We start from the raw sequence: 71,690 nt of genomic DNA, 5'->3' as shown, positions 1-71,690 counted from the left end.
CTGGGTTTTGTTTTTCTTAAGAAGACCCCATTCTGTCTGTGATTCAGGGTCAAGGTGCGAGGGAAATCCCACTTGGAAACAGTCTGTGATAGCAGCATAAAGGTGAAAGAACCCAGAAAATTCTGGACCAGAATACAGTTACTCACTCATTCAATAATCTTGACTATCAACTATATGCCAGGTAAACTACTAGGCTCTAGGGATGTTTGACACCAGCCCTACCCTCAGGAAGCTCACAGTTGAGCGATGGAGACATGCAAATATATGGGCAACCAAATACAATGGTAAAAGTAGCAGGATGGGGTGTTTTCAGTTGGGACCATGCTGAAAGTGATGGTGGCCTATAAACACAGAGAAAGATTCAGTCCTTTATCCTTCATTGTATACAAACTTCATCTCAGACTAACCCAAGAGTAAACAAGGGAAAACTTATCTTTATAGACATCTATCTGTTCCCTCAGAGCCTAAGTGTGCTCCCACTGAGGTTGGAAGAGAGAACCACACTGGCCGACAGTGCCTTGTGATGAGGCCAGACCAGGTTGAGGTGCCCCCCCAAGCTCACCAGCCCTCCCCCACTGCTGCCATTCTCAGGTGGCCCCATTCTCAGGCACTGTCACTAGCATAGCTATGAGTCATTGTCATGGGATGTTTGTCTCCGCTCCCACCCTGGTCTTGCCAGATCAAACATACTGGCCATGGAGGCAATTAGCCATGGAGCCCTGAGCCTTGTTGACCTTGAAAACTTGGCACAATCAGTGAGGCATATCCATTATTGATTTACAGGCTGTGTACCACATAACTGGCTGGGCTTCATGCTGGGGCCCCAGTCCCTATTCCTCTGCCCCACTGTCCCTCTTTGTTCCCAGCAGTGCTTATCCAGGTGACAGCTTTCTCGGCCCAGGTGATGTACTTTTGCACAATCCTCCTAACTTATTTTAAACATTTATTTGATGGCTGCTCTTAGCCATATTTAGCCATGCTTAATCAAATGCTCCTCACAGCAGAATGCAGAGCTGGGCATGCAGAGGTGGCTCAGTCAGTTAAGCATCCGAATCAGGTTATAGTCTCGGGGTGGTGAGATGAAGCCCTGCGTTGGGCTCTGGGCTGGGCGTGGAGCCTGCTTGGGATTTTTTTCTCTCTCTCCTCTCCCTCTGCCCCTCCTACCTGCTCTCTCTCTGGAAAATAAGTAAATAAATAAATAAATGGCATATTCAATTTAATACAATAAACATTAAAAAGAACGCAGAGGTGTGTAATTCACATGCTCCTTGGCCTCAGAGGGGTGGGGGCTGGGGTATTGCTGAAGACTGATGATGTGTAGTTGAGTGTCTTCATCTGCACTGGCTGACCGGTTCATTGCCTCTGTTTCATTTCCGAATTGCTGTCCGTATGCCTATGCCCAGTCCAAAGGTGAAATGGGGTTTCCAGGAAAGCAGGCAGCACGACCATTTGGGGGACCTGCTGAAGTTCACTCTCTCTCTTAGAGCTCTTGCCTTTGCTACCAAAATTCTCACCACTGCCCTGCAGCTGGGGATGTACCATAGGCTCCACTCCTCTCTAGAACCTGACCACCCCCAGTGACTTGGGACTTCGGCGATGTGCATCCGCTATGCTGGGTAAGGCTGTCTGGTCCTGCCTGCCCACCTCCATTCATTTCAAGGACTATAGCAGTTGCATCCTGAGATTCTGCAAGAAACTTCCAATGGTTTTCTGCTCAGCTCCTGCATCAGGCTGGATGGAAGGAGCCACGCTGGTGGGAGCAAGTATGCATTCCAGGATTAAGAACACTAAAAGTGTTCATTGCTTTCCTGTTTTTCTCATTTTTCTACCACATCTCCTCACTCTCTCATCTCTCTTCTGCCTGCTTTCAGGTGAAGTAGAGTGGAGAGTAATGTTCTATGTGCTAAGCATCTATCTCTGGGGGAGTCATCCTGGGTCCACACCACAGACTCTTTGTGAGGTCTCAGGCTGGGTGACTCAGCTGTTTCTTAGCTACACCGTGGGGTGTGGGAAGCCAGGGTAGAGTCTGGGTCAGGAGCTCTTCTTGGTTGTGGTCCTCTTTCCTTGTACCATACCTCTGTGCCTCAGATGGTGGCAAGGGGGTTCTTCCCAGTCTGGCACTGTGAGTTTGATTCAAACAGTGGGTGCCTCCTGAATGGTTTCTCCATTTCCCCTCCAGCTCCCCTCACCATCCAGCCCTCCCGCAGTAGTTAGGATGGTCTTTTTACAACACAAACTGGATCATGTCTTTCTTCCTGTTAAGACTCTCCAATGATTTCCCTTTACCAAGAACAAAATCCAAACTCCTTCCCAAGGTCCACAAGACCATGCCTGAACTGGCCCCTGCCTACCCTGACAATCTCGCCTCTTACTCCCCTTCTGTTTTCACTCTGCTCCAGCCACACTGAGAAGGGTTTGGCTGCACCAACACTTTAAATTTCTCCCTGTCTGAGGGCCTTGGCACTCAGGGCCTTGGCCTAGTGTCTGTAATGCTTTTCCCCAGGACTTTAAAGATTTTATTTATTTATTTGACAGAGAAAGCACGTGCGCACAAGCAGGGGAGGCAGCAGGCAGAGGGAGAAGCAGGCTCTCCACTGAGCAGGGAGCCCAATGTGGGGCTTGATCCCAGGAGGCAGAAGCTTAACTGACTGATCCACCCAGGCGTCCCTCCCTAGGACTTTAGGTAGCAGTCTCCTTCTCTTCATTCAGGGCTCAGCGCAAATGCCGCTTCCTCAGAGTGGCCTTCTTCTGACCTTACTGCATTTACCTAGGCTTTGCTGTCTCAGATTTGCTTGTGGACACTGTCCCAAGGATTCAAAGTGTAACTTTAGGTCTACCGAACAACTAGACGTGGTGCTCTGGTGGGCAGACCACCCTGTATGACTTTATAAAGGAGGATTTAATAGGAAAACACCTTGCAGTAAGCATACACACACAACCTAAAAGCAAATGTGCTGTATAGCCTGGACACTTAATATGGCTCTGGTCTGCAGCCCTTTGCTCATATCTGTCATATGAGCCTGGATAAATATTTGATAAACGGTTGGACCAAGTTTAACTGAGTACATTATTGGATCACATTCAAAACCCCAGGGCCAAAAAATCTGGGAAAACTGGGCTGTTCCAGGAATTCTTCACAGCAGGAAACAGAGAAAGACTTCATGATCTAAATATAGCTGGTTACCATTGCCTCCAGTGACCAAATTGATCCTTCAATAGAGAGGATGGTCTGCCACCTCGTGGTAGCTCTGAGCATTGCTCCCTGGTAAACCACCATGAATTGTGTAGGCTCAATGTACTGGGCATAACATAGAAGGTGAGAGCTGGGAGAGTCCCTATGTTATGACTGTATTTCTTTTTTTTTTTTTTTTAAGATTTTATTTATTTATTTGACAGAGAGAGAGATAGCGAGAGCAGGAACACAAGCAGGGGGAGTGGGAGAGGGAGAAGCAGGCTTCCGGCCAAGCAGGGAGCCCGATGCGGGGCTCGATCCCAGGACCCCGGGACCATGACCTGAGCCCAAGGCAGACGCTTAACAACTGAGCCACCCAGGCGCCCCAGTTATGACTGTATTTCTAACCAGGAAAATAGAGAAACCTGACAAAGAATTAAAAATTTTTTTGTTTCTTTTTTTTTTATATTTATGTTTTTATTTAGGAAAATTTTTTTGTTTCAGTATAGTTGACACACAATGTTACGTTAGTTTCAGGCGCACAACATACTGATTCAACTTCTGTGTTATTCTACGCTCACCACAAGTGTAGTTAACGGGACAACGCTATTACCGTATCATTGACTTTATTCCCTACGCTGTGCCTTTTATTCTCGCGACTCAGTCATTCCACAATTAGAAGCCTGTATCACCTACACTCCCCTTCACCCATTTTGCCCATCTCCTTACCGTCCCCCCCCAAATATTTTTAAATGATTTGTGAATTCTTTTATATGAGGCCTCTCATAACAGGGTAAGGAAAAAGAAAAACATCTATGGAATACTTATGTGAACTGGACATTCTATATAGTTTACTTCTCTTCACAACAATCTTGTAATATGGTTAGTCTTTTATCTTTTACAGATCGTGAAATGGATGCTCAGACATTAAGACAATTCACCGAGATTAAACAAGAAAATAAAGGGGACAGCACAATTCTTTCTGACTCCAGAGCATGACTTCAGGCTGCTACACTGCATTTTGCCAAACATTTAACAGATCACCTTTTAAAAAATTAACATTGCGGTATGGTTTACATACATTATAATTGTATGTTTTTAACATTTTATGTTGAAGTATTTACGTATTTACAGCAAGTTGCAAACATTTTACATCTTCTCCAACTATGGTAAAATTTCAAAATGGGAACATTGATATTTATCACGTGTGTAAATTCATGTAACCGTTACTGCACTCAAGAGACAAAAACTGTTTCAGCACCACAAAGACCCCCTGATAGTCACACTGTTTGGTGCCGGTCTCAGCCTATCGACAGCAATGCCATCAGCTAGAAATGCCCGAATTGCCTGTACTCTGAGCCCCACAGACATTTCCCCTTTTGGAGCCAGGGGTGAGGCTGGACTGGCCCTTGTGGTTCTTATTATGATGGCAAGACACACCTCATCAACAACCATCAGGGAACTTTGAAAAAACAAGGTTTACTACTCACAAGTCCTGGAGGGTACCCTGCGTGTCCCGGGCCACACAGTGAGGCTGTGGGTAGAGAGAAACAAAGACAGCGTGAACCTGGGGCTCTGCTTTTATTGGGGTTGAGGGTGGGGTGCCTGGGATTTCTCAAGTTCACCCTTTGGGGAGTGAAAATGTGGGAGGGAAAAGCAGGGTCACTCAGAGGGTCAGTTATCTAGGTCAGCCAGCACTTTCTAAAAGGGGAACCTCACGGGTGGGGTATTTTGGTTCTTTATCTAGTTGTGTGGTTGGCAATGTGTTTATTCCAGATGAATGACTTTGAAGTGGAAAAGCTCAATGGCGGGCACTTACACTATAGTCAAAAAAGCTGATTGTCAGACATTGACGCTACATACACCCACACCTCTCCCCTCCACTATTCCTAAACCCTGGCCACCGTTCATCTGTCCTCCAGCTCTATAATGTCATCTCACAATATTATTTAACTGGAATCAGGGAGTATGTGACCTTCTTTTTTTTTTTTTTTAAGATTTTATTTATTTATTTCAGAGAGAGAGAATGAGAGAGAGCACATGAGAGGGGGGAGGGGCAGAGGGAGAAGCAGACTCCCTGCTGAGCAGGGAGCCCGATGCGGGACTCGATCCCGGGACTCCAGGATCATGACCTGAGCCGAAGGCAGTCGCTTAACCGACTGAGCCACCCAGGCGCCCAGGGAGTATGTGACCTTCTGAAACTGGCTTTTCTTCACTCAATATTAAGTTCTGAGGTCCATTCATGTTGTTGTGTGTATCAATAGTTTATTCTTTTATATTGATGACTCTAGTTCCGTGGAATGGCTGTATAATTTGTTTCACCACTCACTCACTGAAGGACATTTTGGTTGCTTCCAGTTTTTATTAGAAATAAGGCTTTTGTGAACATTCACGCATAGGTTTTTGTGTGGACATAAGTTTCCATTTTTCTGGCCAGGAGTGCAATTGCAGGGTCATAATTATACGTGCATGTTTAGTTTTTTTAACTAAAGTAGTTTGCCAAACTACTTTCCAGAGTGGTGTACTATTTTATATTCTCACCAGCAGTGTAAGAGATCCATTTTCTCCACATCCTTGCCAGCATTTGGTATTGCCACCCATTTTTATTTTAGCTGTTTTAATAGGTATAAAGTGGTATCTCAATGTGGTCTTAATTTGCATTTCCCCAATGGCTAGTGATGTTGAAAATCTTTTTGTGTCCATCTGTGCCTTCGTATATCCTCTTCAGTTAAATGACTTTTCATGTCTTCGGCCCATTTTCTAATTGGATTGTTTAGTTTTCTTTCTTTTTTACTGATAACTTTTGAGCATTCTTTATATATCCTAGATACGTGCCCTTTTTCAGATTGGTGATTTGCAAATATTCTCTTCTAGTCTGTAGCTTGTCTTTTCATCCTTTTCATCATTAACAGCATCCTTCACAGAGCAAAAGTTATTCATTTTGATGGAGATCAATTTATCGATTTTTTTTTGTGGATTGTATTTGTGGTGTCATATTTAAGAACTCTTCACCAAGTCCTAGGTCCTGAAAATGTTCTCCTATGTAATGGTGGGATTGTGATATAACAGGAAATATACTTTGGTCTTTATCCATTGGTGCACAACTCCTAAAACCCTTGCAATTTCCTAAGTGATAAAGAGCAATTAGAGCACCTTTTGTTACAGTATTTAGTTTTTGTTCCCAGCTCCTGAAATAGCTGGAGAATGTAAAGATGAAAGGAATATTTTGTGTTATTCTTTACAATCCCCTTTCATCCACACCTGAGGTCAGGTTAATAAGATGACTTTTAGAAAGCCCCTAAAGGGGCGCCTGGGTGGCTCAGTCGTTAAGCGTCTGCCTTCGGCTCAGGTCATGATCCCAGGGTCCTGGGATCGAGTCCCACATCGGGCTCCCTGCTTGGCAGGAAGCCTGCTTCTCCCTCTCCCACTCCCCCTGCTTGTGTTCCTGCTCTCGCTATCTCTCTCTCTGTCAAATAAATAAATAAAATATTAAAAAAAAAAAGAAAGCCCCTAAAAATTAGGGGAGGGGTGCTAAGGAGGTGGGGAAAGAAGCTGGTTGCCAGGAGAGCCAGTCATGTGATTAGAGAGTTGGAACTTTGAGCCCCACTCCCACCTCAGGGGAGGGGAGAGGGGCTGGAGAATGTGTTTAATCACCAATGGCCGGTGATTTAATGAATCACGCCTATGTAATGAAAACTCCATAAAAATTCCTAAAACAAGGGGTTTGGAGAGCTTCCAGGTTGGTAAACAGGTGCAGGTGCTGGGAGAGTGGTGCCCCTGGAGAGGGCATCGAAGCTCTGAGCACTTTCCCACATACCTTGTCCTATGCATCTCTTCTATCTGGCTGTTCCTAAATTGTATCCTTTTATAATAAACTGATAATCTAGTTAGTAAACTGTTTTCATGAGTTCTGTGAGCTGTTCTAGCATATTATTGAACCCAAAGAAGGGGTTGTGGGAACCTCCAACCGATAGCCAGTTAGTAGGAAGCCCAGGTGATAGCCTGGGACTTGTGATTGGCCTTGAAGTGGGGGCTGTCTTGTGGGACCGTGCCCTTCACTTGTGGAGTCTGTGCTTACTCCAGGTAGATGGTGTCAGAACTGAATTGTATTATAGGACACCCAGTTGGTGTCTGCATATAGTCAGAGAACTGGTAGGGGTGGGGAAACACCCACACATCTGGTGTCAAAAGTAAAGTACTGAGAGTAATAGTAGAGCAGAGAGCAGAAAGGAACTTTCCTTTTGGTGATCTTCTGAAAAATTGTAGTTGTATATTTTACATTTAAATCTACAAACCATTATGAATTAATTTTTTGTACAAAGTATGAGGGTTAGATGGAGGGGTTTTTTGTTTTTGATTCTGTCTTTGTTGTAGTTGTTGTTTGTTTGCTTGGAGTTATTTGGTGGTAGGATGGATAGTGGCCCCCTCAAGGAGGCGCAAATCCTAATAACTGGAACCTGTGATATTACCTTATATAGCAGGAGGGATTTTGTAGATGTGATTAAGTTAAGGTTCTTGAGAGGGGGTGATTATCCTGGATTATCCATGTGGGCCAGGTGTATCCACAAGGCTTCTAACAAAAGGGAAACAGGAGATCAGAGTGAGCAGTAGGAGACGTGAGCATGGACCAAGATGTTGGAGTGAGGTAGGAATCATAAGCCAAGTTACCCAGGCAGTCTTTACCAGTGAGTACAAAGACAGGACAAAATATTAGTTCTTCTAACTCAATTCTTTTTTTCTTTCCATTACATCATATAGTTATGTATGATGTTACATGTTAATCATATACATTATATATGTTAAGTCATATTTTGATAAACTGTAAGCAATTATACAGTTTCTGGGTTGTACTGAAATTTTAACATGCTGATTTTTGTCCATTCGTCATCCACCCATTCATCCATTCACCCATCCAATAACCACATACTGAATGTCTATCTAGTGCCAGCATAAAGCCCTGAGAATAGGGACATGAGAAAGGTAGGCTACAGTCTCTGAATCAGAGAGCTTGCCCTCTAGTGGGCAAAAGTAGGCATAGGCGTATACTGTGTATCAGCGTGAAGAGTAGTAATGTGCTAAGTTTATTCAGTAAGGGAGGCCTGAGCTGGGTCTTAGAAGATGAGGTAGGAGTTAGTCAAATAGTCAGATGACAGGGTCCACTCACAGAAAGCCCCTGAATATCTCGTTAGGAAGTTTGGAACTTATCCTGAACACAGTGAGGGGCCATCGTAAAATTTAGGCAGGGATAACATGATCAGATTTGGTTTTTTAAAAATTGCTCTGATGGTTGTGGAAGGAAGTTGAAACTGGGGAAAGGTAGAGAAGTTATGACATTGCTGTGGTAGTCTAGAAATGACAAATGCCTGAACTGGGGCAGGACTGTTGGACATAAAGACAGGGTCTGGGTCTGATGGTTACAAGGGAGGTAGGACATGTAGGTAGAAAGTGATTAGTTGGATATAGTGAAAGAAGGGACTGTTCCTAAAACCCTGGCTTGGAATTTGTTTATTCATTCATTGCAATGGTTCTTGTTTGTTGGTTGCCTAAATATATCATCTGCAGGGAAATAGTGACATTTCCCATGATCTGGTGTTGGTTAGGATAGTATTTCAGTAGAATAGCATTGTAAATCAACTTTCCCTTGTTGCGTGTAAAATATCTAGAATGGAAATTGCTTACAAAAATATTTTAATTCCAGCTATTTTTTTCCTTTACCACATTGCTCATTCACAGACTGTGTCTCTGACATTAGCAGAGAGTGGTTGTGTAAAGAGTAGATGACAACTCATTTTAATATCGTATTGATTGTTTAATGTATTTATAAATCCACTTGTTTCCAGAAGGAATTTGGAACAGTCTAGTTTGAACCACAAATACAATAAGGTTGAACACAATAGATACAAAGCAAAAGACTGACAGTCTTGGTACTCCCATGCACAAGTGGCCATGTCCCTCTTCAACTTCCTAGTGTCCATTTCTTTCTTCCACCCAGGAACAGTACCCTAATTTTTATTCTACCCCTCCTTCCCACAGTCCTTGGGCCAAGGTGACTCTAGCTTCTAAAGAATTTGAAGCTCAAACTAAACAAAGCCTTCCCCACCTCCCACATCTGGCCCTACTGGTTCTGAGTGGGCATATTCCCTAAATTGGTCTAATTAAAATAAAACTGTGCTTAGAGGGTAGGAATATCTGGAGACACTGTTGGTCACAACTGCGGGGTGTGAGAGTGCTATGGCAGCTAGTGAACAAAGGCCAGGGATGCTGCTGTTCCTTACAACAACGAATTGTGTGGTTCAAAATGTCCATAGTGCTGAGTCTGAGAAATCCTGTGCCAATTCCCTGGAGCATGAGAGAGATAGCATCCGTGGGAGCCTTGACGTTGGCATTGCAGGGAAAATTTTGTGCTTCGGTGGGAAACTCTGCATTGTCTAGACTGTAGAGGACACTCCTCCAGGTTATCTGATTCTATAAAAGCTATTTTGCAGGTCTGTAAACTATAGATAACGAACGGCAATTCAAAGTCATTCTTGTTGATTGTCTGCTTGTCTGTAGTCATTCTTCTCTATAGTCATGGAAAGTAAGCTCTGTCTAGCAGGCGTTCATTTGATGTCCCTGTTGCACCGTGGAATAAGTTCATTTTGCCCCCACTGGCATGTTCAGTTCAACATCCCAACTCCACATAAATTTGTGATTTTTTTTGTTTGTTTGTTTACTTTTCCTTTAAACTGGTTGTAACACCTCACCAGTTTCCTCCTTCATGACCGTAAACAATGTATTCATTTTTAACCTGTTTTAAGAGTCATACTTTACCTTTTTTTTGAAGAGTTCTCTTTTAAAGATTTTTTTTTTTAATTTATTTGAGAGAGAGACTGAGAGAGAGCGAGCATGAGAGGGGGGAGGGTCGGGAGGGTCAGAGAGAGAAGCAGACTCCCTGCCGAGCAGGGAGCCCGATGCGGGACTCGATCCAGGGACTCCAGGATCATGACCTGAGCCGAAGGCAGTCGCTTAACCAACTGAGCCACCCAGGTGCCCCTGAAGAGTTCTCTTTTAATAGCATCATCCACCTTTGAGGAGTTAAGGGAATGAAAGCACTCCCATCGGAAGATGCTCTGGTCTCAACAATGGAGGCAGGAACCTGGACTCCTATGGGAGCTTCAGAACAACAGGTGTTTGTCTGTGTGGCCCACTGCTGTATTCCTGGTGCCTCGAGCAAGCCCCAGCATGTAGTAAATGCTCCATAAATGGCTTGTCCATAACCGAATGGACACGTTCTGCTTAAAGCAGGCTGAGTATATTGAGAAGAAAAGGGGAGAGAGAAGGCATGTTCTCTGTGGGAACAAAGAAGGGGAGATTTCTTTAAGGGGAGGGGAAAATTGATAATGGGAAGACATTTGTGTTAAATTTTGTAGGGTGCTAGCAAATTTGGGACCCCTTACATTGCCGGTGGCTGTTTTTATTTGGTGCATATTGCATGATCCAATCTAGGCAGTTGAGCATAATTTCAAAGAACAGGTGGTGATTTCTCTTCTTAGCGGATAGTGTGGCTTTGGGGTAAGTGTATTTATTTCAAAGCCTTCTTGGGGTAAAAATTAAAGGCATTCATAAAATACGTAAGGTGCAGCACTGCCTATATTTTTGGTCCCAGGGGACAATACAAGGTAACCTCAAACATACTAGGGATGATAGGAAATGTACAAAAAGTAGGAAACACTTATTTAAATCTATCAGCTGTGTTCCATTACTGAAAAGTGAAAGGTTTGAGCTTCTGAGAAGTCTGATTTTGTTGTCTAATAGCAGGAAGTTCTGTTAACCAGAAGTACACAAAATTTCTTGGGACCTGAGCTCTAAGGGAAGTTGTTACAGATGGTTCTGGAACATGCAAAAATTAACCTAGACAAAGACCTTATACCCTTGGGGCGCCTGGGTGGCTCAGTTGTTAAGCGTCTGCCTTCGGCTCAGGTCCTGATGCCAGGGTCCTGGGATCGAGCCCCGGATCGGGCTCCCTGCTCAGCGGGAAGCCTGCTTCTCTCTCTCCCACTCCCACTGCTTGTGTTCGCTCTCTCACTGTGTCTCTCTCTGTCAAATAAATAAATAAAATCTTTAAAAAAAATACCTTATACCCTTCACAAAAATTAACTCAAAATGGACCATAGACCTAAATGTAAAATGCAAAACTATAAAAGGAGATAACATAGGAGAAAATCTGGAGGGCTGTGGCTTTGGCAATGATTCTTTAAATGCAATACCATGAGCAGGATACATGAAAGAAAGAATTGATAAGCTGGATTTCATTAAAATTAAAATGTTCTGCTCTGTGAAAGACAATGTCAAGAGAATTAGCAGACAAGCCACAGACTGGGAAAACATATTTGCAAAAGATATATCAGATAAAGGACTGTTGTATAAACTTACAAAGAACTCTTAAAACTCAACAATAAGAACACAAAAAATTTGATTAAAAATGGGCCAAGGGGAACCTGGGTGGCTCAGTCGTTGGGCGTCTGCCTTTGGCTCAGGTCATGATCCCAGGGTCCTGGGATCGAGCCCTACATCAGGCTCCTTGCTCCACGGGAAGCCTGCTTCTCCTTCTCCCACTCCCCCTGATTGTGTTCCCTCTCTCGCTCTGTCTCTCTCTGTCAAATAATAAAAAAAAAATCTTAAAAAAAAAATGGGCCAAATACCTTAATAGACACCTCACCAAAGAAGATCTACAGATGGAAAATAAGCATATGAAAAGATATTCCACATCATATGTCGATAGGGAAATGCAAATTGAAACAACCTTGAGATACCACTACACACTGATTAGAATGGTCTAAATCCAGAACACTGACAACACCAAATGCTAGTGAGGATGTGGAGCAACAAGAAATTATCATTCATTGTTGATGGGAATGCAAAATGGTACAGCCACTTTGGAAGACAGTTTGACAGTTTCTTACTAAATTAAACCTCCTCTTACCATATGATCCAGTAACTATACTCCTTAGTATACCCAAAGGAGCTGAAAACATGTCCACACAAGAACCTGCACATTGTTTATGGCAGCTTTATTCATAATTGTCAAAATCTGGAAGCAAATAAGATGTCTTTCAATAGATGAATGGATAAACTGTGGTACATCCAGACAATGGAATATTATTCAGTGTTAAAAAAAAGTGAGCTGTCACACCATGAAAAGAGATGGAGGAAACTTAAATGCATACTAGTAAGTGAAAGAAGTCAATCTGAAAAGGCTACATAGAATATGATTCCAACCATCTGACATTCTGAAAAAGGCAAAACTATGGAGACAGTAAAAAGATCAGTGGTTTCCAGGGATTAAGGGGGAGGGAGGGATGTACAGGCAGAGCACAGAGGCTTTTTAGGGCAGTGAAACTACTCTGTATGATACTTCAGTGGTAGATACATGTTATTATACTTTTGTGAAAATCCATAAAATGTCCAACACCAAGGGCAACTCATAATGCAAGCTGTGGACTCTGGGTGATATGTCAATGGAGGTTCATCAACTGTAACAAATGTATCACTCTGGTGAGGGATGTTTGAGAATGGGGAAAGCTATGCATATGTGGGGGCTGGGAATATACATGAAATCTCTGTACCTTATGCTCAACTTTGCTATGAATGTAAAACTGTTTTAAAAAGTAAAGTCTATTAAAATATTATAATCAAAACATCTGAGTTATAAAGCCAACAAATATTTAGATAAAAAATTGAAGCCTGGGAGAGTCTGAACTTAACCAACTTCAACCAATTTAAGAAAAACATGCTGAGAATGTTAGCAACTTGTTTTGCTTTTATCTTCTCTGTAATAATAAAAACAGAGCTGCTCATTTCCTGCAGCTTCTTTTCCCATTAGTAGAACTTTATGTCAGGCCACTTAAATGGTACTCAAGATGTAGCCTGCTTTTCTAGTGGAGGGAACAAATGTAGCTGACCTCAGGTCTGTTCCTCTTGTGCTTGCACCTTGCCCATGTGTGGTGACACCAGGCCCAACAGCCTCTACCAGAAGTCCCTCCCCTCTAAGCTCTGGCTGAGCCTTGAGTCAGGGAACTCAGCAAAGAAAACAATTAGTGTAAAAGACATCAGAAATGCTTTGCGGAGCAGCCGATGCCTGCAGTGTGCTTCATACTTAGCCTCTAACAGCTCTAGAGTTACAGGAAAAACACTTGAGATGGAATTATTTTGGTCTATTATCATTGTTTCTTAGTAAAGTTATTTCTTAAACTCTTAAAACTGCTTATAAGCTAATAATGAGGGGAATTATTCTGTACCATGCCTGAGGTGGAGTAGGGGTGAAGGTGGGGAGTTGGAGGATGAGGGGAAGGAGGAACCAAGGGCTGGTTCCCTATATTCATTCATTCTGTAAATTCAGGCATCCGTTAGTGAAGAAAGGCAAGTTTTCTGTTTCTTTCTAGAAAGGGGAAATACAGGCAATAAAGAAACAGATTACTTAACAGGATGATGTTCGAGAAAAAATAGGATGATATGATGGGCGTGAGGTGGGGACTGGGAGGCTGAGGATTGGGGCAGGGGTATTTTATTAAGTGAGCAGGGAAGATCACTGAGCAGGCAGAGAACTGAATGAGGTGAGGAAGCCAGTTTTGAGGGTCCCTGGCTAAAAGGTGTGGTCCAGTCTTAGAAAGGGCCCCTCTGCTTTCTCTGAAGAACTCATTTATATACTGAAGTGGCAGAATAGGTTATTTTCTTCCTTTATTGCCTCCTTCTTGATGTGAAACAGAAATCCATCCCTTCTTTGGGGCTTGGTACCTGGTAAATCAGACTGGTGCTTCTCAAGGGTTCACAGAGACAAATTCTTGGCGTATATTGAGACCATATATATATATATATAGAAAGAGAGAGAGAGAGAGAGAGAGACCATATATATATATATATATGCCATTCTGAGCTAAGGAATAGGATAAGTGCCTTGGGCTTCAAAGGGGAGGGCAATTCACAGGCAATAAGGGAGCAGATGATGCGTAATTAGATGTTTGCTCTGCTATACAGATGTGTCAGATAAAATTTATCATTGGTAATAACTCTTATTCTAGGAAAGACACCCAATTTAGATACTTCTAGGCAGTTGAGGGAGGAGCAAAAGTTTCTCTGGAGTCCTCAGGGTCTGGATTGCTTTCAGCTCAAAATAGTCCACCTGATAAAGTGGCACATTTTGGGGACACCTATTCTGAATCCCTTCATTAGACAGCAAGGATTGCCAGGTCTCTGCGGACATACTTTTATGTGCGGGGCCAGGTCCATCGTGGGATGGTAAGCCATCCAAAACTGGTGCAGAACAACGTCTAAGGTTGGGAGTTCTAAACTTGCAGTCCTGGGCCTTCAGCTCTAATGATAAGATTTCAGCGTGTAACAGCACTCCAACTGTCTAGGGTTAACTTGCTTCATGCTTATGCACTCCTTGCTTGCCAACCTAAGTCCCTAGGTCTATAGCAGAACCAGACTACCTTCCTTAGATTTGCAGGCCACTGGCCTTGAGGAATGAAGGTCCAGAAGATAAGGCCTGACTACATTCGAAAACAGATGCCACTGACGCCAGCAAGTCTGTTTATGGTCATGTCCACATACGACGACTACCTGCCTGGGCAGCGACTTCTCTGCACGTAGCCCCCTTCCCTTTTTCAATGCCTTCCCCTTTAAAACTCTCTGGCTTTGCCTGACGGGGAAGATGGTCTTTGAGACGTTAGTCTACCATCTTCCCAGGTTGCCGGCATCCAGAATAAAGTAACTTTTCTTTTCCCACCATCACTTGTCTCTCGAATGATTTTCCAGCGGGGAGCAGTTGAACCTGAGTTCAGAACCCGTTTTCTGTCCAATAACAAGCCCGCCAAACCGCATGTGCATTTCGCTGGGGAGTGTCTACAGAAGTCACTCTCAAAAGGGGGCGACGTCTCCAGAAAAGCGGCTGGCCTAAGGACTCGTCCACGGCCATGTTCTTAGTTCTGGAAAAAAACGACAGGTTCAGCTCTACCACCCCCTTCTCGCTTGCGAGGGCAGACAGAAGTATCCGGAGAACCCACCCGAAGGTAGCTTGAACACCCCGGCTGGGCGTCACAATCAGGTTCGGTTCTTGGCTCAGTCCTCACGGTCCAGCGCGCCCAAGCCCGTCGCGGCCTATCGCGCGCCAGTCGCTCAGCATTGTGGGACTGGTAGTCCCGGCTGGTGCGTGGGTTAGGCCTGCCGAAGCCGCAGAACTACACTTCCCAGCAAGGACCCCCGCAGTAGCCGGCGCGGGCCGTATGCGTCAGCCACCAGATTTCCGGACAAGCCAGGGGCGGGACCGTGGCGGAGGCTGGAGCTTGGCGTCGGGATGCAGCGCCCCGGGCCCTTCAGCACCCTCTACGGGCGGGTCCTGGCCCCGCTGCCCGGGCGGGCCGGGGGCGCGGCCTCTGGCGGAGGCGGGAACAGCTGGGGCGTCCTGGGTTCCCACGTGCAGCCTCCCGGGCGCGCGCAGTCCGGCACCCGCGCCGGCGTCGGTAGCACAGGTACCTACGGCGGGGACGCCAACAGCGCCTGCCCGGCCCCCTCCGCGATGTCCAAGGCCGAGGAGGCCAAGAAGCTGGCGGGACGCGCGGCGGTGGAGAACCACGTGAGGGTGAGCAGCTCCGGGCGTGGGGCTCCCGTGCTCTGCGTGATGGGCTCGTGTTGCGTGTTCCGGGTACTGCCGGAGCCGGGGCGGGGGCTGCGTGAGAGGGGGAGAGGGTGTACACTGTACCCGGGTTTAGATCCCCCCTTTTCCGTGCTCCTTAAAGGTCTTTTACATGTGGGATCGACTGGGGGCGAGATTCCTAAAAGTTGAGCTTTCTAAAGACTCCTTGTCCGGCCGGGTAACAGTTTGCAAAGTGGAGTGTGGTGGTGTCTGATGTGTTTGGAGTGGCGCTGGAAGGGACTTGCCGTGCGGCTGGCTTCCTTATTAACAAGTATAAAATGGTGAGTTCTGGAGCTGCCAAGAGATCTTCACTTCTCTTTACTGTGCTGGGAAGCCGGTGGAGAGCTGGTTTGAAAATTGCTTTGAAATTTTACTCCAAGGAGGTTCTTGGCTTGGCGCGTGTACGGTCCTGAGTGTACTCACTAGTGAAAGAGAGCGAAAGAGGGATTTAAAACCTCCTGCCTTTGACAGGGGTGGGTGGACAATAAGATTCTGGAGGAATCTATTCTTTAAGGTTGGGGCGCAGAGATAAGATTTAGCTGTTACCGGTGAGGTCGTGGCCCCAGTTAAGTGGTGGGTGTGGTGCTGTTTAGTGGAGTCTCTTAACCTGAGTGGATTTGCTGTCATCAATCAAGTTAATTATCTTAATTATGGTACTTCCGTCTAGCCAAGTGGAGTATCTCTGCCCTTTGGTGGAGTTTCCTTGACTTTGTTGGCCTTCTGTCTCTCTCTTCTGTTTCTTAGAAAGTGGTTTCTGATTCCCTTTCTCCTCTCGTGATAGTTCTTTACATTTGTTAATGCTTTCATGTACAGAGTACTTTGCTACGATGGTGTTTGATCCTCAAATAGATTGGCTAAGTGGGAGGGACCAGTGTGGTAACCTGTGGATCAGCATGTTCTGTAGATCCTCCAGAACCCAAACTGGGTGACCCCTGTTCCAGTGCCCTTCCACCAGTTCCATAGCTGCTCTGTTCTGGTGTAGTTTGTTCCAGTCTGGTTAGCAGTGGAGTTTTCTATGGGAATTCACAGAGATAACGCAGAATGTGTATTCCGGCTCTACTTTTAGGATTCAGTGCCTCAGCTACAAAATTGGGACGGTAAGCTGAAATTTTAAAATGCCTGTATAAAGTGAATAATTAATAGATGAGTAAATGAAATCTGTACAGTTAGAGAAGCCCCATATCTTAGTATTCTTATTAACCTATTAACATTTGGTGGCATAAGTCTGACTTTCATCTTATAATGTATTTGCTTCCATAAAAATCTTCAAGCCCCCACCTCTGGCTGGAGCTACAAAACACTGGACTCCAGCTACATTATTCTGTGAAATTACCAGGTGATCATGGGGAGATCTTTGGCCTTTTGGGGGCAACCTCACCCCAATCTCAGTTGCACCTGCTTTCCCTACCAAACTTATTCCTGAGTTGCTAACATTACCTGACTTTTGTATTTTCTACTCTTAAACGTTGATTTATTCATTTCATTCATTTACCAGATATTTGATGGCCTAATATGTGTCAGGCAGTTGGTGTGGTGGCCAGAAATGTGGCTACAGGGAGAGGGAAAGTCAGGTCCTGGATACTTTGCAAACAGGATAATTAATTCAAAACTGTACATTTATTGAACATAGTCATGTGTCTAATTGTCAAAGCTTAGCTAGCTGCCCTCTTCAGGGCGGTATCCTTTGCACCATCTAAGCCATGTGTCATCTAGTGCTTTGTGTCTTGAAATTGTTTACTCATCTAAGTTTATGGAGGTGGTCATGTGCAAGGTTCTGTTGGTTCCACCTTCGGAATGTTGTTAGACCTGACCCTTCCCTTTGACTTATCATCTTTCCTAGTTGAGGCTCTCCGCATGGCCAGAGGTTTGCAGTTGCCCTTATCTTGTCCCCTCTGCCAACCTTCCAAGTGATGCATTATCATCTTCTGTATCTCTCATCTATTGTCACAGTGGCCGTCAGGTGGCCTCATCCTAATGTCCACATACCATATCTGAAGTATCTGTTGCGAGCCAGGTACTGGGCCAGATGGAGAGGAAACACAGATGAGAGGCTGTGGTTCTTCTCCTGAAGCCCACAGTCTTGTGTCCTTCTGTAATCCTTTCTTCTCCATGTACCAGAACATTGGAAAATATATACTGGCATATAGTGTGCATTTTAATATCATTACACTCTACTTAGAATGCTCTTTCTTGTCCTCTGACCTTGCTGGTTAAAATCATATGTGTCCTTTAGAGTTTGATTCAAAGACCCTTTTCTCCTTTCAGTTTTTCCTTAGTCTCCTAAGTCGGGCGAGATCTCTTTGATTTTGTAGCACTTTATACCTCTTAGGTGCTTTATGGTGTCTTATGTTCTAGTCATCTATATGTTTATCTCTCCTATCCCCCTAAAGAGTAAGCTCCTAGTGGATAGTTAACCTTATTTTCACTCAGTGTTGGTCACAGTGGGGCCTGCCTGGTGTTTGTTGAGTTGTATGGAGTGTAGACGCAAATACGGAGGTTGTAAGGTTACTGGTGGCCCTTTGCTTAGACTCTCTGGACTGTAGGGTTTCCAATTGCCTAGCCCATTGGTGTTCCATTGTGGTGATCACTTCCACATCTGGATGGATAGAAAACTTGGCGAGTTTGCTGCTGAATCCTTTGGGTAGCCACTCTGAACTTAGATCTGCCTGTTTCTGGGAGTATGGCCACCCAGGTTAGGTTACCATGCAGGGCCGTGTTCTCCTGAAGGTCTGTAGCTTCCTTTGTTCTCATTGTTTTTAGACTGACTTAGCTTGAAGAAGTTGGCGAGTAGTGACTCCAGTTGGTCAGCAGAAGTATTTCCAAGTTAACCTACTCAACACAGTGAGTGAAGTTCCGATGTTGCATGTATGACATGTGATTTAGTATTGCCCATCAGAAGGGTCCTGCTTCTCCAGCATAGTTTGCTTGGCAGCTGTCTGCTATTGGGCCACCTCACAGGCAGCCTTCGGCTATCTCTGTTTTGCTTTGGCTAGGACACCGATTCCTGGGCCAATCATTTGATTCCAAGGTAGGAGGACCACGTGGTTGAAGAGCTTTGGGCCTGGCCGGTCCTTGCAATTTCCTGGCCTCCTCCAGGAGTCAAGGGAAGAGCCTTTCATAGAGCTTGTCTGACTCACCAAAGTTATCTGAGTGCCACCTGCCTGCTGGGAGCCTGTGGGTGACATGAGTGTATGGTAATGAGAATTCTGGCAGAGTACGGTAGAGCTAGAGCTATGGGCTTTAGATCAGGTGTGAGAGTCGGGTTGAGCCTACCTAGGCATTATAAATTAAGTACTTTTCTCATTACTTGAAGCTTTTTACATATTCACATATTTAGCTATTTTGAACATTTTGACATACCATTCACTTGTCTGGAAGACCTTGCTGTTAAGGTTTGCCTAGGTAGCTAAATGACTACTGGATGCATTGCATTCTTGAGGGCATCATTGAAGGTGGAATTCTGACCTAGAACAAGCTCTGCTCTGAGACTCCTTGATCTGTTTGATGACTTGGGAACTATGAGCTAGTCAAAGTGATTTCCATCACCTTGCACACAGAGGCTGATGGGTTAAGCCCTCTGTAGATAGGGGAGGCCCAGCTAGAAGTGCTTTAGTTGCTGGGGTATTAGCATTTGATTTCTTTTTTGTAGCTCCCTTTGCTTGTTGGCCATTCTTTCTAATCTTTTATAGTTTGAGATGTATTCTTGCTATGAGAAGGACCATACCAGATATGGGCCCAGGGGCTGGCATTGGGTATTCCTGTGGCCTTTGTCCTGTGTGAAGTGAGGGATGTTGGCTGTAGCTCTCAGTTTGTCCTGACTTGCCCCCAGGACTTTTCTTTCTCCTATGAAATATTAAAGAACAAAATTCAACGGAGTAAATCCTCAAAATCTGTTGGCTTTATTCAATGATTCATGAATCAGGCAGCATCCAACCTAGCACACAGAAGGGCGCTCTAAGGAGCTACACAAAATGAAAGACTTTTATAGCCAGAAGGGGCAGGAACTAAGAAGTTGTACTAGGCATGAAAGCAGGTTGATTATTAGAAGGTCATTTTCCTTTAGGGGATGGTAGGGGTCTCTCAGGCACATTACCTAGCTAGTGTTGATCAGACAGTTCCTGATTGACTAGCTTAAGATTCCATTTGCGGGGGAGCTGAAACTGTAATTAAGTCCAGTCTTGGTTTGGTGACCTGGGGCTTAGCATAAGGACTCCATTTGGGGCCTTTTTTTTTTTTGAGTAAAGTGATAGAAGTTTATTAAGTGAAGATACAGAAAAAGCTCTCAAGAGTGAGAGGGGTCCCAACAGGGCTGCCTTTTTTTTGTTTTTTTGTTTTGTTTTGTTTTGTTTTAACACTCCCTGCTTCCTATCAGGCAAAAGATTTGGCTTACTTACAATGTGCAGTTTAAGCTGGCTTTACAAAAATGGTCTGTAGGTGAGTACTGAAAGATTTCTGGCCCACCCAGGGACAGTCAGAAAGGAAAAGGCCCACGAAAAACACAGAGCCTGCTTACACCCCAAGAGTGAAAAGCAGAGTTTTCTGGCTTCAGTGGCGTTTCACGTAAGCTTAATATCTAGATGGCAGGGGACTGACTACAGGCACCTTCAGGCTGGTGGCATAACAGGGAAACCTCGGGGGGACATCAAGCCCACCATCTAGAGCCTCCCTGAAGTCAGCAGAAGGGGGAAAAGCCTGAAGTAACCTTGAAAGTTACCTTTCTTTTAGGGTGATGCAGGCTGGCCAGGTCTGAGGAACCAGAGGGGGTCCCACAGGACCAGCCAAGAGGGTCTTGGCTTCACACAAGATCGAAATCAAACTCGAGCCAGTAGGAAGTGAGAGCAGAGTTTATTGAATAGCGTGAGAGAGTATAGCAGATAGAGTGCCTGGAGACTCAGGAAGGAGTCTCGTCTTTGCTTGGGGGCTGGGGTTTTTAATTGAGGACAGTGGCCTGGTGTACGTGCCTCTCAGGCATCTAGGAACTGGTCAAAACAAGGTTGAGGGCTCACGTGTCTTCCATCTTATGCCCTGGAGCCAGGGGTCTTGGCATCAAAGTGACTGGAGTCAGGGTCTTGGAAAACCGTTCATGATGACCGCACCTAGTCACTCCTTAGATGTTATCTCTTGTGCTGGAAGACTCTAAAGGTATCTTTAACTCCTTGACCTTTACAAGTAGGACATATGTTATTGATACTGTAAGGTGTGTTTAGGGTGGGGGTGCAGGTCCTCGCAAGAATGGAAGCAGGAAAAGGAGCAAAAAAGCAGGGTTTTTTTTTTTTTTTTATTTTTTTTTATGGGGGTCTCTTCAGTTTCCCTGTGTCAAGGGGATGGCAGAGGTTTTGAAATACCAAACCACATCAGCATTATGACCAGTTGATGCCAGGAGGTCCCTGTTTTGCCCAAGCCTGCCTCAGAATATGGGAAGAGGGTGAGGCTTAGTTAGGATTATGAGAAAGAGTCTTTATCTGCAGTAGGGACAATGTGTAAGAGATAGAGAGTACTTGTGAGTACAAAGGACAAAAAACAGGCATCATACTACTGAGTCTGCCATCTTAAGAAAGGGGTCAAGTCCCTAAGCAGACTGGGGACCCAGCCAAGGTCAGTTAGACCACAAACTGCAAAACAGGGTCAGGGTACTACATTTAGGAACTAACGGGGAGCTCACTCAGTTCCTAAGCAACTTCCTGCCAGTCTAAGGCAAAAGAGCTAAAAACCAAAGCAGCAGCTACCATTTATTTAGCACCTACCAAGAAGATTTATACATGTTAATTTAAGTCAGATCTCACAACAACCCCTTGTAACCTCAAGACCAGTTATCCCCCCTCTAAAGATTTTATTTATCTGAGAGAGAGCGAGAGAGCTTGTGCCCATGTGGGCATGGCAGGAGGTGGGGGAGGGAGAAGCAGACTCCCCACTGAGCAGAACCCTGAGATCATGATCTGAGCTGAAGGCCAACTGAGCCACCCAGGTGTCCCTCCCCACTTTAGAGAAGAATTCAACCTTTTAAGGAAACATTTAAGACTTGGAAGTGAGCAAAAGAGATTGTTGGATATCCTTTCATTGGAGTGCTGGAGCTTGCAGGTGTGTACCTTAGCCTTCCAAGTAGGCCTGTCACAACTCTGTAGGGAGAGACTTTTAATTTTAGAACACTTCTAACAGTGCAGATAATTTCTGTCCATAGAAATGCAAATTAATCGTGTTTTATGAGATTCAACTGATTATTACCCTAAAGATCTTGTAAATTCATTTGAACATTTTTTAAGATTTTATTTATTTATATGAGAGAGAGCACATGAGAGGGAGGAGGGTCAGAGGGAGAAGCAGACTCACTGCCGAGCAGGGAGCCCGATGTGGGACTCGATCCAGGGACTCCAGGATCATGACCTGAGCCGAAGGCAGTCGCTTAACCAACTGAGCCACCCAGGCGCCCTGAACATTTCTTGACTGCATATGAATTTACGGTTCTTGGGTTTTTCCTGTGGACAGGTTGTAACAGTATCATGATTTTACCTTTTTTTTTTTTTAAATCATCATTTAATAATATCAGTTACCCCCCCTACACAACCTCACTTCGAATAAGCAACTTCAGGAAGTTCAGCATGCTGAAATATTTCATGTCAAATTTCTTAGAGTTCCAGCAACTGATTAACAACTCATTTGGTAAGGGGAAGCCCGTAGTGAGATTTTCTTTTGTTATAAACAAGACAGCAGGCCCCAAATTGAATCACTTGTGCTAAGCTCATGTCACCAAAAAAGAGACTTAATTACTGTTTCAGCTCTCTCAGAAATGGAATGTTAAATTAGGAATTGTCAGATCAGCATTAGTTAGGTAATCTGCCTGAGAGACCCCTGCCATCCCCTAAAGAAGAGTAACCTGGCAATAACCAGTCTGCTTTTTTGCCTGCTAGGACTTCCTTGTTCACACTTCCTCTGGCTATAAAAGTCGTTTGTTTTGTAGAGCTCCTTTCTGTCTGCTAGATTGGATGCTGCCTGACTTGCTCAAATAAACTCTTCAAAAATTTTAATGTGCCTCAGTTTATCTTTTTAACGGGAGGAATTGGTGATGTTAGGGGCAGACATGAAAGGAGGAGGGTGCTGCTGATAAATGGCCCTGACCACTAGGATAAAGTACAACTCTCCTGTGGTTCTGTTCAGTACTGATGTTCTATAAAATGGGCACAGTACTTACCTTGCACTCATGTTGTGAATTGATCTACAAAGTGGGCTAAAGAGGGAGTAAAATATGGTATTAATGAGTTTTGGGTTTTTTCTCTCCTTTTTTTTTTTTGGCAGAATAACCAAGTGCTAGGAATTGGAAGTGGCTCTACAATTGTTCATGCTGTGCAGCGAATAGGTAAGCTCTTGGGCTATCTACTGGGTTTTCTGTGGGATGGTGGGGGGAGGGAGTGGGGTACAGGTTTGGCACCTGCCCAACTCTGCTCTGAGAGGTATTTTTGGGCCTCTTCAGCCACCTTTGGGGGATGCCTGGCTTTGTTTACTCTGCTCATCTGGAGGGGAGGAGCTGATTTAAGATGAGGTCTCAGTAGAATTTTAATTCTCAGTGGTCCTGTATGTGGCCCCAGGGGCCTTGGGGGGGGGGGCCTTCTAAAGCCTTTGGGTTCCTCAGGCAATCTCAGACCGACAAACTGAGCTCAGTTGCCCTGTCCATGACCCTGGAGTGGATTTGAGGCCCCCCGAAGTTGGTGGCTGGTTCCTGCCGGTGCTGACTTCCTTCTGATTAGGGTGTCTCTGAGCTTACGAAAGGCTCAGGAATTATCAGCCCCTGTGGCTGTTCAACAGGTTTTACTGCCCTGCTTTTGTTTGTTAAAACAAAGCTCAGAGGGGAGGCTTGCCTGACTGCTGATTGCTTCTAGTGCCAAGGGGCAGTGCTCAGGAGACAAAGTCCAGGAATACTGTGTCTTTAAAAGAGTGGTTGTGGTGCTGGCGTGAGGGCTTCTGGAATCCTCCTCATTGGCTTACCCTGGGCTTTAGTGTTGCATACCTTTCTCCCTTAGCATTGAGTGTGTGGAGGGTTTTAGGGCACAGGGATTACTGTGGGGTTGAGTAGTGCCTTCTGAACCTCCCACGATGCAGACCCAATGATTAAAAAGACTTGAAATTTTAATAAGATAGTTGTTTCCTTAAGACTTTTTTTTTTTTCCCCAGAAAGGTATAAATCCAAAATGAGTAAGCCCACCCTCTGGGGCCTACAAATGATATTTTTTGCTAAATGTAAAAATAAAGTTCTCTTTTTTTCTGTGAAAGGCAATGTAAGGAAGTAGTTAAGACGAGCTAGACTGTGTGGGATCATAGCTCAGCTCTGCCACCTTTTAGTGATATATCTACGCAGTGAACTTTAACCAGTCGGTGCCTCAGTTTCCTCATCTATAAAATGGGAATAATAATTGCAACTCACCTTTGGGTTGTTAGGATGAAAAGAGTTCACGTGTACAAAGGTCTTTGAACGTTGCCAGGCACATAATAGTAACAAACACGTGACATTGCTCTTTTTGTAGTTAGTGTTTACTCCTTGAGCTTTCTAGTGTCCCTGTCTTGTGTGCACGATGTATGTTCACAAGCTTTTTCACCGAGGCTGGGGACACAGAATGAAAGGCATCTGTCAGTGGGGGATAGACCTTTTCTTTCCTGTTGGATTTGAGGAAATGTGCATGTGACAAGAAACAAAGTGAGGAGAGTGAAAAACCACCAATACGGCTTTTGTCTCCACAGCTGAAAGAGTGAAACAAGAGAATCTGAACCTTGTCTGCATTCCCACCTCCTTCCAGGTATGTCCTGCTTTCCATTCCGCATCATGGCACTTGGCTGCTGAATCTTCTGAGTCCCAGAGGAGATGGAGGTGTGGCTTTGGGTTGTGCACCAGGGTTGCTCTAGGTGAGAGAGCCAGGAGCAGGAGAGCAGATATTTACGGAGGATTGCTCCTCAGAAGTGTGGCTATAGATGCCTTCATGTATTCACTCAGTGAATATTTCAGTGTATTCTGTGTTAGGTATGGTGTAGTGTATGGGGAGTTTTAAAACTCTTAGCTGGTTGGACATTTGCTCCAGTATCTGGAAACTACGTGCTTTTCTTGCTACTTAAAAACATTTTTCAACTTGGTATAGTAATTCTCTACTGAATGGATGAATGGAAGATGGGTGTTTGCTTAGTTTTTACCTCCTTGCTGTCCCAGTTCACACACAGCCTTCTCTCCTGATGTTCCATACAGTTACATTTTGTTGAGGCATTCATTACTCAGTGTGTACAAAATCGTGATTGGCCAAACTCTGGCCCAGCCATGTAATGTGCTGTGATTACACCTCCTTACCTGCCTGTTATTTTCATTTTCCTAAAAGTTAAGTAAATGTTGCCTTTGTTTTTTTCATTTGCTTGGTTGTCTGCGTACTCCTTACTCATTCAACCCCAGACTCTACACAGATGGGAAAATCTCACTTCTTTTTGACACTTCTTTCTGGTTATTACACCCCACCCATTTCATCTTGGCCAAGTCTGTCTGGGTCGTTGGGGTTGGGAATGCTGTGGCAGGTGCACTTGGCTGTTGTCTTGGGGTCTCCCTTTGCAGTCAAGAACCTTCCTTCTCTTCTCTTTTGGATCATCCTCTTTCTTGGTCCTGTTTTTCCTCACCCCCAGCCTTTTGTTTTGTTTACTTCGGTTTTGGTGAAGCACATCCTTTAGGTAGCTATCCAAGTGTGTGGGATGCAAATTCGCAGACACTTTGGATATCTGAAAATGTCTTTATTCTAGTCTTTCTTGAAGTTGGTTATTTGATTTAGAGAAGTATATGTAAAATCATTTCTGAGGAATTTTGAAGGCATTTATCTATTGTCTCTGTTGTCCTAATTTTCACTTTGCTGTTGAGGAGCTTGATGCCATTCTGATTCTTGATCCTTTGTGTGAAACCTATTTTTAAATTTTATTTATTTGTTTTTAAAGCTCCAACATGGGGCTTGAACTCAGCGACCCTGAGGTCAAGACCTGAGCTGAGATCGAGTGGGACACTTACCAGACTAAGCCACCCAGGCGCCCCTGAAACCTATTTTTTTCACTTTCTGAACCTTTATATTCTTATATTAGCTTTTCTTCATGTCCAGTGTTCTGAAATTTCACCATGCTGTGTCTTAGTGTGGTTTTGTTTTTGTCCACATTGCTGGGCCCTTGCTGGGACATTTCATTCTGCAAATTCATACTCTTTGATTTGGGGGAGTTTTTTCCATTACTCCTTTAACTTTCTTGCCCCTATTTTCTCTGGTCTTTCTTTCTAGGATGCTTGTTGTATCCTTGGTGCTTGTGGCCTGTTTTGTCCTATTATCTTCTTAGCTTTGTCTTTTCTAACCCTTCTATTGAGCTTATTTACTCTCATGTTTAATTTTAAATAAGATTTTGTTTTGTTTTGTTGTCTGAGGGTTTTTTGTTTATTGTTTAATGGGTTCAACTTTTTCAATTTCTTCCCTTGTCTCCATGAAGTTGTTAATGATTTTTTGTTTTAAGATTTTTTTCTCCTTATATATCTGTTTCCTCAAAGGTTTTTTTTTTTTTTTTTACAGTTTGTTGGAATTATAATTTATGTACAGTAAAATTTACTCTTTTTTGCATATAATTCAGAGTTTTGACAACCAACCAACACAGTCAAAATATTTTTAGATTGCTTTGGTCATTTCTTATTCTGGCCTTCCTTCGCTATCTGCTCATTTTGGACTAAGAGCCTGATTGGAAACTAGCTCATAGGATGAAGGTGGTCTTTGCTCCAGGCTTGTCTGCCAAGCCCTTTCGTTGGGGAACTCCTGATGTCAGATTATTTGTCTTCCGGCTGCTCAGCTTTCTCAGAGAAGTCTGGCCAATGCCCCTTTGGGAGAGGGTATGCATGGCTATCTGTGTGCTGGGATCCAAGTAGGGGAAAAGGGCTAGAAGACATCTGTCATTATTCCGGATATAATCTTGCTCTGAGTTTTCAGCAAAATACCTGTGGTAGTTGGGAAAGAAGTGTCTACAACATTCTGCAATGTTTCTTTGACTCTGGGCTTGATTGTGACTTGTTTTGCCAGTGGGATGTGACCAAATGGTCACATGGTATGCCAGCAGAGAATCGAAAAGTGCTTTTGCAGTGGGGCTTGGCTCATCTTGTGGCTGAAACCATTTTGCCACCATGTGAACAAACCCAGGCTGCTGTCCTGGAGGGTAAGAGGCCGAGCAGCTCCAGGCATGTGAGACAAGTCATCCTACACCTACCAGCCCACTCCAGAGACTTCCCAGTTAGTCCATAGAATCATGACAATTAATATATAGTTGCTTTTTTTTAATATATAATTTAAAAAATTAATTTTTAAAAATTTTAATTCCAGTGTAGTTAACATATATAGTGTTATATTACTTTCAGGTGTACAAAATAGTGATTCATCAGTTCTACTCATTACTCAGTGCTCATCACTATAAGTGTACTATTAATCCCCTACCTATTTTACCCATCCCTGCCTCCCACCTCCCTTCTGATAACTACCAGTTTGTTCTCTATAGTTAAGAGTCTGTTTTTTGGTTTGTCTCTTTTTTTCTTTGTTTGTTTTGTTTCTTAAATTCCACATATGAGTGAAATCATATGGTATTTGTCTTTCTCTGACTGACTTCTTTCACTTAGCATCATACCCTCTAGATCCACCCATGTTGTTGCAAATGTCAAGATTTCTTTTTTTTTTTTTATGGCTGAGTAATATTCGTGTGTGTGTGTGTGTGTGTGTGTACACGTACCACATCATCTTTATCCATTCATTTATTGATGGACACTTGGGCTGATTCTGTAATTTGGCTACTGTAAATAATGCTGCACTAAATATACGGGCGCATATATCTTTTCAAATTAGTGTTTTCATATTCTTTGGGTAAATATCCGGTAGTGGAATTACTGGATCAGTGGTAGTTCTATTTTTAATTTTTGAGGAACCTCCATACTGTTTTCCACAGTGGCTGCACCAGTTTGCATTCCCACCACCAATGCATGAGGTTCCTTTTCCTCCACATCCTCACCAATACTTGGTGTTTCTTGTGTTTCTGATTTTAGCCATTCTGACAGGTGTGAGGTGATACCTCAGTGTAGTTTTGATTCGCATTTCTATGATGATGAGTGACGTGGAGCATCTTTTCTTGTGTCTGTTGGCTGGCTGGATGTCTTTGGAGAAATGCCTGTTCAATATTCACTCTTTCAAGCCTCCAAGTTTTGGAGTAGCTGCTGTGTAGCGAGAGCTCACTGATGGAGGACCCCGGTCTTCAACTGTGCCTGTAGCCAGTCCTGAGATCTGCTGTTGGACTTTCTCCAGAGAATAAACATGCTGCTTTGGGAGTAGCGGAGAAAGAGAGAGCGAGCAGGTTCCTCAGTACCCTTTCAACCTTTCAACGAGTGTTCTCTCTTTTACTCCCACTGCTGTTTCTGCTTCCTGAAGTTCGCAGTGCCATGCAGCCCCGAATCTTTTGGGAGGTTCTTTCTGTGCTGTTTATTTGGTTGCTTCTTAGCTTCCTGCAGTACTGCCTTAGGATTTGTTTTTCTCATTTTTGCCAGTTACCGTTGTCTATCAGTGGTCTCACTTCTTAAAGTTTGCTACTGTTTTCTCCTTTTTGTTTATGTGTTTTAGAAAATTTCCGTTATTACAGTTTTAAAGAGGTTTTGGGAAAGAGCTGAGCCAAAGGGAGGTATTCAAATTGCTGTCTTTAAATGGAGGTTTAATTCTGTGTTTTTAAAATAACATCCTCCTAACCCACCTGCATTTTATGGTGGTAAGTGATAACAGTGTACCCAGACTGGAAAATGCTGGCCAGTTCAGTAGACTCAGTGGAGGAGTCATTCACAGTTCACAGGGATTTTTAAAAATTCAGTTGTTCAGAGTTACTGTTTTGTTTTTTTCCTGTCACACCCAAACTTATTTTGCATTAAGTTTAGCCAGATGCAGTCTTCTGAAATGATTGAAAAAGTCAAAATATTTCATGTTCTACCTTTTAAACAAGTAAACCCATAGGGATTTAAAGGATTTTTTTTGGTAGATTTTTTCCTTAAAAGTTTTTGAAAGAGGACAATTTAAAAAAACGTATTTAAAAGTCAGATCTGGTCTGAGCCAAAAACAGTGTTTATTTTTCACGTCCGCGTGCAGTGCACCTCAGTTAGGCGATAGAAGGGAAAAGACAAGCTTTCAGATTTTATTGTGAAATTTATGAATAACAGGATTGCTGGTCTGCCACATGCCGCTGTCCTTAGTCACCAGAGGCTTCTGGGGGCCCAGCTGTGGGATTGCAATGACAAGGCACTGGTTCCTGTCTTTTTTCCAAAAGCACAAGCTAGTCATTAGCTTTACTGCTCCCTCCACTTTCAAGAGCTGGAAGAGGCAGATGGGGGTGTTTGCTCTGCACCTTCAGGAGACCCCTAACCCTGTGAGCTCAAGAGTGTCTGGTACCCAGCGGATGCTAATCTTAGTCAAGAACCTGTGGCTGCATTTGGGCTGAATGAGCCGGTATTGGCTTGGTAGCCCCACAATTGGGCCGCTGTGTTGAAGTTAGCATATTGGTTTCCGAGGGCTACCATGACAAGGTACCGTAAACTGAGTGTGGCTTAAAAACCAGAAATTTATTGTCTCAGTTCTGAAGGCTAGCAATCTGAGATCAAGGACTCTGAGATCAAGTGCAAGATGAAGGAGAATCTGTGGTGTGCCTTTCTCCTAGCTTCTGGTGGTTTCCTGGCTGTCTTTGGCGGTGCTTGGCTTGTAGGTGCATAGTCCTGATCTTTGCCTTCATGTTCACATGGCGTTCTCCCTGTGTTCATCTGTCTGGTCCAGATTTCCCCTTCTAGGGACACCAGTCATATTCGATCAGGGCTTAGCCCAATTACTTTGTTTTAACTTGATTACATCTGTGAAGACCCTATCTCCAGATAAGGTCACATTCTGAAGTACTGGGGGTTAGGACTCCAACCTGTTTTTGTTTGTTTGTTTGTTTTTTCAGGGGAACACAGTTCAGCACATTACAGGAAGAATGAAGCTCGTGCCATTTGTGACTCTGACTTCTGTGTGTGTGCAGGGCCACTCACAGGGGTCCTGTGGGGAGTCTAGTCAAAGATGAGAAGGGAGGGTTGTAGGACTTACAGATGGGGAACAGGTTAAAGGGTCCTACCCTGATGGGTCTAGAGGTCAATGTACAGGGTTCTCCACGTTGTGGATGGGGATGCAGATTGTTTAAAGCAAGAGCAGATTCTGTCTTTGTGTTATTGCTTATTGTCCAGGAAGACAAGTGTCCCAGGGCTTGTGGAAGTTGGCAGGGCCTCCCAGCCATACCACATAGACAGCAATTCTCTACCGGGCTCTTTTCATGTGCCACACTCTGGGCGGCAACTGGGATGGGTTGGCTCCTGGTGCTGGTGAGGAGGCAGAATTCAGTTGGGCATAGTGATCATTGAGGGTATACTTACTGTTATAGGGATATGAGGCTTCTATGCATGGGAGGTGTTACTCACCATCTCCAGTGTCCAGTGGGTTGTCTGGCTCTTAGGCTCTTTGTATGTGTTTGTTGGATGAATTAATGCTACATTTATATGTGTCATTATTTACAAATAGAAAAGTAGAGATAATGTGTGTTTTAGAGGAAGGAGATCCTACTCCTTTCCCAGGGAATTGGGGAGGGCTTCCTGGAAAGGATAACATTTGAGTTGGGCATGTGGGGCTGGGTTTTGGGAGAAGGCAGGCCATTTCAGGGAGAGGAGGAATGCCAAGACCTCAAAGAACTCCTTTTAATATTGTTACTGTTAATAACGTGTTATTATATAAGATGACTTCAGTTCCATTTGTAAATGGACCTGTGTTCTCTGCTTCTTGTTCTTTTACCATTCTCTCTGTTTTCCTTTTCTTCTAATTCCCTTCTTAGTCCCTAGGCAGGACAGGAAGGCAGGAGACTGTATTTCTGGTCTTTACTCTGTCCCTAACTTACCACTGTGACCTCTCTGGGCATCCATTTCTTCCTTTAAACAGGGGTTTGCACTAGGTGACTCCTTCTACAATGAATTCAAAATAATTAGTTATTTACCCAACTATTACCTCAAATGATGCTAACTGCTGTAAGGTAACAAGAGTATATAAAGTGTGCTCTCTCATACTCTGATTACGGTCCAGACTGACAAATGAGACATCCTCATGAAACAGTAACACTGTCCAGTGGTGCAAGCAGTCTTTGAACTTAGGAAGTGTTAAAATGATCAATTTACATAGGATTTTTTCCTTAGGAATCCTGACATCTAGTTTTCATATAATATATCTGAATGCGGTTTAGTATTGTTTTTATTTTAAAGTACATAAAATTAATAGGAAACCATAGTACATCACACAGTTTTGTATGGTAGACTATTGCATTGAACTCTGTACAGTTTGTATCATTTTTCTAACACCCATCTGTATTCAATATCTTGTTGCTGTGGAACAGATTACCCCCAAATTTAGCAGCTTAAAACAACAAATATTTATTATCGCATAGTTTCCAAGGGTCAGGAATCCAGAGTGGTTTGGCTGGGTGGGTCACTGCAGAGGTTACAGTTAAGTTGTTGGCCAGGGCTGTGGTCATCTCAAGACTCAACTGTGGTTCAGGGATTCACTTCCAAGCTCAGTCACGTGGGTGTTGCCCTAATTCTTCACAGGCTGTTTGGTAGAGAGCTCTGTCGGTGTCTCCAGGACATGGCAGCTGGTTTCCCCTGGCATGTGTGATAAGAGAGGGGGCAGAGGGAAGAGGGAGATTAGGAGGGAAGGATCTTGCTAGAGCATGCCACCCTTACATACCCCATGGCATTCTTTATAAACTAATCTCAGAAGTACCTTACATCACCTCTGCTGTGTGCCATTGGTCACACAGAACAATCCTGGGACTTTGTGGACAGGGATTATCCAAAGGCATGAATACCAGGAGGTGGGGATGGTCATCTTGGAGGCTGCCTTCCAGACATTCCCATTGTTAAGCTTCAGGATCTGGAATTAGGATGGTTTCTCCAGTACTACTTTTGGAGAAATCTAGGAACTGAGAAGTAATTCTGTGATACCATTTTTTAAAATTTACTTATTTATTTGAGAGAGAGAGGCCGAGCGCGTATGAGCGGGGGGGAGAGGGGTGAGGGAAGGGCAGAGGGACAGGGAGAAGTAGATTCCCTGCTGAGCAGGGAGCCTGATGATGCCACTCAGAACTCAATCCCAGGATCCCGGGATCATGACCTGAGCCGAAGGCGGACACTTAACCAGCTGAGCCACCTAGGCGCCCCTGCAATACCATTTTTATTGTTTTCTCCCTTCATTATATATTTCTCTTTAATAAGAACAAAATCATGTATTTTTTTTTTTTACAATTTGATATTTTCAGTCAAAATTTAATTTAGCTTTTTATGTGGAAATTTTCACACTTCAAAAAGGATAAAGAACAGCACAATGAACTTTCATGTACCCATCACCCAGTTTCAGTAATCACTAATTCATGGACAATTTTGTTTTCATCTGTATCCCATTCTCCTCTACCTCGGTTATTTTGAAAGAAATCCCAGTTATAATTTGATTATATGTATTTCATTATGTCTCTTTGAAAAATAGGGAGGCTTTTAAACATCTCAGTAATACCAAAACATTTAACAATAATCTTCGGTAACATAAAAACAAACCCAGGGTTCAAATTTTCCGTATTGTCTTATCCTTTGAAAGTAATTTTTATAGTTTGTTTGAATTAGGATCCCAACAACACCTGTATATTGCAAATTCCAGGATCTTTGTGTTTTCTTCTAAGAAACTTAGGATTTGGGATTTGAAGATTGACATTGGTCATTTCATTCATCTCCATCTTTCTATAGATGAGAAAACTTGCCAAGGGTCATGTGGCTGGTTCATTTAAGATTAGAGCTGAGATTTTCTGATTTTTAATCTTGGGTGCTTTTCATTTTAAGCAGAAAATATTTTAAGACATGCCTTTGGGGGACGCCTGGGTGGCTCAGTCGGTTAAGTGTCTGCCTTCAGTTCAGGTCATGATCCCAGGGTCCTGGGATCCAATCCCACATTGGGCTCCTTGCTCAGGGAGGAGCCTGCTATCCCCCCTGCTTGTGCTCTCTCTCTCTTTTCTCTTACAAATAAATAAATAAAAATCTTAAAAAAAAAAAAAAGACATGCCTTTGGAAGAGTTTTCCATCCTTTGATTCCTCTGTGTATTGTAGGCATTGACATGAATACAGATCCTTATCACCTGGATTTGGTTGGTCCAAGGTCTATTTATTCCAGCTGTCAGTCCGCTCAGGGCCACATGGTGGCAGTAACCACACCACCTCTCCCCTTTGGTCAGCCCCTTTGAAAGGTTAAGGTTAATATGAAGCGTATCTCTAAAGTAAATCCTAAGTCTTCCCCAGTGTGGTGTTCTCAATTTGCTGAGCTCCTCACATAGCCATTCTGGACATCCTGCCTTTGATACATTCTGCTGAGTCTGTATATTCTTTTGCTTATTTTTATTCAACATGATTGCCTGGAGATCACTTTGTATCAACTCAGTTCTTATTTTAGGAAGGTTTTTTTTTGTTTGTTTTGTTTTTTTAAAATACTGTACTACCATAAGCTTTAGGAGTCCATGGCATTGTCTTAAATAGCAGGTCACGGAGAAGGAACTCTTAGCCTGGCCCTGGGAGTCTTCACTATATGCTCTTTGCCTCCTTCTGGCTCCCAGGATGAATTAACTTAGTTTTGCCATTCATGGAGCTATAGCTCCTACCTCTTAGTAGGCCCAGTTGGATTTGGGAGGGAACTTGGTCAGGACTCTGTGTCAAACACTTAAATCCAGAAGAATGCTGAGAATCTTTGCCACGCGCTCAGAGTAAATGAGTATGGGTGTTTTTTCTTGTTCTCCACAGGCCCGTCAGCTCATCTTGCAGTATGGCTTAACTCTCAGTGACCTGGACCGACACCCAGAGGTAAGAGAGAGAGGGGCTGCTGTGTCTTTCTGTCTCCTTTTTTACGGCTGTCACTTACGCACGGACTCTGGATATCTTGTTGAGTCTAGGAGAAAGGTCAGTGAGTCATATTAGGTTTTTTCCTGGGATTTTGAATATTAAATTTGGCTAAGGTCACGAGGGGAGAGGTTGTTAGTTTCCAGTACATTCCCTGTGGTTTAACCCTGAGGGCTCAGTATGGGCGTAGTGAAGGGGGATTGAACCCAGAGCTTCCTGTGGTCCTTGTTCAGAAGTAGAAGAGTGAGCCGGCCCACGGAGCTTACCAGTAAGTGGAGATAAGAAGTAATTATCTGAGGCAGCCATGGACATTTGGAAACAGATTACAATGAAGTGTTATGGCAAAGATGGTTGAACACATGGGCAATCCAGAGGAGACTGTGGTTGATGAGGGTGAGCAGCATACTCATAGCTAGCATTTACTGAGCCCTTCTGTGTACTACGTGTTATGCCAAGGGCTAGGTGTGTATTCAGCTCCTTAATCTCCAGTAGTCTTGAGGGCGCATACCATCATCATCCCACCTTACAGGTGTGAAAAAGACACAGAGAGGGCAAGCCATTTGCCAAAGCCACGCTCCCTGTAACTGGTAGAGCCTGAATATGAATTCAGATGCCTCTGGTGCTGGAGCAGTGCTACTTAGAAGGGTTTGTGGGGAGAGGTAATCTGTGAAGAAGAAGAAACTTGAGCAGAACTCTGAAGACAGGGTGGCCAGGGGAGGAGCGAGCATTCCAGAAGGTACTGACCTGGTCTACTAACCTGTGTCGTCCTGGTACATGTGGGCCTCAGAAGGGTGAGTCAGAACCACAGGAGGGGCTCGTTTGGGGGACTTCTGTGGGCAGAGCCAGGGGCAGAGTGTCAATCAGTGTTCAGCACTGTGAGGAGAGTGGTTTGGGCTGAAGGTGGGCCTGGAACTCACACAAAGAAGGTTGCAGCCTTCCGGGCCCCAGAGAGTTGCCATCGTGTAGCCTGGCCCCGGGGTTAGTTCAGGGCGGGGAGAAGCACTGCAGGCTGTCTCTTCAGACCAAGGGCAGTCTCCATGAAAGGATGGAAGCACAGTGAAGCTGAAGCTCAGTACACTTTATTTACACCTGTGCCATGCCAAGCAACTTGAACTGAATTGTACCCTGAGGTTTTTTCATACTGCTGTTTTAAATAACCATACTTAAGGCTCCCACATTGCCATGCAGAGTCCAGGAGCTTCCTTGGTTTCAGATCTTGAAAGATGAATGAACCTGTTTACTCCTGACTGCTCTTGGGGTTGGTAGTGCAATTTCCTAACAGTGGGAGTGGGCAAGCCCAGACAGGTGCTTTGGTGGGGTCATAGTGGGGGTGCCTCGGATAATTTCCAATCGAAGATCACGTCAAATGTGCATCAGCTTTATAACTCTTCATTGGGTTTTCTCTGTCTGCTCAAAACTTCCTTTCTTTTTGCCACATTAGTATGGAGACTTCTGAATCAGGGTTTCTCAGCCTTTTTTCTGTTGCCCACCCCTCCCCCAGTGAAATTTTTTTTTTTTCCCAATATTTTATTTGACAGAAACACAGCGAGAGAGGGAACACAAGTAGGGGAGAGGGAGAAGCAGGCTTCCCGCTGAGCAGGGAGCCCCATGTGGGGCTCGATCCCAGGACCCCGGGATCATGACCCGGGCCAAAGGCAGACGCTTAACGACTGAGCCACCCAGGCGCCCCCCCAGTGAAATTTTAATACCATAGATGTACTATGTATCTTTTCTGTACTTGGGGGTGATGTCACCCACATTGGGATTGTGTATTCAGTAATTCTAGCTCCTCCACAGAGAAGCCCATCAATGAGAAAAGGGAGTGTAATGTCATGGGTAAGAGCTGCACCCAGGTGTGGTTTCCAGACCCCATATTTCTTTCCTGGTGACCCTAGTGGAATAGCCTAACCTCCTGGAGCCTGTTTTTTGACTGCTTAAATGGGAATAACTATACCTAGCTAATAGGGCTGCTAAGCATCTGATGAGTTATTACATGTTCAAGCTTTGCACAGAGTCTCTTAGTAGTTTTGTATCTTCCCTCCCTCCCTCCCCCCCCGCCCAACACAGATTGACCTTGCCATTGATGGTGCTGATGAAGTAGATGCTGATCTCAATCTCATCAAGGGCGGTGGGTGAGTGTCATGGGGACTTTCTTGCTGAAGAGTATCTGCTGGTTAATCCTTAGCAAAGCAGAGTGGAAGGCAGAATAAACAAATGGCCACCGTGATGTATGTGAACTTGTCTTTCTACTACTAGGAAGTTGGATGGCTGTAGAGAGGGCTTGGCATTTCTAGTCAGGAGTAGCGGCAGTCTGCTGACTAGGAACCCGGGCCTCGCCTCTTCCGTGATATTATTTATCTTAATGGGTTCTCTGTATCCGCTTCCTTTGCTGATTTAAACTTTAAAAACCGTGTGAATTAAACCAAATATATTGTTGGGGCTAGTTTATTAGGTCTGTGGGCATTAGTGTGTGATCTTTGCCTTAAAGCTGCTCTTTCCCTCTGTGAGCAGTTAGTTATATATATTCATTCGTTCGTTTGGAAAACATTTATTGGTGAATGTTTCTTAAATGTTGATTTGGTGGGTAGGGAATGGTGAGTTGAAGAAGGTGAAGTCCTGTTCTTTCGGTTCTCATAATCAAGCAGACTGCAGTGACACAAAATATGTTTAGCATCTCACCGTGCTCTCCAGCTGTCAAATAGTGGACAGACAGGTTGTCCTTCTCACATTATAGACCCTTCCATTCATGCCATGCTCAGATGACCTTTCCCTGAGCATAGATGCATCTTAGGAGTGTGCCTGGCCTGACTGGGAACCATTTCTCCCCGACTCAGGCTCATGTTTTCGCAGTCCATTTACTAGAAGCAACACGTCTTAGCTCAGGCTGCCTTAACAAAATGCTGTAGACTGGGTGGCTTCAGCATCAACAATTTCTCAGTAGTTCTGGAGATTCCTGGCTTCAGTTGGCTGCCTTGTCACTGTGCCCTCAGGGTGGAGAGAGAGCACGTGAGCTCTCTGGTGTCTTTTCTTCTAACCCAGTAATCCTGTCAGACCAGGGACCCCCCTTACAACCACATTTAACCATAATTATTTCCTTGGAGGCCTCATCTTCCAAGTGCACATTGGGAGTTAGGACCTCAATATATGAAGTTTGGGACAGACACAATTTAGTCTGTTGCACAGCATGGTGGAGTTGGGGATCTCCCTCTAAGAATTACAAATTAAATTTCTCGTTAAGTGGATTTGGGTTTACTGCCTCTGACCTTAGTCTTCAAATTGAGTTTGTTTCCTACCCTGTGTTCATTTGCCTCTTCCTATTCCCAGAGGCTGCCTGACCCAGGAGAAAATTGTGGCTGGCTATGCCAGTCGCTTCATCGTGATCGCCGACTTCAGGTACAATGTCGAGTGTTCTGTCCACTGGGGAGGTAGATCAGACCCCAACCTCATCCCCATTTTACAGAGGAAGAAATAGAGAAAGGGAGGGGCTGTCTGACTTTCTGAGACAGATGGCGACTGAGGGCAGTGTCTTGGAGGATTTTGTTCTTTTTTCATGCTGAAGGTACATATTGTTATGTTACGTGTCCATTGGGAGGAGGAGGAAACAGCTTGTCACTCTGGTGACAAGAGCATGTCCTCATATATCATTCATTTGATCCTTGCAGGGAGCCTCAGGGTAAGGACAGGCCCTGCCCATGGGCAGTGACTCAGCATGCCCTGCTTCCTCTGGGCTCACACATGACCTTTGTTGTGCATGGTCTTTGACCAGGCTCTCAGATTCTCCTTCAAGGAGTCTGGTAGAAGGTGCTTGTGCTAAGCGTGTGAATTTAAAAAAAAAAAAAAAAAAAAAAATTGTATTTACTTATGAGATATTATAGCTGTAGAAAGAACATAAATAATGAATACCTGTATAGCCACAGCCAGTCATACCCAGTTTTAACATTTTTGTCATATTTCCTTCGAGTACCTCATTTCTTAAATAGTAGACCAGAGCCAGAACACTTGAAGCCCTGTGGTTGTCCCTGCTCTCTGCCCTTGCCCACTCACTATGTCTGAATTTGGTGTTTGTCTCTACCCTTGAGCTTATTTATACTTACTGTATTTTTTGACTTTCTTCCCAGGAAAGATTCAAAGAACCTCGGGGATCAGTGGCACAAGGGAATCCCCATTGAGGTCATCCCAATGGCCTATGTCCCAGTGAGCCGAGCTGTGACTCAGAAGTTTGGGGGCGTGATTGAACTTCGAATGGCCGTCAACAAGGCAGTAAGTGGCCAGGGAGGTTTCCCAAGGGCATTCCAGGTTCTCGGTGTGGTGTCCTCCTTTTTGCTTCAGTAGAGGTCCTCTGTTGCATAGCCTGGGTAGTCAGCTTTTACATATGTATTTTTAATCAGATTATTGGTTCATTTTTAGAGTCCTAGCTTTATTAGTTTCTATATTCAAACTCATGTAGATATTACCACACTTAATGCTGCACATATTCTCTGCACAAGTGGGGGATTGATTCTTTTTCTCGGTCCCTTGGAGTCTGATGCTCCTCAGGTGATTGGATCTTTGTACCTGCGGTCTGGACTGCAGGGCTTCACGGTGGCTAAAAATGGGCCTTGGGAAGCACCCCGGGGCAGGAAGTTTTCCAGGTTCATGGTGTAATTTTCTTTTTCTCCTCTCATTTCATTCTGTTATTAAATGTGACAAGAAGTAGAATTTCCTGGGGGATGTGAACCCCTCCTTAGGAATACGCTCCAGAACCTTAGTGGAAATGTTTCTCTTCAGCTTCTAAAGTGGGCTGCACTTTTTTTTTCCTCTTCCACTTAAATAAACAAACTAGCAAAAGTAATAACCTAAAAACTAACTGTAATTATAGATATAACCGTATAACAGGTTTGGAAGATACAGAAGAGAAAACAAATCATCTCTAACTCTACCCTGATGCATTTTTTATATTGATGTTGTTTTTTGTAAAAACTCAGTCCTAATCCTAGTGGTTGTACAGAGCTCTGGAGTCTGATTCCCTCCGTAGTTGAAGAGCCCGGAGGAGACTATTGGAGAGGGAGGTTCTCTCTCATGGCTGGGGCGACTCCAGACAAGAGCGCCAGCATCCTGCCTTCCTGGGGCTCTTCACTGAACTCCCACCCCCTCGCCTCCAGCCTGCAGGAGCGGCCTAGTTTCCTTGCCTGTCACTGTGGTGTTCTGTCAACATTTGTGGTCCCAAATGCCTTCTGGTGCTCTAGGAATTTTGGACTAACTATCTAAAACTACCCCCTGCTTTTTTTTGACCCCAGAACGCAGCTCTGGGGGAGTGCCTGCTCGGGGAAGTGATAGGGGCGATAGCACTGCCTTATTTTGCATTACTGGGCACCTAATGTGAAGTGGTGAGAACGTTGCACCATGTGGATCGTCTGCTTTTGTTGCTGTAGTTTTTCATTCTAACCATAGCTAAGAATCGTTGAGCCCTTCCTCTGAGTCCTCACTGTGGTAAATGCTTATCCATGTGGTTTATACATAAGCTGCCTTCTCAAGTATGTATCATTATCCGCTTTTTGGAGTTGAGGAATCTGAGGCTCACAGAGGTTAATGACTCCTCTGAGCCGCCTCTATATCTGTGTGCCTTCAAGACTCAAATTCTGACGCCAGTAGCCCTGCCTTCTAGAAAGCTGAGGTGGGAGTACGGGCCGGAGCGGGTTAGTTAAGATACTTGTCTTTGGGCATCCCCTTCACTTTGCTGCCCGTCTCTGCCTACCTGTATCTACATCCTCTGTAAGTGTGGAAAATTACACCTTCTAGGGTCCTGTGGTGACGGATAATGGGAATTTTATCCTGGACTGGAAGTTTGATCGGGTGCACAAATGGAGTGAAGTGAACACAGCTATCAAAATGATCCCAGGTAATGTGAGTGGGGTTCATTGAGCATAGACACCCAAGCACTTTGTAACTGTCCCCTGCCTCTGGCCATAGGAGGCATGATGGGCGTGGGTTTTGTAAGACTTGGTTGGAAAGAAAAATTTCCTTTGTACCATGCTTGGAGTTTTTGACATCGTGCCTTTGCTTTCACCCCCCAGGAATAGTTATTGCTTACCTAGTGGCTTGTTGGGTGTGCATTTCACAACTCGTTTCAGTTGGGATAGGCGTGGAGTTGATGGAGTTTCAGAGGGGGTTTGCCTTGAAATAAGCTCATCCTGTCTGCATAGAGCCTTCCCTTCTAGAAGCTTGACTGTAGCCTCTTTCATTTTGGGGGGCTCTCTTCTTGTGTAGTGGGGGTGTAACGCAGGTGCTGCGCTGCATGTTAATAGGGAATGTTCCCATCCTAGAGCATGGAATCTGCCTCAAGGAGAGTTGTGCGTGGCTGTGTAGAAGGCATGCCTACAAATAAGATGGAATGTGCTAAATTTGCTAGAGAAGTACCAAGAGTCTACAGTGCATGTACGTTGCTTCCTTTGGAGAGTGTGGGAAAGTTCCCGGAGGAGAGGTGGCTTTTGACCTATGCCTTAGCATAGTGTAATCTAGACACTGCACTAAGTGTTTAAAAATGTCTCATTTGATTCTCCAGTTGGATGAGATCGTTACAGAGCAGGATAGGGGCATGCCAAGGGCTGCATTGCCAAGAGGGGAGCCCTGGATTGTCTGCCTCTAGACCCTGAACCTTTAGTCCTTCTTTGAGTGCCAGGTTGAGGAGGGGTGGTATGACATGAACAGTTGGGGTGGGAGAGCCTCTAATACTTGTAATAGGGATCTGGGGCCTTGAGTAAGGCTGGGTGGGCAGTGTAGAGGTGAGTTATGCGTCCAGGCCAGAGGAGGTATTGAAGGCCCATACGAGAGGATCAGATGGAGGAAGCAGATGTGAGAGACGTCAGTCTTATTTATGGTATTGAGAGCATAAAGGAGTGTTTGCTGAATGAATAAATTCCTAAGAAGAAAGGATAGTTTTGTCACCGTTAATTAAATGTGCTAGATTCTAAGTAATCAATGCTATTTGGGAATGAAAATGTGTGAATATATGCCATGTAATAAGGAGCTAATTCTTCCAACCTTACCTTAGTCTGCTGTTTTAGTCTTAGACTGACAGTGTTGTCACAGATTTATTAATAAGCAAAAAAGAGGAGTTGAATTATGCTTTCTCTCTCACTTAGTGTTCTCATTTAATAGAAGAAATAATGAGCCAAGAGGGCAAGAGGAAGAGAAGATGGAGGAGAGGCCACTGTTAGTAAAAGGGGAGCATTTGCCCCTGATGATAATGTAGGTAAACCCAGGGGATTGTATAGGAAGCAGCTCACCAGTGTGGGCGCTATTCCCCTGTAGGTGGATTTCTTGCAGTGCCCACTAGGTAGCTCTGGTGCTCCTGCTCAGACCTTTCTTGGCTTACTGAGACATTGAGCTGTCCTTCATGAGGAAGTCTCTGCTATACTTGCCCTCTGCCCCAGTAAGTAGAAGCTACAGCCTAGAGAAGTTCAGAATCTTAGTAGGAACTTAAACTGAAGAAAATGAAAAAAGAGGCTAGATATTAAATCGTGCGACCAGAAGCATCAGTGTGGTTCATTGCCTCTCCTGTTTGCTCTTTTCTTTCCCTGATTTGGTCTGTTATGATACTGCTGGACCAAAACCCAGGGAAGGGAAGCAGGGCAAGTTTCCCTGTCATCCCTGTTGCCCTGCCCTTGCCCCACGTACATTTGTGTGTGTGAGGACACTTAGAGTTCAGCTGGACTGGTGCCTGGCTGGTCACTCCCTCCTTTGGATGTTCCATTGGGTTCCACCCAGAACACAGAGATTATAGAAGGGCCAAAGCTTGTGGATTCTGAGCCCCATGCTCACAGTGAGCCACCTCTGCCCTTTCACTACTGGGGGTAGTCAGTAACCTGAAGAGGGGGGTGCTCTGAGATCACACCTTCGGCTCCTGCCATTCATCTCTGCTCTCTCTCTGAAGCCTTTTCTGAACCTAGTTTGACTTTCTCTTGGATCAGGCGGAGCTGTCACCTATATTACAGAATTGTTGGAATGGATGGGTCTTGCATGGCCACTGTGCTTCCTTTGGGAAGCTTCAGTTGCTGCAGTGACGTGCCAGGGGCCTGTGTTTCAGCACCTCCTTTCTCTGCTTCATGGCTTTTCCTCACTGATAGATGATTTTATTTGTTATGTATTGGGAGCAGTCTTGCGAAGTTTCAATCTAAAAATCCTTTTTTTTTTTTTTTTAAAGATTTTATTATTTTTTGAGAGAGAGCGAGCGAGCATGAAAGAGAGAGAGAGAGATCATGAGCAGGGGGGAGGGGTAGAGGGAGAAGCAGACTACCACAGAGCAGGGAGCCTAATGTGGGACTTGATCCCAGGACCCTGGGATCATGACCTGAGCCAAAGGCAGATGGTTTAACCAACTGAGCCACCCAGGTGCCCCTTAAAATTCTTTTTAATTGACATTGTTCAATATTACAAGAGTAAATGGCGAAGTCTCTTCCTTCTTCCCTCTACGTTTTCCCCTGTTAGATGGTGCTAAATTGCCCTCCATTATTGCACCAATTTACCCCTCTACTAACAATTTCCCCTACACACTCGTCCATCAGATTTTTTTCCTGATAGTTGAACAGTATTATCTCATTGTGGTATTGTGTATATATGTAAATATTTTCAGTAAATGTTGCTTAGAGTTGTAGTTAATTTGCATTGCTGAATGGTATTCCATCATAGTTGTGTGTGAAAAAAAAAGTTTGTATAGCCATTCTACTCTTGATGGGCATTTGGGTGTTACCAGTTTTTAGCTGTTAGGAAAAGTGGTGCTATGAACATTCTCGTATACATGTCTTTTGATGACCATGTGTGCCTACCAGTTGCATATATACCTAGGAGTAGAATTGCTGGATTGTTAGGTATGAATATGTTCAGCTTTAGGAGATGTACTAACAAATGTTTTCCTAAGTGGTTTTGCTAGTGTACTACTACTCCTGCTGTCTATGAGTGGGAGTGTCTTTGCATTCTAGTAAAATTTCATTATATATTCATTCTGGTGAGTGTGTAGTGGTTATCTTGTCATTTTCATTTGCATTCTCTTCACTAATTGGTTTGAGCACCATTCTAAGTTTATTGGCCATTTTACATAGCCTCTTTTGTAAAGTACCTCTTCAAATCTTTGGCCCATTTTTCTACTAGGTTATCTTATTGATTTGGAGAATTATTTATATATTTTGATGCAAATCTTTTGGATATATGCATTGCAAATATCCTCTTACACTCTTAGAAAACTTCTAAGGCTGATAGTGTGATTGAGCATAATTAGGTGTGCAAATAGCCAAAGCAATCTTGAGAAAGAAGAACGCAGCTGGCGGTGTCACAGTCCCAGATTGCAAGATATACAACAAAGCTGTAATAATCAAAACAGGATGGTACTGTCACAAATATAGACACATTAATCAGTGGAACAGCATAGAAAGTCTAGAAATAAACCCAGGCATCTATGGTCAATTTAACCTACAACAAAAAAGGCAAGAATGTACAATGGGGAAAAGACAGTCTTTCAACAAATGGTGTTGGAACAACTGGACCACTTTCTTATACCACACTCAAAAATAAACTCAAAATGGGTTAAATGTGAGACCTGAAGCCATGAAACTCCTAAGAGAAGCAGTAATTTCTTGGACATTGGCTTTAGCAACATTTTTTTCTGGATCTTTTCCCCAGGCAGAGGAAAGAAAAGCAAAAATAAACTACTGGGATTACACCAAACTGAAAAGCTTTTGTACAGTGAAGGAAATCATCAACAAAATGAAAAGGCAGCCTGCCAAATGGGAGAACATATTTGCAAATGCTATATCCAATAAGGAGTTAAAATCCAAAATATATAAAGAACTCTTACAACTCAACACAAAAAACTAATAATTTAATTAAAAACTGGGCAGAGGACCTAAATAGACATTTTTTCCAAAGAAGACATAAGAATGGCTAACAATCACATGAAAAGATGCTCAGCATCACTAGTGATCAGGGAAATGCAAATTAAAACCACAAAGAGATACCACGTTACACCTGTCAGAATGGCTAGAATCAAAAAGATAAGAAATAACAAATGTTAAAAAAAAATCCAAAAAACAAATGTTGGTGAGAATGTGGAGAAAAGGGAACCCTCAAGCTCTCTTGGTGGGAATGTAAATTGGTGTAACTACTGTGGAAAACCATATGGAGGTTCCTCAGAAGATTAAGAAGTATTATATGATCCAGTAATTTCCACTGCTGGGTATTTACCCAAAGGAAATGAAAACAGCAATTTGAAAAGATACATGCGCCCGTGTTTATTGGAGCATTATTTACAATAGCCAAGATGGGGATCAACAGAAGTGTCTGTTGACAGATGAATGGATAAAGATTTGGTATATATGTGCAATGGAATATTACTCAGCCATAAAAAAGAATGAGATCAAGCCATTTTCAACAATGTGGATGGACCTAGAGGGTATTATGCTAAGTGAAGTAACTCATAGAAAGACAAATACCATATAATTTCACTTACATGTGGGATCTATAAAATAAGACAGATGAACGAACAAAAAAACCCAGAAACAGACCATTGGTTGCCAGAAGGGAGGGACGGGGGGATAGGCAAAATAGGTGAAGGGGTTTAAGAAGTATAAACTTAGTTATGAAATAAGTAAATCACGGAGATGAAAAGTACAGGATAGGAAAGAGTCAATGATATTGTAATAATTTTATATGGTGACAGATGGAAACTACACTTGCCACGGTGAACATTGTGTCATGTACAGAATTGTTGATTCACTATATTCTATACCTGAAACTTAATCTAGCATTATATATCAACTATACTTCAATTTAAAGAGAATAGGAAAATAACTGGGAGTGGGGGTTACTTAGAGTAGTTATGGAGGACCTCTCTGAAGAGATGACTTGTCATCTGTATCTGAAGGACAGAGAAGAATCCTCTCCTTGAAGTGCTCAGAGATGACTAGTCCAGGAAGCAGAATAGCATGAACAAAGGCCCTGAGGCAGGAAAAAAGTTGGCACATTTGGGTATAGTAGAAAGCCAAGATGGCAGCAGAGAAAGGGATTGTAAGAAGAAATAAAAATAATCTGAATCTCTCTTCATTGTTCTGAGAGAGGAAATACTTCAGATCTGTCATTTGTCCAGTGCTGCTCATAATAGTTGCGTATGATCCTTGACTCTCTTCTTGCCTTGGGAAGCTGAAACTTAATGCTTTTTTCCATCCTTCATCCTGCAGGCGTGGTGGACACAGGCCTTTTCATTAACATGGCTGAGAGAGTCTACTTTGGGATGCAGGACGGCTCTGTGAACATGAGGGAGAAGCCTTTCTATTGACCCTGCAGGAGCGGAATGTGTTCATTGAGCCCCCAGCCCTCAGCTGAGGCGGACATGCCTCTCCAGGAGCCTTTGCCTTAACGCAGCTAGCTGTGCCAGGCGGATAGCTGGCAGGGTGGGGGTTGGGGCGATTAACTCCAGCCTTCTGAAGTATTGTTATTTAATGTCTTTTTAAAAAGAGAAATATAAACATATATATTTTTACTATTAAAAATACTCAGTTTTTTTTTATTAAAGTAGAACTTGATTTCATGTTTTATATGAAACATTTACCAAAAAAAAAAAAAAGAAAAAAGAAAGGGACTGTCTTTTAAACTTTTAACTTGAGTCTGCTGGTTAAGCTTCTGAATATTGGGTTTGCTGAGAAATGTAAATCAGAACTTTTCTTTAAACTGGTAAAATGAAGGGCCCGGCCAGCAGTTATTCCCTGATGCCTTACTGGAAACATTAGAGTTTACTTTTCTACCACACTGTTTTGTTGTTTTTGTTGTGATCACGCACAATCCTTAGATATACATTTTAAGATGAGGTTTACAAAGTCTGTCGAGTGGAGCGGTGTGGTGTATAGTGACTCAGAGTGTAAACTGTCATGAAGAACATGGTGTTCTTTTGCTAGGCCCCCTGTCGTGGGAAGCCATTGGCCAGAAATACTTGCCAGTACTGCCAAAGCACTGCTGTGGAATGTGAACAGTTTTTGAGTAATCGTCTTTTGGTTAATATTTTTCCTGTTACTTTATTATTACTCGCATGGTTCATCGTCAGAAGTTGTCATTTCCTTATATTGTTTGAGGGTTGAAATAAAACAGTATGGTGCCGTTTTGACTCTTTGTCTTTACTGTTTGCAGTAGTTTTGCAGTAAAATAGGGATCAATTTTGCACACCAGCTTACACTGGATCTTTGATAAGGGGTGGAATTCACTTGAGAAATCTTGAGCCAAAGACTAGGTAAATATTTCCTTTATTTTGGGGTGGGCTAGACGTCAGTTTCATTCCATAGCCTTTTGTCAAACGACCTTATTTTCTTTGTTAATGGAAGATAACTCAGCTGAATAAAAGTCACCAGGTATCCCCAAGTGTTGTATTAGTCCCCAACCCTTAGTCCCAGAAGCTGGCGAGCATTAAGCAGGTTCCTCGTATTCCCTCTTTATTCTCACTGATCTTCAGATCGTGTGCCCAGTGGGCAGTGTGCCATCCAGACGGGGAGAGGGAAGGCTGCCATCAGCTCGGTGGTAGATCCGGGTGCGCCTGAGGAGCCCAGGCCATGAGGTGTTCATGCTGAGGGCCTTCATCTCCCTCAGCGTGCACCCGGGTTGGAGCCTGAGATTGTAACTACCGAGATCTCAGCCCCTGCTAACCCATTAGGTGGCCGGATGAAAGTTAACAGAACCTGCCTTAAGGAGGCTCTCTTTCCTTGCCACGTTCCTTCTCTTTCTCTTCACTCCCAAGTGCTCTTTAAAAATGTTGCCTCACACTTTGTTAGGAAACCTATTGTTAGGAGCACTTTCATTTTCAAGCCTCTTCTGGTCTAGATGATAAGTTTTGCACAAAATGGGCACTAGATCTTAGCCGAGAAAACTTGATAGAACTCATTTTTGAAATCCTTTCAAGCTCTTGTGGCAGGGGTTAATCAGGGATAAAGATAACAAAGGTAAGCTGGGTTTCTGAGAAACACCTGCATGCTCCATGTCACATGGACATCCTCAGTGGCTTTCAGGGCGTTTGTACCTGTGGCCAGAATGCAGTCCATATGAGCATTGATGTGAGGTTTTCCTTCTCAAAAAAAACACAAAACCCCTGCTGTGCTTGAGGCACACACACAGAAGGTTGTTCTAGAGGTACATTTTGACTGAAGGTTCTTCAATAAAATTGTTACTAAGTGTGATCTTGCAGGTGATAAATTGGATGGAAAAAATTTGCAGGCACGTGATGGATCAGAGGGGCACAGGATGGGCTGCAGTTCTGGCATTGGGAAAGGTTACAACCGAGTTAAACAGCCATGCTGGGAGGCACCAAAAGGGCACAATTGCATTTGAGTAAGCTCGATTCAGTTTTGGTTTCAGCTGGAGCTCAAAGTTTTGATTCACTTATCAGCCTTTTTCTGAGTTCCCATCCAATGCCAGTTCCTAGTGGGCACTAGTGGGAGGGAGGAGACAGAGACAAGTAACACCCCTGTTGTGCTCTAGATGCTTCCACCCTGGTGGAGGAGACAGGCAGGTTGACAGGAATGCTGTGGTGGAGCAGTGATATGAAGGAATTGTCAGCATAGTGGGTAAGAGGTGGGCCAGCAGGTGGGAAAAGTGGTTATCAGGTAACTGGCTACAGTCTCCTACCTGTCATCGCTCACCTTGTGCCAGTGTGATTCTGGGCCTTTGCCCTCCTATCTTAGAGCCACTTCATGGTGTTCTCTTAATTTGAAGAGTGAGAAACAAGTTCAGTTTAAGTAACTTGTTCAGGTCATACACTGGGAAGCAGGCCAGATTTAACTGGCTCCAGGCCTTACTCTTAATTCAAGGGGGTTGTAGGATTCTGGATAGTTTGCATTCCTTAATTCTTGTGTTGATTATTTGCAATTTGAGCCATGAGTAATTTGTTAAATTACTGAAGTTAATGAAATGGGATGTGTGTGTGTGTGTGTGTGTGTGTGTAGGCTCATAGGTAATCCTATGGAAATGGGGTGTGTGTGTGTGTGTGTGTATGTGTAGGCTCATAGGTAATCCTATAAGATTAATTTATGGTTTTGGATGAGCTTCCTTTAATGGCAGAAAAGAGTAGAACATGGCACCAACCTAGGGTGAGCCATGGGAAAGTGCACTTGGAGAAGTCCTCCTCTTCTGCCACCACTGATTTATCCCCTCTGCTTGTTTCCTTTTCTCCTTCCCAGGCCTGGGGATGTAGGTAGGCACAGTGGCAACCTGAGGCATGGCTCGCCTGGGAAGGGGTGTTTATGGCTAAGGCCTGTGAATTCCCTTTAGCCAAAAAGACTCTTCAGGAATGCATAGCTGAACAGAGTTGGTTTTATTGACCCACTGAATGAGGGAAGTCACATGCCATGTGGGGCTGCGGGGTATCTCAGTCAGAGGGTGTTAGGGCCTAGGGGATTTGGGCTTGTATCTGGTGCTTTGGAGGAAGGCTCAGGGAAGCAGGGCTCTGCTCTGGATTGGATTGGGTTGGAAACGGGAGAATCCTGTGATCGGGTGTTTTAAGTTTTTACCAAGAAGGTAAGAATGGAGTGAGGCTAAATCTGGGATTGGTAAAGAAGCCGCAGTTACTCAGCCAGAATATGGGGATGTCTGGCCCTTTTTGTGATTTGGACACTGTTCACGTTTTGTCTGTGTTGAGATGTAATCATGGAGTCATCTGGTTTTTGTCTTCACCCACCACAGTCGCAGAGTGGTCATGTCTGATGGAGTTGTGAAACTGTTGATGTTCCACAGGAGAACACCCCAGCCTCGCTGTGGGTACCAGGCCAGCTCATAGCGACGCCAAGGCCTGACTGTAGCTAGGACAGGGCTATGCTTCTCTTTCTCAGGATATGCTCACCCCAGGACCCAGGAGGCCTACGCATTCTATAATCAACTCTTCTTCTCTCTTTGATCAACAAGTATTGAGCACTTGCTGTGTCTTGGACACTGGGACGGAGGAGTCTGGCCACAGATACCCATGACATAGCTCCAGCCTTCAGAGACTTCATTGGTACCATGACGACCACTTCTTACAACTTTTCAAATGCCCGAGTTTGCTCGCTTCCTGTCACACCTAGCAGCTGAGGCAGCCCTATTTAGGGTTGCGTCAGCCTTCACTCTCCACTAACCTGCTAATCAGGTGATGTTTTTGTCATAGGTTCAGTGCCTTTGCTTTTTTAGTAACCAGTTTGTATCACAAGACAGCAAAACACTCCAATATAGCCTAGCATTCAAATGTGCCCAGGTTGACTCTGCAAGTAAACATCCTTAATGGTGCTTCGAGAAGGTGGAAGTGTGTGTGAATGTGGGCAGTGGGGGGAGGGGGGTGGTGGGATCCAGAGAGGGAGGGAGAGGTCTTCCCTGGAAAGGCAGTGTCTGTGTTCTGGGGACGACACGTTATACACACTGATGAACGAAATAAATTCAGCATTGAAACCGATTCCCTAAGTCGGATCACTGAGAAGCATCTCTCTCAGCAGCAGGGTGGGGAGAGGACGCAGCTCCATCTCTGGGAACTAGAGCCCTGGTGCATCTCTGTCGGCTTGGGCCCAGCGCCAATAAGACCACTCAGTGTCTCCCTGGTGACAGAACTACGTTTGAGGGAGATCCCAGGTTCGGGTGTATCCCAGTCTGAGTTTCAAATAGGAGAGTTGTGCTCATTTTATTTCAGAAGCTGTTCTTAGTGGCGGGTTGGACCAGTTTGCGGTCACTGATGAGTTCTGGAGGTTCTAGAGCTCCAATCTGATTTTCACTGCACTTGGCCCATGTTCCTGTGCACCAGTGGTGCCGCCCCCTGTTTTTTTGTGAATCTGTGACAGGTGTTCACAAGGTCTGAGCCCACAGGAACCGGCATGTGGGGCAGCATAGATATGGTCAGGAACAGCACTGCCCAATGGAAGCGTGAGCCATGTATGGAATTTTAAAAGTTCTAGTAGCCACACTAAAAAGGTACAAAGAACAGGTGAGATTAATTTCAATAAAATCCTTTACTTAACCCAACATACCTAAAAGATTACTATTTTAACATGTAATCAATATTTGATATTTTGTACTAAGTCTTCAAAATACAGTATGTGTTTTACTTAAGCACATCTCATTTTGGACTAGTCACTTTTCAAGGGTTCCATGGCCACACTGGTGAACGACTTGAGTATTGGTGAGCACAGTTCTAGAACTCGAGGCAACTCTGGTGTTGTCCTTGTTCTGGCTTTTTGAAGCCTCCTTTGATTTCTTGTGTGTTCTGTTTGGGGAAGTCAGGGAAAGACTGATACAGTAGGTGGTCATTCAGCTGAATCTTTAAAAAAAATTTTTTAAGTTAAAATTTTTTTTCAACCTTAGTGAGACAGAAGTCCCATTTATAAGTACCCAGCTAAAGTGTATAAGTCAGTGGTTTTTAGTGTATTCACACAGTTCTGCAATCATCACCGCAATCAATTCTACAACATTTTCATCAACCCAAAGAGAAACCCAGTGTCCAGTAGCAGGCACTCCCTATTCCCCCCCCACAACACCTCCCACTCCCACCCCCAACCCTAAGCAACCATGACTTCACTTCTGTCTCTGTCGATTCCCACTCTTCTGGACATTTCATATAAATGGAATCTTATATGATCTTGTATCTTGCTGCTTTTATTTAGCATAATGTTTTCAAGGTTCATCCATGTTGTAACATGGATCGGTACTTCATTCTTCTTTTATTGCTGAATGATGTTCCACCATATGGCTAGACCACATTTTATTTATCCATTCGCCAATTGATGGACATTTGGGTTGTTTCCACTTTTTATGGCGAATGCTGCTGCGAAGAATCATGTACACATTTCTGTACAGACATAGGTTTTCATTGTCCTCTGTCTTTTTGTTGTTTGGTCCTCCTTTACTATCTTCTTTTGATTTAAATAGATATTTTTTAGCATACCTTTTTTAATTCCTCTGGTTTTCATTTGTTTGTTTTACTGTATATATTTCAGTGACTTTCTCAGTGGTGGTTCTAGTTGCAGAATCTTGAAGGAAGAGCAGAAGCTCAGCAGGCTGGGAGTAGTGTCCCGGGGAAGAGCGAGATGGAAGGAAGCATCCTATGAAGTGGGAACAGAATGTGTGAAGACAAGGGTTAGCGAGGACCTGGTGGGTGCAGATAACTTCGAGGAGCTGTGTGTCGCTCACCAGGAATGCTGCCTCCAGGGAGGTGTTAAGAGAAGAGATGGAAGGCAGGGGATGCATACTGATAGGCCATGTTTCCCATAGCTAAGGACTTGGGCCTTAATCCTACAGTGGGGGTTTCTAGGTAGTTGAGTGGCATCATCAGAGTCCTTGCTGGCTTCAGGGAGGAAGGTGGGATGGATGAGGAAGAGTCCAGGTTGGGGATATCAGTTATGAGTCTATACAAATGGTTCTGAGGAGCTTCCCAGTTTACTGGAAGACTTTCTTTAAGGCTGATGGAACATTTTCTTTCCAGTGTCAGGGCCCAGCAAGTCTGGGTTGGGAGAGATGCTTCCACTGCCAGGAAACATTCTCTCCTGTGGGCATTTTGTCCCAGGCATTAGGCAGTGTCACTAGTTATCCTGAGGGCAGGAACTTTGAAACTTACTAAATCCAGTTAACTTGAAAGTGTTTCCATTAAAGTGATCCATTGTTTAAGAATCCTACAAATACAATAAGATGTAAAATGGAAGTAAGGAATACAGTTCTTGGGAAGGAGACACAGTTACCAGTTTCTGTAGAGAACAATCATTATCTAAAAAGCAGATACAAAAGGCAGATACTGAGTTTAACAGATTTTTTTTTTTTTTAATTTCCCTATCATCTGAACCTCCATTTCTATTTGAGGAATTCCTCACTGTGGGAACTTGCAGTGGGCATCTCCCGCCCCCCCCCACTGAAGTGGAAATGTCCATTCTCCCTACTCCCTGGCAGCCAGAGCATGGACCTAGACCTTGCTAGTTGGCTGTTCCCACCCAGATTTTGCACGTAAAGACAGCGTCTCAATTATCTATTGCTGCATAACAAACCACCACAAAACTCAGCTGCTTAAAACAACCACCACCATTCATTTGCACACAGTCCTATAAGCTGATTAGAGCTTGGTGGGGATGACCCATCTCTGTTGCATGTGGCTTCAGCTGGGGCAGTTTGATTGAAGCTGAAATGTCTGGGGAATGCCCGGGCCTCTCACTCTCCATGGGCTGTCTTGGGCTTCCTCACAGCATGGCGGCTGGATTCTTGGAAGGGGCATTCTTGTGGAAGCTGCAAGGCTTCCTTAGAAATTGCACAATGTGGGCGCCTGGGTGGCTCAGTTGGTTAAGCGACTGCCTTCGGCTCAGGTCATGATCCTGGAGTCCCTGGATCGAGTCCCGCATCGGGCTCCCTGCTCAGTGGGGAGTCTGCTTCTCCCTCTGACCCTCCCCCCTCTCATGTGCTCTCTCTCATTCTCTCTCTCTCAAATAAATAAATAAAATCTTAAAAAAAAAAAAGAAATTGCACAATGTCAGTCTCACTTTTATTGCCTAAAGCGAGTCGAAATGCCAGCCCAGATTCAAAGAGGTAGAGAAATAGATTCCACTTCTTGAAGAGGGAAGGAACTGATGCAGAGTTTGCAAGTTGTCACAGGGAATGACAAAGATACAAGAACAGTTTAATGTTTATTCTGCTGGTAGCACCTAGAATTCGGTGGTCGGTGACAGCAGTACCAAGAACAACACTCAGGATAGCAGCATCGGGGCGCCTGGGTGGCTCAGTTGGTTGAGCGACTGCCTTCGGCTCAGGTCATGATCCTGGAGTCCCGGGATCGAGTCCCGCATCGGGCTCCCTGCTCGGCGGGGAGTCTGCTTCTCCCTCTGGCCCTCCTCCCTCTCATGCTCTCTGTCTCTCATTCTCTCTCTCTCTCAAATAAATAAATAAAATCTTAAAAAAAAAAAAAAAAAAGGATAGCAGCATCAACGCTGGCATTTATTCAGACTGTTTTAGGATAGGTTCTTTTTTTAAAATTATTATTATGTTAATCACCATACATTACATTAGTTTTAGATGTGGTGTTCCATGATTCACTGTTTGCGTATAACACCCAGTGCTCCATGCAGAACGTGCCCTCTTTAATACCCATCACCACGCTAACCCATCCTCCCACCCCCCTCCCCTCTAGAACCCTCAGTTTGTTTTTCAGAGTCCATAGTCTCTCATGGTTCGTCTCCCCCTCCGATTTCCCCCCCTTCATTCTTCCCCTGCTATCTTCTTCTTTTTTTTTTTCTTAACATATATTGCATTATTTGTTTCAGAGGTACAGGTCTGTGATTCAACAGTCTTACACAATTCACAGCGCTCACCATAGCCCATACCCTCCCCAATGTCTATCACCCAGCCCCCCATCCCTTCCACCCCCCACGACTCCAGCAACCTCAGTTTGTTTCCTGAGATTAAGAATTCCTCATATCAGTGAGGTCATATGATACATGATTTTCTCTGACTTATTTCGCGCAGTATAATACCCTCCAGTTCCAACCATGTCGTTGCAAATGGCAAGATTTCATTCCTTTTGATGGCTGCATAATATTCCATTGTGTGTGTGTGTGTGTGTGTGTGTATATATATATATATATATATACCACATCTTCTTTATCCATTCATCTGTCGATGGACATCTTGGCTCTTTCCACAGTTTGGCTATTGTGGACATTGCTGCTATAAACATTGGGGTGCACGTATCCCTTTGGATCCCTACATTTGTATCTTTGGGGTAAATACCCAGTAGTGCAATTGCTGGATCATATGGTAGCTCTATTTTCAACTTCTTGAGGAACCTCCATACTGTTTTCCAGAGTGGCTGCACCAGCTTGCATTCCCACCAGCAGTGTAGGAGGGTTCCCCTTTCTCTGCATAGGATAAGTTCTTAGTCCTATTTCCAGCTTACCAGGTTCCCTTCTTCTATTTTTTGAACCTCATTTTCCAGCCTTCCCATCCATTTTAGAGCCACATGATATGCTTTCAATAAACCCCATTTCTGCTTAATTGAGTCAGAGCCAACTCCCAGTGTTTGCATCTAAGAACACTGACTCGTGCCCCAGTCAATAAGAGAATGACTTAAGAACTATGTAGTAAAATAGATAATTTACAAAAGAGGAAATGCACACAATAAACACCTGAAAAGTATTCTCCCTCATTAACAATAAAATCAAAACACATCTAAATTAAAACAGTAACAACAAGATGCCTTTTTTTTTTGCTATCAAATTTCACGTAAATTAATGTGTTCAGAGTTGCAGAGGGCACAGTGAGATAAACTCTCTTAGACCTCTGGCTGGATTGTAAACTGGTCTAACTTCTTCCTGGGGATTTTTGGGGCAGTATTTATCAAGAATCTTTAAATGAATCATTCCTTTTAAATCCTTTCCAAGAATCTAGTCGAAACAAACACTTAGAAATGTAGATATAAATGTACGCATAAGGATTTCCATACCAATGTTACATTTTAGCAGACACTGGAAACTCAAATGATGCAAGCCCATTACGGTGTGATGTAATCCGATACTATGCGGCCATTAAGAACCGTTTTCTAAAGAACCGAAGATACAGGAGAACTTTTATAGAATAATATCAAGCGATAAATTAACCCAGAATTATTGATGTGACATATAACAGGATCTAATCGAGAAAGTCAACCACTCTAGGTATTTTGAACAAAGGGAATTTATTATAGGAAATGCTTCACAGGTGATGGAAAGGCAGAGAAGCCAATCATTATGTGGAAGCAACCCGAAATGAGCAACAGTGGGAAACCACTTCATTCCCAGGGCTGGAGAAGGTGGTGTTGCCGGAAGTTGGGCAGTTGGTGGAGGAAAGTTCCTCCTCAAAGCAGAGAGAGGGACAAATATCTTGGCTTATCCCTTCTTCTCACTTTCCGGTCTTTCACCCGTGCCTCCCATTAGCCACACCTAGCCAGAAGCCAGGTGGCTGTGGAGCCAAGGGCAGGAAATGGATCGGGGCAGGTAGGTAATGACTCTGCCACACAGCATGGTCTCAACTAGATACAGATTGTGCATATTAAATGTTGTTAAAAGTAGTTATTTTTGCTGATGGGATTATATAGGATTTGTTTTCCTATGTTCTTCTGTATATTCTCAAGAACCCAAACAATTTTAATAAAAAAAATGGCAAGTGTGTGGGGGAGATGCCAAATAACATTTTTATGAAAATAAAAAGTATGTAAGTATGTAAGTATGGATGTGATACAAACAACAGAATTGTATTGTAGACACTGGGTCTCTCTCATTAAGCTCCAGACTTTTGTCAGGGGCCTTCCAAGGGCTGGGTGTTCACTCTTGGTGGGGGCCAGCAGGGGGCGCTCCAGCCCTGCACAACAAGGCCTCTGGCTGAGACTGACAAACTGGGCTTTCCAGGGCCTTTGTAGAGCAGGACCCTAAGGGGGACATTGCCCTGTTGGCTAGCCAGGGACCCCAGAGGTTTGCCTCTGCCAGTCTGTCTCAGAGCTGCCCCTTCTTCCCATTATAGGCTATCGGGAGGACTCCTGAGAAAGCCAACCACCACCAGAACTCGTGGAGCCTTCCTTGTCCCTTTGGAGTGTTTGGCATGTGTGTCCATTGAACCTTGAGCCTTACTGTATTGGTTATGCTTGCACGGAGGAACCAGTGGTCACTGGGTAGAGCTCTCAGCCCTAAGTGTCATATAAAAATAAATACTCTGTGCAACCATCTTGGCTTTTTCCTAAACAAGTACTTCAAATTGATGAGTGCAAGACTCCACATTTTACAAGCAAGCCCTCTTACCTAACATGACCGACTCTGACAGATCAGTCTGGGTCACTTAACCAGCAAAGAGCCAGGAGTTGTGAGAGCTGAATTATTCAGGACAATTCTTGGCAGTTAAGATGTGTATCACCACTGTTGGGTACTTCTGCTCTCTTCTCTTTGTCTGCTGTCCTGGGTCCACAAAGCGCCCCCCCCCTCCCCAAAGGTGCAGGCTGAGCTGGGCTGGAATTCCTGCCTGCCTGAAGTTCCCCCAGGGCCTTTTTAAGACCCATAGTTTTTGCCGGACATCTATACACAGGCCTTTAAGGGTCACGGGAGATAATTCGAGGGAATGGGGACGCTTTCCCAGGGGAGAATGAGTCTGACTTTGAGTTGTGGACATTGCCAAAATGTCCCAGGGCTCTGATATTGAAGGTGCCTGTAGCCCCATGAGCAGCCTCCCTGGTCTCTGCCACTAGGGCTCCCACAGTGAGTGCTTTCAACCTGCTGCTGGTGCAGAAACTCTGTGGTAAGAGCTGGGTCCTGCAGTCCCCTCCAGGACCGCCATGGGTTCTGGGTTGTGTGCGGTGTGTGTGTGTGTGTGTGTGTGTGTGTGAGTCTGGTGTATTGTTAGAAAATCCAAGAGAGGTCCGGTGAGGCAGAGGAATAATTCCATGTAATTCTGGATAGTTTGTCCTTTCCCTCCCTCCCTCCCTGAGAGCGCATGCTTTTATTTATGTGACACCCCCCCCCCCCAAATAAGTACAGAATGCTTTATACCTTTATGCTTTTCTGTTTGGGGAAATGAGATAAAACCTCTTAAAGGAAAAGATTGCTTTGGTGAAATGTAAATAAAGAGAGTGCTAGGAAAAACACAGATACGAAGGGTAAGAGAAGGTAATGGATGTAATTTCAGTTGTGAAAAATGAGCATGTTTTCATCAACGTAAATTATTTCAGGCATGAAAAATTGAGTCTCTGAATAAGCATCAACTCAGACTGATAATGTTTGCAAGTGTTGATCTTGGAAATTCTCAAGGTACTTTGCAGAGCCGAGAGTTGTGTTCTCTGGGTTGATGCCTCAGATCAGCTCCTTTCTGTTAAGTGTGGTTTTCTTGGGTTTTATTTAATGCCTTATTTATTATTGAGCTACAATTCACATACAATAAAAGTCACCTCAGTGCATTCTTGTTTCTAAAGTAGATCGCTATTTTATAAGATGTGAGCACAGAAAGTTTTATATTTATGTTTATTTTCTGGGTTTCTATTTTATATGTATATTTTCTGAGTAACCTTATAGATTTTGTGTTTAATTGTACCCGTGTGGCAGGTACTCAGTAATTATAAATTCATTTCATGGGGCAAAATATATTTTTTTGTGTTTTCCTTTCTGTGGGAACCCCATTGGATCATGTCTAATTCTGAGTGTATATCAGAGTATAAACAATGGCAGAGAGTAGATGATCCAAAATATTTATCCAAGTAAAACACTGGATTCTAGAGCTTATTTTTCTGTATAATTTTCTGTAATTAAAATGATCAATACTTTTATAGTCTGAATTTTATAGTAAGGATAATTTTATTTATTTATTTTTTATAGTAAGGATAATTTTAAACGAATCCTCAAAATTTTGGTTTTAGAAGTAACTCAAGAATTCTTTTTCTCTATAAGGAGTGTTTGTACAACTTGTACCTCTGTGTCTAGCTTGTTTATCTTCTCTAACATACTGGCTTTTGGGTTCAGTCCATTTTATTAAAAAATCTACTTTAGAGCTAAAATCCTTTATTAAGAATTTCTTAATCTAGGGGTTATAGAGTGGTAGAGAGAGAATTACTTCCCATGATTATTCCTTGTTATTATTCAAAAGTTTTACCAAGTGCATGTATTACTGTTCCAAAAATAAAATGGAAAAACTTTCAGTAATCAAGGCAGGAAAATATTTTGATCCACGTTAGTGTTTTCCTTACTGTAATTCTTGCCATTTTAAATACTTTCAAGAATGGAACTGGACAAATGGATGTGAGCAATTGAAGAGAAGCACCTTGATTAACTAAAGCGTGTATCTGTCCCCAAACGTGCCCTTGTGAATTTATTTTAGACAGCTGGTCCTTAGTCCAGAACAGCGAAACAAATGTATTTCAGTGGTTCACATGTCACTTGGCAATAAAAGATAATTTAAGATTCTGAGAAGTATTTGCTATAACTGGTAAAATTTTACCTTTGAGATCAGTTCACACTGTTGGGAAGCGGTTAGTTTTTGTGTTCATCTGGTTAAGTAACAGCGCTTTACTTTGGGTGCTGGAGAAGGGTCTGCACGGCTGCGGATGGTCTGACCAGGGCCTGGCACAGACCCGGTCCTTAGGAGGGATCGGTTTAATCTGAATCAGAAAATAAGACAACAGTTTAATTCTGACTTCCACCATGCAGCAAGTTGTTGCCAAGTGGTTCCCCTCCTTTTCCTGTTCCTGAATATATGGGAAAAATGATATTCTTTTTTATTCTATAACCTTAATACAAAAAAATGTTAGAAGTACTATTTCTTTTCTTTTTTCAAATTTTATTTTTTTTTCATTATTAACATATAATGTATTATTTGTTTCAGGGGTACAGGTCTGTGATTCATCAGTCTTGCACAATTCACAGCGCTCACCATAGCACATACCCTCCCCAATGTCCATCACACAGCCACCCCATCCCTCCCACCCCCTCCACTCCAGCAACCCTCAGTTTATTTCCTGAGATTAAGAGTCTCTTATGGTTTGTCTCCCTCTCTGGTTTCGTCTTGTTTCAGGGAAAAATGATATTCTAGCAAAAATTTCAAAGGAAGAGAATTCAAATCTTGTACTTTGATACAGTCGTCTTAGCATTTTTGTTGGTGTTTTTTTTCCCTCATCTTTGTTCATAAGCACATAGTTTTTTACACAGAGCTAATTGTAAGGTGTGTGGAATTCCACACCTTGCTTCACAAATGCCTCATTGAGTTTTCCATGTTGCCGCACAGACTTGAGAAGCCTCCTTTCAAGAGTGTAAGTCAGTCCATTGAGTTTGCTTTCCATGATTTCCTTGGCCATTTCTCCTATTGTTGGGCATGTAGGATTTTTCTAATGTTTGGTTTTTAGACAAAATGGTTGAGTTAAAGGGAGTGGAATTTCTGTGGCTTTTGCTATGTGTTACTAAATTCCTCCTCAAAAGGTATACCAATTTACAGTGATAATGGAGGGTTTCACAAGTGTTCTTTTTCAACTATGGGAGGATTGTTTTACAGTCTATTTCCACACCTTTGTATCCCTCCCCTCCAGCCAGCAGAAAAGTGTTTCAAGGTGAGGGAGGACATACATACATACATACATACATACATACATGTATGATTACTGTGAGTGAGTAAGCCTCACATACTGAATTCTACAGTATTACCTCACTGAGAAATACAGAAACAACCCACTTAGCTCCAGGCCTCAAGTTAAGCCTTAGTTCCTTTTTGATAACCCCATTCTGCTAAGTTTTTGTCATAAACCCTGTGGAGTTAAGTGGAAACTTTGACTTTCTGTTTCTGACTGTGATTGCAGGTGTCTGTCTAGAAGGAGGGAGTTGAGGGAAATTGTTCACACCAGTCTCATTACCCAACATGGAGTCAGCAAGGAGAGTGGGCCTGTGAGCCCATCACATGTAGAAAAAACAGTTTCATTTCACATTGCTGATGAGGCAAAAAGGTGCACACACCATGTTGCTTTTCATGAAACGAAATTCTGCTTGGAGCCCTGGGAATTGTTCTGAAGGTTGCATATCATAAGCTTCCCAAGAGTTTCCTTGAACATTGTTTGTGCGACCACTACTCAACATGGTGTAGAGCATAAACAGGTGTTTTTAATCCTCTATTTTATTTTCGATGGGAGAAATGACTCAGTCAGCATCACATAGGAGAAGAACCAGAACCAAAGATAAGTCTGCTTTCAAATCCAGTGTCATTTTAGTAGGTTTTATTTCCATTTTGGGCCACTGGACTCTTTAGTTAAATTAATTTATTTATGTTACTTATTTGAGAGAGAGAGAAAGCAGGTGAACAGGGGGAGAGGCAGAAGGAGAGGGAGAAGCAGGCTCCCTGCTGAGCAGGAATCCTGATGCGGGGGCTTGATCCCAGGACTCTGAGATCATGACCTGAGCCGAAGTCAGGCACCCAACCAACTGAGCCACCCAGGTGCCCCAAGCCACTTGACTATTTTAAAACATGCCATCTGAGGTTATACATCTCTCAGCATCCACAGCATGGATGAAGAGACTAGATCAGTTGCCTTGGTGATTTCGTTCAGTGTTGACACTCAAACCAGGATACTTAGGGATTTCTAGATTTAATTTATGCTTTCTTCTGACTATATTGTTCGTATAATCTGGATAATCTTCTAAGCTTGCTCTTGGATTCTGTTGGTGTATTCTCAACATCTGTGTGGGTGAGCACACGTTTTAGGTGGTAAGCTCCTACGGGTCTATGGAGGCCTGGCACAAGGTGCATATGTCAGGGGAGTCATAGCTTAATCTGCACTGTGGGCCCAGTCTCTGGCAGAGTGTGATCTTAATTTCTCTTTGACCAGTCATCTTCCTTAGGGCAGTACCTCTTCATATGCCTTTTCATTTGGTGAAACTTTAACAGTGTTCTCAAATGAATTTTGCCAGGCCTCTTTTCATATTAAAGTGGCTATTTCCACATTGTGGATACCAAATAAGATTCAAAGAAAGAATCTTAAAAATTCTTCATATTGTCATGTGGAAATCGTAGCATTTTAGATCTGTAAGGGAGCTTCTCTGTCACTCAGTGCAACCCCCTCATCTTAGAGACTGGGAGACTGAGGCCTGGTGACATGCTCAAGGTTGTTAGCAAGGTGATGATCTAGGAGGGACTCCAGTCCACTGCTTTTAAAGACTGCATAGCAAGCATCAGATGCTTGCTCTTCTACAAAAGGGGAGCAGACAAAAGGAAAAATGCTCTAGGTCAGAAATCAGAGGCAAATAATAGCTACAGAGCCCCCTATAATTGTAAAGTCCTTTGTAAGCTCTTGTAGATACAGAAGTAGGAATATATAAAATGAAATTTAGTTGATATTTTATGAAATAGATTCTTAATTTGCCAACAGTTTGCCCCTTTGTCATACCTTAGTAACTTGTTGTGAGTTTCTGAAGTGACTTCTGAATTATTAAAGAAAGAAAATTCCTAAAGAAAGGAAACCAGATCTACTGGTTTTATTCTACTCTAGCCATAATCTTTTAAAATCTGTTCAATTTATTTTAATTAGAATAACCCATTCCTTAAGTGGGACAGTTAACAGGGAATTTTCTGAGGTCACTTAACAAATTTTGGCTATTTCCCTAGCTGTGGGTATTTTTATTTTATCTTTTGCTAAAGAAATATGGTTTGTGGATTTTGATAACTGCACACAACAGATTTTAAATTATCAGGTAGTGATAGAGCAAGGTGGTCTGATGACATGATTTAAACTAAAACTCACAGAATCCTTTGCACTTGAATGGCAGGTTCTTGGGAAGAGGAGGGTACTAGAGAGTGGCCTCTGAATCATCAGTGGGGCCCCAAGGACAGGAATGATTGCTCATGTTCCGAAATGAAGAACTGACAGTGAAGGGTTTTGAAAAATTAGTTAAAGCAATGCTTGCATATAGGTTGATAAAAATAACAAGAGTAATTACCTTTACTTAGGCACTTACCTACTGCTTTCATGTTGTCCTTACAATAACCTCCAGAGAGGTGCACTGTTATCTGAAAATTACAGATGAAGAGACTGAGGTTTTGATAGTGTTAGTCTCAAGGCCAGTCAACCAAGTTAGTGGCAGAGGTGGATTCAAAGTCATGTCTGCTTAGCTCTGAAGTCCATAATCTTTCCTTTGTAGTTTTATTATACTCAAGAAACCATGATTAATTTTTTTGTGCTTTTCTTGTCAATTGATTTCAAATGGAATGATTTTCTTTTTTTGGACGTGCTGAGTAGGGAGTATGGGCTTTTAACTGTTCTGCCTCTAACCTATGGCTGGATTGGACCTTCTCTTCTTTCCCATTCCTCCTGCTTAATCAGCACACAGGGGGAGGTGGGGGACTTCATGTGAGTCAGAGTATTAAACATTCCCTATCACCAACTTTGCCTTATTTTTCCCCTTGGTAGTATGGGGACAGCTCTGTAGTAATTGAACTGGGAATCTTAGGAGGAGAGGCCCCCACCTCTATGGGGTACACATCAGCAATATTTGGTTCCTCCACTGTGGCTGAAGCAACCTGTGATGTGGACCCTAATGCCAGCCCCATAGTGAGAAAACCCTGTTTTCATTTCTTCTTTTGCCAAGCCCATCTGGATAGAGCAGGTGCAGGGGTGGGTTCTTAAAATAGAAGCCTTTGTTCCATGTGACGTGGCACTATGGAAGCCCTCTTGCTTCTTCACCTGTTCAGATTAATGACAGGATGAAGATCTCTCCCCTCATCATGGCATCTTCCTGACTTCTGTGGGACCTTTCATTTGTCAGTTGACCTCTCTGGTTTCTTCACTTGTAAAATATAGGACTTGTTCTTGGTAACCTCAACTAGTGTCCTTCCTAGCTTTGATATTCTGTATCCATGTTTCTGATTAGAGCTTGGGTCTTTGAATGTACCACTTCTGTCTTGTTTTGTTCTCCCAACAATATTATTCTAGTGGAGTAGCTGGGCCTAAAAATGATTCTTGATGGTTAAAATACATCATCTCACCATCTTGACAATCCCTTTGCTTTCTTTCAGCAACCCTCTCTAAAGCAGGTGCCACATACCACTTAAAAGCTTGAATAAGTTTCCATATATGTGTTTGGGATCACAGGAAACAGTGGGTGATTTAATTTAACATCAGGGGAGGTTATTTCCATGGTAGCTGTTCTTCCTTAAGAATTAAAGATTCCTCTCAAAATTCTAAATCTTAAGAGACTAGATTTTAAGAAATTGATATTTATAAAACTCCTCTGGTTTTTTTCTGAAGGTCAAACCAATCCTTGAGTCTCAGTCTTTTTTTTTTTGTAAAGTAGGAATAATATCTCCTTCATGGGGTTGTGAGAATTAGCTGACCAAAGGATGGGGCACTGCTTGGCAAGCGTCCGACACATACTAGGCACTCAGAAAATGTTGTTCACCCAGGATCATATAAGTTCTTTTTTTTTTTTTCTATTCATGAGTGCTAGCTATTGATTAGCCTTGAGGCTGAAAAATCGGCCCTCTGATCTCGAGGAGCTAGCAGTGTTTTAATGAGACAAAACAAATACATAGGAAACAATTAAAGAACAGCTCGAGTCAGGACATGACCAATTGCTGCTGCCTGGGGACAAGGTACCAAGGGACTAGGTGTCCCTAGAGCACAGGCACATTCTCACAGTGATGGTCTGTGAGTCCAGTTTTCAAGGAGAGTGGTGTGCCAGCATAGCTGACCATCCTGAGAAAGAGTCAAGACCAAAGGTTATGGGGTCCAACAATGGGGAAAAGGCTAAGTAAAATTATGTACCAACAATAAGAGAGAATGGTGCATATCATTCAAAATGATCGATATGACCAGTATTGCACTGTATGTTAACTAAAATTTGAATTAAAAAAAAAGAAAGTCACAAGGAAGAGAAAATACATTTATAGTACTATACTGTATTTATATTAAAAAATTCACATATATGTGGACCTGCACAGTTCAAACCTGTGTTGGTCAAGGGTCAACTGTACTTCTGGTGAGAATGTATATCAGAAGAACCATGTTAGAGAACGATTTGGCAATATCTAGTGAACAATACATATACTTTATGACTAAGCAATCCTACTCAGTCATATTCTATAAGAAACTCATAAGAATGTTCAAAATTATGGAATAGTAGAAATATGGAGGGGTGCCTGGCTGTCTCAGTTGGCAGAGCATGTGACTCTTGATCTCAGAGTTGTTGAGTTCGAGCCCCACATTAGGAATAGAGTCTACTTTTAAAAATTATGGAAATAACTCAAATGTCTGTTGACAGGAGAATGGTGTGGCAGAGATTGCAAGTTGCCCTCCACTCCCAGGGTTCACTTCCTATCCTTTTAAGACCTCTGATTTTTAATGGATGCATAGCCACTCTGAATAAAAACTGTATTTCTCAGCCTCCTTTTCAGTTAGATGTGGCCATTTGACTAAGTTTTGTCAGTTATAAGCAGAAGTCATGTGTATAATTTCTCCTTCCCCCTTGTTTCATCTCTGTGGCTGGAAAATGGAGTTGATGGTGGAGACTGGAGCAGCCGTCTTGGCCTGTGAGATGACTTGAGGAAAGAAAATCACTCATAGCTGAACAATAAGAAAAAGAACCTGGATTCCTGTCACTGTGGAGTGCTGTCCCAGCTCTGGACCACTCATCTCTGGGCTTTTACATGAGAGAGAATTATCATATTAAAAATACTCAAAAAACCAAAAAACAACCCCAAAGTGATCAATATGACATCTAAGTAGAAAGGAGAAGTGCTGTGAAATAGTGAGACAGAGAAGTTGAACACAAAATTGTTATAACAATGTGGATTACTCCATAGCTTTGTATTAAGATACATAAATATTAGACAAGAATATAATGTGAGGAATCAAAATAATAGTTGTGTTAGGATTATGGATTTATGGATGAATTTCAAAAATATTCTTTTTAGTAGGCTTTCACTTTTAACAGTTGACACAGACCAACTATTTTGAATAATTTCATTCTGAATAATGACTTGGATTGAATATTATACTAGTCCTTGGGTGAAGTTTCCATCCTTCTCTGGGGCAGGACTTCCTCTGTGATACTCATTGTGAATATGGCTTGAATGGCTTGATTTTTTTAAAGAGAAAAAAGTACCAACAAATCCAGTAGATTATGGAGTCCTTTTCCATTTACATTTCTGTAGATCTCCTTCTCAAATTTCCTACAACCAAATATTAAATCCAAAGGAAGGGAAAGGACTTGGGATCTCTGATTGTGAGCTTCAGGGATTTGGCCTGCTATTTCTCTACAAAATGCCTAGTTTCCCCAAGCATCAGTCAGCCTTATTAGAGGCACATGTCCCTTCAAGAAAAACGAGTATACCAACAGTCAACTTGGCAAATGGATCATTCAGGTGGGGATTTACATTTTACTTTGGCAGACGGACCCTTCATTTTCAAAAGAATTCTACATGTATTCAATACAAAATGTATTCAATACAAAATGTATTGACTTTTCAGGAACACATTGATTTCATGCAGTGACTTACCTTGTGGATAATATGTATACTTAGGCTGGCTCTTCCATAGCATGAGTGAGTGGGTTCTTCTTGTTAAGGGGAAGAATCTGAGGAGATACAACACAGCTCTGACCCTCAGTGGCCTTCCAGCTTTCAATTTGACTTAAGTCACATCATTTCAACCCTGTGCAAGCCAATCCAGTGCAAACTAGTCCAATCTAACCAGTCCAGAAAGCATATTGGTGTTTGTGTCAGTGAATCTAAGGATCGACATCTACCTCCCCCACCTCCCGGAATTAGAAGTTAACAAAGTGACATGGCTTGGGTTGTCCTAGTTTTGGGTGTCCTTGCCACCACAGGGAAGCCTGGGACCCTTTTCCACTCACTTTGTGTGTCAGCTTCTCAAGGCCCCCTTGCCTATGTTTGTTTGAGAATGTAGACTGGAGGAAGGGAAACTAGACAGAGAGCCTCAACATCTCTCTTCTAGTTTGTCTCAACTTCAACTACTAACAGCATTGAGTAAGTCAGTCAACTTCTCAAAGCCTTAATCTCCTAATTTATTAAAATAGAGAGGATAGTCTGATTTTTCTGGGCACTTCTCTCTAGTCCTGGTAGTCTATGAATTCATCTTCAGCTCTTTTATCCAAACTTCTTGATTAATTCAAACCAAATTACATCCACTCTGATATTTTTAGTTGGCTCTTCTCAGAACATCAGTGTCCAATTTGGTGCTATTCTAATTTTTCCTTATTTGTACCCATTTTTGGGGGCAAGGATTATGTTTTTTTCTACAGACTTCTTGAGGACAGGGCTTGTGATATATAGACCTCCTCATGGTGACTGAAACTCTTGGAACCATTGTCAAAACAACATCTTGGGTGATTCTATCCTTTCTTTTAGGGTCTTTCTCATGTCTGTAACACATTCCTACTCAAAAGTAAGAAGTTATCAAAATTTGAAATACCTTCTGGAAGTTTTATAGATCCAATATTTCTTTTTAGAGTTAATGTTGGAAATAATTTCACACACACACATTTCTTGAAAGATTTATTCTTTTCACTAAAGAAGGTTGTTTTATAAACGTGTCTGGACAGAAATACAGAATAATCCTTTACTGTTATGAAAAAGCAATCATTGTGAGTCATTCAGTCCAAATAAGCAGTTCTTTTCTGTCAGTTCAATGGCTTCTTGCCTCTGGACAAAACACTGTACCCAAAAGTGGACTTATCCTTTCCACTCTGAGTGGAAGTGCCCATTGTGATCAGCCATGACAGAAGTGTGAATGGCTGTGGTGCTGGGTAGGGAGTGGTGTTGGTGGAATTGGATTGGATTATCTGGGGTCATAAGAAATGAAACTTCATTTGTAGCTGGCTGGCTCCAGAAGGTGCAATATCCTATACTTACATGCAACATTTCTTTGGGACTGAAGGCAGCATAGAGCAGGCATGCTGTACAAGGACAGCAAAGGAATAAGAAGACCATCCTTGAAAGCCATGGTTGGGAAGTGGATTATAAGTGCAGCAGGACTTTTCAGGAAGACCTGGGTCATCAGATCCAGTGGTGTAGTTCCAGGCAGATGGTTGTGTGGAGCAAAAAGAACAATGGGCTTGGGCCACCTAGGTGGCTTAGTCGTTAAGCGTCTGCCTTTGGCTCAGGTCATGATCCCAGCGTCCTGGGATCGAGCCCCGTGTCGGGCTCCCTGCTCCGCATCGGGCTCCCTGCTCCACGGGAAGCCTACTTCTCCCTCTCCCACTCCCCGTTTGAGTTCCCTCTCTTGCTGTATCTCTGTCTGTCAAATAAATAAATAAAATCTTTAAAAAAAACAACAATGGGCTTGAAATCAGAGGGCAGATACCAAAGAGTTGGCTTTTCCACTTGGGCAAGTTTCTCAGTCTTTCTGGTCCTGTTTCTTCATCTGTAATTGGGGTAAATGTCACACTCTGTGAGCTGGCGTATCCAAATAACAAACAAAAACAACCAGACACACAGGAAAACAACCCCTATAATAGTTCTATAGACATATATCAACCATCAACAATTCATTATTCATTCGCTCATTTGCTTTTTCAACAAATGCTTGAATAACCACTGCACGGTGCTTTGTGCTAAACACTGCAAAAAGTAAGCAATTGGATAAAGATCAAGGTGTAAAAATTCTAGTTCAGGTCCTCAGTAAATAGTAGATGAATCATAAACTGAAGCATGGAAATAAAGAGTGACTTTCTATAGGTCCTCCAGCTACTTTTATGATTCTCAAATGTTGTTTTGATGTACAGTTTCCAAGTAAAACATTGTGGGTTTCTTTATAATGGACAAAGGGCCCTGCCTCTTAGGAGCTTAACTTTTGATAGGAAATAAAGACAGAGATACTTGGGGCTTACACAAATCAAACACATAAGTGATAGATGGCACATAGAGAATTCAGTAACGTGGGACATCAAGAGAGAGTAGACTCTGGGTGAAATCATCAGATTACCTCATTATTCACAGATGATCTTTTAGAGGAGGTGGGATTTCTTTAGATCAGCTGGAAATAGAACCAATCTCATTAATTTTCAGACATACCTTCAGATAAATAGCTAACAAGAGTTATGAAGTTAAAAAATTTGATGGTCTTACATTTAACATGTGACTCATTATCTTGGAGTATGTCATGAATCTGACAACGTGGGTGAAAAGGTTATTTGCAGCTGTCATATCAGGTAGGCTTGGTGAAAACATAAGCTTTAGGAACTCGTTAAATTTTACTTATAAACTCTTACTACAGAACACAGTAATTGAGAAAAGTATATTCCTCTTTCTTACATAATTATTAGGGGTTACTGTATTTCTGGGCAGTGATGCATATTAAAAACCAAGTTGAGGTTGAGGGTGGAGAGAATCAGTGGCAGGGGTGAGAGACACTATAGACTGAAGCATGTATCTGGGGGTAGGTGTGTGTTGGGGCGAGGGCAATGAGGTTTGGGTTGTGTCATTTTCCACAGATGTCTATTTAGCTTCTCTTGTTCCAAGAAGTTTGTCTTTTTTTACCATCAGGTTAGGAGACGCTGTATCTTCCAGCATTTACAGTCTTAGAAGAGCAGAGAGAGCGTAGGAAGGAGAAGACAAGCTAACATGAGGGCAGGAGGCCTCAGACCCATCCAGCCCCATGGCTGATGAGGCTCTCTTCACTAGTGTTGCAATCCGAGGAAAGCATTCCATCTCTAGGTGGCTGCTCTAGTTAGTATAGTCAGTGGAGACTCATTGGAATGATATCGTCTAGCAATGGGAGCTTGTGTAGTGAGTACAGACCAGCTGATCAATCTCTCAATACACAGCAGTTCTCAGGAGCCCATGGCCACAGCCCTCACGGGCAAGACCTCTGATTAGATCTCTACAGAGTCTACCCCATTTCTCTATTTCTGTCTTTTCTCTCTTCCTTGTTACTTCCATCTCTATTATCTTTTGTCTTTCTTCCAGCTCTCTTTATTATCCCTTTCCCTCTAATCCTCTTGTAAATATACTTTAATTAAATCATAAACATTGGTTTGCTAAATAAAATGTTGCGTGCACACACACACACACACACTATTTTCTATTTCTTGAAAAAAGAGAAGACAGAGAATTAAAAAAAACTCTCCAAAATGTAGAAGTCCAGAGCAGATTACAGTTGACCTTTGAACAACATGGATTCGAACTGTGTGGGTCCACTTATATGCAGATTTTTGGAGATGAATACAGTACAGTACTGTAAATGTATTTTAGCTTATGCTTTTCTTAATAACATTTTCTTTTCATTAGCTTTATTATAAGAATACAGCATGTAATACATGAAGCATACAAAATACGTGTTAATAAGCTGTTTATGTTATCGGTAAGTCTTCTGGTCAGCAGTAGGCTATTAGTAGTTAAGTTTTCCAGGAGTTAAAAGTTAGGCTTTTTTGAGTAGATTTTTGACTGTATGGGGGTTGGCACCCTTTGTTTGGATCAGTGATCCTCAGTCCAGAATTTCCTCATGTCTGGATTATTGTCTTTGGTGGACAACGAAAGAAAATATATATTGGAAACCCGTATGTGAAGTTTTAAGTCCGTGGAGAGCACAGTGAAAATTGAATGGGAGTAGATAGGAGGTTCTTCTCATATTATCCAGGCCCAGGGAACAGATCTGAGCATTTGTTGGGGGGACTGAGGATCTTGAAGTTCTCAAGGTGAGTGTTTGTAGGTCATGCTGCTGCCCCAGGGGGCAAGGACTTCTGTGTTCTCCTCTTCCCTGTGCACCTTCCACCATCCACCTCCAGCCCCCAGCACACAGACCAGGTGCTCACAGATGTCTACAGAATGAAAGAATCCAGGAATACCTGTGGGATCAGAAGTTGTAAGAGACTGGATTGAATATATTCTGATTCCCAGGTTATTTATGTATTTTCTTATTCTCTGTCTTTAGTTTTTTCTTTGATATTTGTCTTTTTGCACAGTAAAAGGCAACAAACCAGTTACAAGGAGTAGAGGACTTCAATAAATGAGCTGTCACCCACCTGCTCTTGAACCAAGTGGGTAGGAAGGCAGGTCTCAGTTGGCATGTAGTTTGAGAAGAGTTTATGATGTCTCAGATTCCAGAGCCTTCTTTTCCACAAGGATATGAGATACATACTCAGCTCACTCTCCTTCCAGCTGGGAAGACTGCTGAATGGTTGGACTCCTTGAAATCACATGCTGATGACTGGGGAGCACATTTCCTTTCTTTCAGTATGGAATATTGGTCTTTGGGAAATGCACCTCCCACCTTAATCCCGAAAAACTTTAGCATTCCATTATGGTGTCAGGCAAGCTTGGGGGAAATACACTGAACTTAACCTTATCCTTAGGCCTGTGGGTGAGATAGTGTATCAACAAATAGTTCCTTCACTTTGTGCCTTAGTTCCTCCATCTTTCAGATTGAGAGATTTTCCTTGCCTTGACATGTCAAATAGGTAAAGAGGAACAGCATTGTGATGTATTATTGCAAAATTGGAGGAAATGAAGGTTTCAGGCCAAATTGAAAAAGGCTTCCTTGTGAAATGACTGCAGGGAGAATATCCATTGAGTTCAGCCATGTACTCTAAGAATCTGTTAATAATTGAGAATAAGAAGAGGTCAGATTGAGCACATACTCTGTGGCATGCTTTGTACTAAGTGGATTATGGACAGTGTTTCATTTAATGTTCACAGTGATGCTGAGACAGAGGTTTTACTACTATTACTTTATTATAGACAAAGAACCAGAGTCTTACTTCCAACATGTTATAAGTGATGAGTCCCCATGTCAGAGCTCATAAATGCAAGCTATGACTTCCCGGGTAGACGGCTGGAGCACTGGAGTGCTCACTGGAGTGATTTATGAGGACACCCTTGGTGTCAGTAAGTCCCAGGTTGGCTAATGTTTGGGCACGGGGTGAAAGTATGTACCTTCCCTGACCTCCAGCATGTGTTGTGTGTGCTTCCTGTGTGGTTCCGTAGAGCTCCGAGACACCCCACAGTCCATCCATTGTTCTGTGTTGCAATTTCTGCTAACCTGTTTCCACATTAGGCTGGGAGCTCCTTGATGCTGAGGGCTCTCTCTTGTTCACTGTATTGTCTGCAGAATGTAGTACAGAGCCAGGTACATGAAGATGCTAATCAATGTCTGTGAATGAATGAAGGTGGGCATCCATATATCCAATCAGATAAACAAGTTTTGTCTGTAGTAGTTAGGGTTGCATGGTGTAGAAGGGCAAACAACTATCACTTGGGTAAGGCCCAGTGGATGGGTAAATGGACGTGTGGATGGGTACATGCATGGGTGGAAGGGGGATATGGTAGAAGAGAATGCGTTTGTCATGGGTGCCAGGAAGTTTACTAAAATGTGTTCTGAAATGTTGCTATGACTCATCCCCATTTTTCCCAGCCCCCTATCTCTGAGATGCCCAAACTATTCAACATGAATTGTTTCTTGCTGCCCTCAAATACTTCCAGGACCTCTGTGGGCCTCATAAAGAACCTGCTTGCTCACAATGTCTTTCTTACATGCAGCTTGTATGGGTCCTGTCACCATATCAGACCTCTGAGAGGGTGCTGCCTATTCTGGGCTGAGGTTTTCCAGGGGGAGAACCCTAGGACTGGAGATGGGGCAGTGAGTTTAGGTGGAAAGGTATCAAGCAAAGTTAGGGTCATTGTTACTTCCAGCCCAGTGCTGGACACAGCCTTGGCCAGGTGCTGTGAGGACCCAGGTGCAGGGGGCCATAGGAACTACTGGAAGGGTGTGGTGGGCACCACCCAGCGTGTTGGAGGAGGATGGGAGTGAAACCAACAGATGTGCTCAAGGTTCTATTTTCACTTCCCCAAAAGGTCTTCTCCTTGACCAAAGCAGTGTGACCGTTGCCATGACAGTTGCTATCTTGGTCCCTGGGACTCTCCCTCAAAAGGTGGCATTACTTTTTTAATCTTCTTAGGCCAGTCACCATGAAACTCGATACTAACCCACCTGGGGTGGAGATGGGCAGAGCATGGCTGGGGCCTGAGCACTGTGATGGTGGAAGATGTTGGGGTACTAAACGGGACCTTTGGTTATTGAGTTATTTTTCCAAACTAGACCAATACTCCTAGTTGTCTTAGGCTTAGCTGATGCTCCATTTTTGCTAAGCGTCATGGATTTCTCTCCTGAAATGTCCATAATTAACTCGTTGTTGCAACTGATAACAGATGGAAAGAATGCTGGCTTTGAATCTCAGTCTGTCCCCAGGTGACCAGGCCACGCCATCCAGCCTCTGCTCTTCGTCTCCTGACCGGACTTCCAAGTTCTTTCCTCACTTGGAGACTCTATGCCCTTGAGAACGGCAGTTTTGAAGGGACCACACTGTGTTGTACAGGGCTCTTGATCAGGCTGCCTGAGTTTGAGGCCTGATTTTTGGTATATA

The 71,690-nt window shown here is 43.2% G+C and overlaps 1 protein-coding gene across 2 annotated transcripts; it reads left to right on the top strand.

Annotated features, from left to right (window-relative positions):
* The first annotated feature begins 15,474 nt into the window (after positions 1-15,474).
* RPIA (ribose 5-phosphate isomerase A) lies at positions 15,475-45,961 on the top strand. Of its 2 annotated transcripts, XM_035001093.1 has the most exons (9): positions 15,475-15,788; positions 23,133-23,193; positions 24,570-24,625; positions 33,739-33,798; positions 35,902-35,966; positions 37,159-37,227; positions 37,953-38,094; positions 39,613-39,712; positions 45,042-45,304. In XM_035001093.1, exons 1-9 carry the CDS (start codon positions 15,504-15,506, stop codon positions 45,137-45,139), a joined length of 936 nt encoding a protein of 311 aa, XP_034856984.1. In that variant the 5' UTR covers positions 15,475-15,503; the 3' UTR covers positions 45,140-45,304. The 2 variants fall into 2 exon arrangements, with proteins under 2 accessions (XP_034856984.1, XP_034856985.1); XM_035001094.1 differs by lacking the exon at positions 39,613-39,712 and having other exon boundaries at positions 45,042-45,961.
* Positions 45,962-71,690: the final 25,729 nt, after the last annotated feature.

The sequence above is a fragment of the Mirounga leonina genome, unplaced genomic scaffold, assembly GCF_011800145.1.
Source record: "Mirounga leonina isolate KUSES-001 unplaced genomic scaffold, KU_Mleo_1.0 Mir_125, whole genome shotgun sequence".
In the NCBI taxonomy this organism is placed as follows: Eukaryota; Metazoa; Chordata; class Mammalia; order Carnivora; family Phocidae; genus Mirounga; species Mirounga leonina.
This window is presented reverse-complemented; position numbering and strand designations above follow the sequence as displayed.

What these genes read in the sequence shown, in the direction of transcription:
- RPIA (XM_035001093.1), top strand. Translation starts at nt 15,504, where the DNA reads ATGCAGCGCCCCGGGCCCTTCAGCACCCTCTACGGGCGGGTCCTGGCC. An exon ending in CGGTGGAGAACCACGTGAGG is followed by an intron (nt 15,789 to 23,132) that starts GTGAGCAGCTCC and finishes TTTTTTTGGCAG; the next exon opens with AATAACCAAGTGCTAGGAAT. An exon ending in TCATGCTGTGCAGCGAATAG is followed by an intron (nt 23,194 to 24,569) that starts GTAAGCTCTTGG and finishes TTGTCTCCACAG; the next exon opens with CTGAAAGAGTGAAACAAGAG.